The sequence below is a fragment of the Scomber japonicus genome, chromosome 22 (genome assembly GCF_027409825.1).
Source record: "Scomber japonicus isolate fScoJap1 chromosome 22, fScoJap1.pri, whole genome shotgun sequence".
Classification (NCBI taxonomy): Eukaryota; Metazoa; Chordata; class Actinopteri; order Scombriformes; family Scombridae; genus Scomber; species Scomber japonicus.
Window position 1 is genome coordinate 19,833,405 of NC_070599.1, and position 71,816 is coordinate 19,905,220.

Below are 71,816 nucleotides of genomic sequence, written 5' to 3' on the forward strand. Positions count from 1 at the left end.
TCTGTTGCTGTTAAACAGTTAAACGCAGACTTTTATACAGGTATAGAAAAACAAAATGAATCTGGCAAAGCTGGTATGTAAAAAAACTCAAATTCAAATTATCTCCTTTAAACTAGAGAAAGATTTGACATCTACTAGTTTATATATGTCATTTCAAAGTGTGGTGAATTCATTTGGTTTTAGAAAGATACAACTGGATATCATCTGCAAGGAAATTAACACTGTCGACTGAGAAGTAGATTAGGTCTATTTTAATTGTAAGTCCCTTCCCTTTAAAAAATAAATAAATCTTAAAATCAAGCATAATACAAAGTTGGCATCCCGTTTATTATTGTGCAAATGGTTTCAAATGACATTGTGTAATTCCTGGCGATGCAACAACCAGTGACGCCAACAAAAAAGGGAGAATCCATAGAAACAAAGATCCATAGAAACAAAGCCATTCACCCACTGCTATATTGTTCTATAACATAATTACTGTTCAGAAATGAGCAGGTTGGGTTGGTATGCATTGTGGCTTATAGCTCATTAGCATATCCTGCAAAACCACAGCAATTTTGGTTTTTTAGAGTTCTTGTTATTGGCTGGGATTTACAGGGCTAAAGTTAATTTAATTATTGTTTGTAAAGTTTGAGGTTCCTTCCTTGTGATTACTCTGTCTCCTCCAAATGGAAAACAACAGAAACAAAACGATATCTAAGTGAATGAATGAAAGTAATAAAGAATGACTGTAATAAAGAGCTCAAAATGATCCGCCTAATGACAAACGGTCCTTTATGAATACAGAATGACTAAAAAAAGCTTTGCAGGGCATGCAGGTGGTCAGGTGGTTAGAGTGCATACCATATACGCAGCCGACCCTGGTTCGAATTCCGATCGGAGGTCCTTTGCTGCATGTCACCCCCCCCTCTCTCTCCCATGTTTCCTGTCTGTCTACTGCTTAATAAAGGTGTCTATGCCAACAAGATCTTTAAAAAAAAAGAAGCTGAATTGTTTTTAAATGGGCAAAAATACAAACAAATATTCATGAAACAATTTTATTTTTAGAAGATGATGAATTTTCAGTATCCAAAAAACGTAGCCCATTACGGGACATCATCATTTCACCATATGAAAAAAGTGCCTTCAACCACCTTTAAAACATTTTATATACATTCAAGACACATGAGATTTTTTATAAATTAAAAAAGTAAAAGAAATTACATCTTTTCTCCACAGATGTAAGTTTTTTCGGCCTGTTGCAGGTCAGAGTTGATCAATTACTATTAAACAATTAATGTAAAATGATCAAAAAATGTTCTTGAACAAGAACTTAGATATCTGGGGGTTTTTAAATATTGGTTTCCAACATCATACAACTGCCCCAGTGAGTCGACCCTCTCCTTCCTTAACTCCTCACTAAACAGCACAAATCACTAAGGGGGCGCTGTTCTTCCCGTTGTCTTGAACACAAGGATTAAAGTACGGGTAGAGGGACTCAGTGAAGGTGCATCCTTTATAAGTATAAATGTGAGTCTTTGCGTCTGCGTCGAAGAAGGAGACCATCCCGTCCTCGTAGTCCAGGAAGATGCCCACTTTCTGCGGGGCTTGTTTGAGGTGGATGGTGACGGAGGGGCTAGTGCAGACACTCAGGTTGCCCCCTTTCCGCCGGCAGATCGCCCAGTAACCGCTGCTGGGTCGCACCTTGATGGCCCCCTTCCTGTTGATGGTCTCCCTGGCAACGCCCAGATCCCAGTCTGTTTTATCACCAACCTGAAACGCAGAGTTACAGAACAGTGAGTCACAATAAGAAAAACACGTTTGACACATTTGGTTTGTGCTTTCTCACCATGAAAATGTGTGATGCATTTCAAAGTATCACAATCAGATCTATTGTGCTTGGATTTACTACTTGGAGAATGTGTTGTGTTATTTTTAAGCTTTTCTTGTAATATAACACTTCAAATGGGAAATAAAGAAACAGCAGAGTAAACAAGCCAAATCTAGAGAGTGTGTTTAAACTGATGTTAAATATTGTTCATTACATTGTTGCTATGTATGCAACATTAACCCTCCTGTTGTCCTCGAGTCAAGGAAGGAAGGGAGGGAGGAAGGGAGGGAGGAAGGAAGGAAGAGAGGGAGGAAGGAAGAAGAAGGAAGGAGGGATGGAGGAAGGAAGGAAGGGAGGGAGGGAGAAAGGAAAGGAGGGATGGAGGGAGTGAGGGAGGAAGGAAGAAGAAAGGAGAAGAGGCAGGAAGGAAGGAAGGACAGGAGAGGAGGGAGGAAGGAAGGACAGGACGGAGGAAAGAAGGAAGGAAAGGGGGGAGGGAGGAAGAAAAGGAAGGAAGGAAGGAAGGAAGGAAGGACAAACAGAAAGAAGGAAGGGAGGACAGAGGGAACAGTCAAAACAGACGGGGTCAATTTGACCCGGGAGGACGACACGAAGGTTAAAATAAACACTCATCATCTTTTACTCTGCTGCTGCTGCTAAAGCTGTAAATATTGCTTTAATGATATTGGTTGTGCCTTTGCTTGTACCTGACAATAATTGTTTTGTTTAAATATGCTGCTGGTTTAAATTGTGTTTTCGTGTTTTTTTTTAGGACCCACCTGAACGACCCAGTAGCGTCTTCCAGATGCAAAGTTTTGTTTCCCCAAAACGCAAACGCAGGAGTCAAACCGCTGAGGACTGTCTGGGAGCGGGATCTTCTTCGTCTGGCAGCCGATGCTCACCTGAAGATAATTATAATCATTATTACCATCATCAGAATACCACAGGGCCTATCAGCTGGTTATCATTTTTCTCTTATCAAGTCCTCCAAGTAAACAAGTTTTAGTTTCACTTCTAATGCCTCCTCGCACCTCCATTTTTAAGTCAGTGTGTCACATTGCTGCCAACTCTGTTAGAGTGTGAAACAAGCCAGCAGGGGGGGCTTCAGTACAAATATATAGACAACCTTCTCACTGCCATCTCAGTCTTAGATGTGAGAAACCTAAACTTGTAATCTCCTTTTTTAAAAGCGAGTCCTTTGCACACATTATTTTTTAAATATTTTTTGGGGCTTTTTGCCTTTAATGTACAGGTTAGTTGAGAGAGACAGGAAACTGGAGGTAGAGAGGGGGCAATGACATGTAGGATAGGACTACTCAGTGTGGGATTTGAACCAGGGGTCGCCTGCATTGAGGACTGTAGCCTCAACACATGGGGTGGGTGGTAGAGTGGGGGGCTCTACCCACTGAGCTAAACACCATCACACATTATTAAGTGATAATACAGTCATGCTTTACCTTTTTTCCATCTGGAGACAGGGCCAGCCAGCCTGAAGCAGTCACAGGATCCAAAGTGACATCGACTGGAGAAACAGAGAAGAAGAAAAACAGTGAGTCCAGCACTTAAAAAAAGGGGCTGTGATCAATTTAAAAGTGATTACTGAAAAGAGTGATTGGATAATCTGATTGAGAGCTTACCTGCATATTCATTCATCTTGTCTGCTTCTGCAAAAAGGAAGAAAAAAAAGGTTATTTTCATGTATTGATTTCAAAAGAATCTCTTTAACCTTCCTGTCGTCCTCCCGGGTCAAATTGACCCCATCTGTTCATTCTTTCCTCCCTTCCTTCCTTCCTTTCTTCCTTCCGTCTGTCCTTCCTCCCTCCTTCTCTCTTTCTTTCTTTCCTTCCTCTTTCCTTCTTTCCTCCCTTCCTTCTTTCCTCTGTCCTTCTTTCCTTCCTTCCTCTTTTCCTTTCTCCTTCCTTTTTTCCTCTGTCGTTCCTTCCTTTCCTTCCCTCCCTCCTTCCTTCCTACCTCCCTCCTTTCCTTCTTTCTTCCTAACTTCCATCCTTCCTGTCTCCTTTCCTTCTTTCTTCCTCCCTTCCTTCCTTCCTCCCTTCAATCCTTCCTTCCATCCTTCTTTCCTCCTTTCCTTCCTTCTTCCTCCCTTCCATCCTTCCTGCCTCCTTTCCTTCCTTCCTTGACTCGAGGACAACAGGAGGGTTAATCATTTCTGCCTAAAGATTACTGACCTGCTGCAGACAGTGTGTTTGCAATCTCCTGGATGATGTCCACCAGCTTGGACATGGCTCTCCTCACTGTCCCCATGCAGTTATCTGAGTGGACTGGGACCTCAGACCAGTCTCTGGTAGATGGGAGTCGACTTAGATATGAGAAGCTCTAAAATAGAAAAACACAAACATACTCTTGAGTGCTTTGTTTTTTATTGCCACTGTAAAGAGATGCTGACATGTAGTTCATAGATCTAACCTGTAGGAGGTGAAGAGGGTTCTGGGTGAGCTCCAGGTGCTGTAGCTCGCTGTTTCTCGTCTGCAGGTCATTGATTTCTTGCTCCAGCTCACGAAGCAGCTCCTTTGCTCTCGTTTCAGCTTCTTCCTGTTTCTGTTTGAGCTCCGTGACGACAGTGGTGCGGTGTTTCTCAATGGCGGTAATCAGCATGGTGCAGACCTCATCACTGCTTTGTATCTCTTCCTCTGTGATTTTCTGTTGATTGAAAGAACAGAAAATGTAAATTTGCAGAAGAGAACTGACTTAATAAATCTTTCTAAATATGCCGTCATGTACTGTAGAGCTTACTTTGCTTAGGTCCATTGAATGTTTGATTTCTTCTATTTTTGTCAGTCTAGTCTCGGTCAGCTGTTGAATGTCGGACTTTGTTTGCTTCAAATGAGCCTGCGAATGGAATAAAATGTTTAATGGCTTCAAGGAAGTATATGCTACCTGAGAAATCTAGATCAATGAAATGAACTCCTTCTCCTTACCTTGATCCTCTTGCTCTCCTTCGCTATGGGAACAATCTTGTGGGGTTTATGCTCCCTCTTTGCACATTCCTCGCACACAGGTGTCTGGTCTTTCTTGCAGAACATCTCCAGAGGCTTGTTGTGAGTTCTGCACAGGTGACTGGTGGTGAAGGTGGCTGGATCTGTCAACCGATGTCTCTGGAGGGCCGGATCTCTCAGGTGAGACGTGAGGTGAGTTTCACAGTAAGACGCTTGGCAGATGAGGCACGATTTTACCGCCGTTAACTTTTCTCCGTGACAAATATCACAGGGAACATCATCAGTCTCAGGAAGTTGTTGCTCTTCAACGTTGACGTCCTCCTCTTGCTTCAGTGTGGACAGAGACCTTTGGATTTGAATTAAATTATGTTAAATTTCAACTTAGTTCAAGTAATTTGCTCTAAAAGGTGATACATGTTGATACATCTGGCAATAATTTCAAAGATATGAAGTTTTATAACAAAGTTCAGGAGCAGAGACCACGCTTCACACCTTCTCAATTTCCGCAGAAGCAGTATTTAAGTCACATCCCGTCCGCTCTATCCCCCTCTGTCTCATTTCGAATATCCCTCCCCCCTCACCCTCCTTCTAACGTCTCTCTCTCTTTTGGAACTGGGGTCTGTATCACGGACCAGACGCCGAGACAGCTCCTCCACCCAGAGTTTCATCCTGCCCCGTTTCCCTTCACACACTCCACTTGGAGACGGGTACAGCATCCTGCGCCTCCTCATTAACCCGGCACCCGGCTTCAACTTCCATCCACATTACATCCTTCATCTCTCTTTTTCCTCTCCCCCTCTCTTACATCCCATCCCTTCCCCCCATCCACACGACCCTCACTTCTCCCTCCATACCCTACGTCCCTACGACCCCAACCCTTACATCCCCACGACCCCAACCCCTACATCCACTCGACCCTCACCCCACCTCTTCAACCTTTCGACCATCATCCCTTCGACCCTCATCCCCTCATCCCTTCTTCCCTATCCCTCAACCCTTTTTTCTTCCACATGATAAATACTTAAACTCATATCTTAGTTGGCGTGGTCTTTGCTAGTGAAATGAAGGTATTGAGATGATAAATACGACGAACCTTTTGAAGAATTCAATGATATCTGCAAAGTTATGGTTGATCCTGAGGTCGGGGCGGCCTCTGAATGTCGTTTTGCAAAGTGGACACTCTGCCTTGTCCTTCGTATCCCAGTAGCCTTCGATGCAGTCCAGACAGAAGTTGTGTCCACACGGGATGGAGATGGGGTCGGTGTAGATATCAATACAGATACAGCAACGGAACTGCTCCTCGAATGGTGCGGAGGCCATGTTCCTGCCTGCAAAATAAGATGATTTTACTCAAACATGCATATTTGCTTGGAGCTGAATCAACGTGACATTATACAAAACAAATTGTTCTTTTCGCATGCAGGTACAAATGTAGTTCAAATGTTTACTTGACTCATTGCCAGAGCCACTTCTTGTTATCTAACAATCAAATAGCACATTGTCAGTCAACCGTTTGTTTATCCTCTTACACAACAAGCGCTGTGTTTTTCAGTCCATGCCAAAAATAGACGTCTGCATCCATTCAGGACAATTTGTGAAATATTTTAATTTAATGTCAAGTTGGGCTTAACACCTGCTGACATGGATCATTAAAGTTGTCATATAAGAATATTAACCCTTAAACAGGCAGGAATGGAAAATGAGATGTAAAAAACATAATTTGATGTTACCTAAAGTAAAACATTTCCACTCATATTTTTAATATATTTTGGATTTTATGAGTTGTGTCTCCACCAGGATGTGTTGCCCTTATTAAGGTATGCAATGGTGATAATGGTAAAAACACTTAAATGTGTTATTTAACATAGAAAAGTGATACATTCTGGTCATTTATACTAGTTTCTAAACTGATTTTTATAATTTTAGAACTACCACAAGCTTCAATTCTACCTTAACCATCCTAACAGGATATTAAATAGTCTGTATCTCCTGGTGCACGCTGCCTGTTTAAGAGTTACTCAAACACACTGGCCATTAGCCCATACTGTATTACATGCCCAAGTCACTCAAGTTAACGTCCCTATTAAGTTTTTCAGGATTACTCTGCACAGATGACTCGTTATTATTGAGTAAAAAAAAAAGTGAAATCTGCCACTGAACCATATTAACAAAAGGCTGCTGATGAATTTGCACTTTTGCAATGATTATAACATGATATAAATTATAATGTAATGACCAGTTGTTGCAGTTTTAAAGTTATAAATCTAAATGTGGAGATTAGAATTGAACCATCTCTGTGGCTGCAACCTTTCAAAAACACATAAGCTTCTTTAAACAACATAAACACTTCATGACAAAGGACTTTAAATATGAGGTAGATAAAGAGTATTGCTGCATATTAAGACTGTAAGGTTACACATTAAAGAACGTAACTTACTTACTTTTGCACATTTGTCAGTTGTCTCATGCTAATTTTAAAACTTGTTTAATAATTAAGTTACTAGCGATAATTGATAGTTTTAACAGTTAACATTTTTGGTGCATTTTCTGAAGTAAAGGTATTTGTCATCAGCTATGAAAATGTTTTGAATTAACAGTATTATGTTAATTGAAGCCTGAGGAGCAGCAGCTTTGCATTGCATTCAGTTTTCTTGCAGCAGCTGTTGAGTATCAGTAACGTCTTACCTGTGTTACCTGTTGACATCTCGAGAGTCCTGATCATCCTCCTCAGATACCTGACTAAGACTGAACACCAAATACTTTGACAACAGTACACATTCACTCGTAGCGTTAGGCTCCTCCTTGACATGAAAGTAGTTCTGGTATTTCTAGTTCTTTGTTTGCAGACTGAGTCCTCTCAGCTTGAGTAACATGCAGTGAGTCATGATGCATGTTTGGGTTTGGTCTGCATGATTGTAAAACAATGGCAGCTTTTAAAGTGGCATACCATACCTGGAAAAAAAACCATTGCATTATTAGTCAGGTGAATGCTTGAGAAAGAGCGGAAAATATTAGAAACCCTTTTAAGGTGGTGTGTCAAATATCAACAGAGTGAGCAACTGAAGCCTTCCTATAATCTATCATGTGATTTGACTCAAATGTAACATCATAAACTAATCTTTTTAAATATTTATGTTTTGGCTTTTTTTTAAAGTGGGTTGCATTGAGGCCAACAGGAAACAGGAAGAGAGAGAGAAGAATGACTTGCAGCAAATACCCCTTGCTGGAATCTAACCAGGGCCTTTGTGTGGCACGTACCTTAACCTCGCAGCTACCAAGGTGCTCCAAAAATAAATCATTATTTTTTTATTTTAATTTTTTTTATTGGAGACCAGCATATCACAATCCATTCAAGATACAAAGATAGAAGTTATTCCACAGCTGTTTCCAACTTTTTTTTTTTAATGGTACAATAGAACAATGAACCAGAGAAAGAGAGGGAGAGATAAAAAAAGGACAAAACAATAAATAAAAAATAAAAAAAAGTAAATAAATTAATAAAGAAAGAAAAATAAAATAAAATAAAATAAAATAAAAAAAATATTAAATTAAATTAAATTAAATTAAATTGAATTAAATTAAAAAATTAAATAAAATCTAATATAAAGGGAGGTCAAAGAGAAGAATACTTGATGAATAGATAAAGGATGCTCCATGTGCAAGAAGATTAGATAAAATAAAAATTGCAAAATAAACTATTCTTTAAAGTCATTTTCATTTTTACTTGCAGGCAAACTTTAATTTGTGCAATTTTATATACTTTAAATGTATCCAGAGTAAAACCCTGACAAGGACTGAATAATGCTGCTGCTGGATGGAAACCTTGTAACTCCATATTTAGTTTTGGACGTACTACGTTTCCAACAACGACTATTAGTGATTATTATCAACATCAAGAAAATGGGTCTCGCCTTGTGTTGTAGTTCTAGTAGTTCTTCTGGCATGGCTATATAACTGTGGCGGTAAGGAAGATGGAAGCTTTAAAATACATGTTGAACAGGTTCCAGGTCCAAAGGTTGGTTTCATTTCTCACACACAGCGAATGAAAGGGAAACGATAGCTAAGCACACGTTCACAGCGTTCACATTTCCAGAGAAATGAAACCTTATCTATCCATCCATGCATGCATTACTCCGACTCACCAGCCTGTTGCCTCGCCGTTTAGAGTGTACAGCATGGCTTCAGACTCTTTATCTTAAATCTTGATCTTAATTAAAAAACAGAAACCAACATGTTTATTGATTTTGAATTTATATCTTCATTAGGAGCAAATGAGTTGTGAGAAAGGAGAACAGAACTAAGAGAAGGACTAACTATCATTTATGTAAGGTCCAATAAATGCCCAATAAAGACTGAAATGCAATAATTAAAACAAACGTATGAATATTTATAGTCATACTTGTAGTGTCTAGAATAAAAACATGTGTTGATGCCACTTTTGCTGATTTTTATCTAGTGTAGAAGAAATTATTTGCTTTTTTTCCCCCTAGTTTGACAACCTTTACTCCTTGTGTTTTGTGATGCTGGCTATTCTTCTCTGGTCTGTGGATGTGATATCAGATTCAGCACACATATAGTTTATATTCTGTGCACTCACACACTCTATTTATATTGGCCAGGATGGAAAAAGACAGATCAAACAGGGATGATTAATGGTTGCAGGTTCACTTTTGTTAAAATTGTCGCTATCAGGTGGAACAGGTAGTCAGTTTCCATGTGTCACAACAAAAGTCAAGGAGAGAATTTATGACGTTATGTCACCTGATTTAAAACACTATCCTGAAATACTAAAATATATGATGTGGTCTTTTGGTTCATTTCTGCCAAGTTTCTTTCATTAGATGCCACTAAATTCTACACACTGCACCTTTAAATGTACCAGAAACCTTTTTGCAGACACACAGTTCTGCACACTACACTTGGTTTACTGATAAAACTTTCAGCTTTTTGATGTGACGATACAAGTTTCCTTCGGTATTAGAGGGTGAAGAGGTTTCAGGAGTCAGATTTCAGTCTGATACACGACTACACTATTTAATCATTTTGGTTTACAATCTGAGAAGGAAACGGTTCTTGGTCCCGATGGCCCGCATGACAGGTGGGTTTTAGTGAACCAGGTGAAAGTACCAAAAAAACAAACTCCAGGAAGTGTTACTTGATATTTGTCCTCCTCAAATCTTCACCAAAGTTTACTTATTGTATCTTGTTTTGAATTTAGTCATCTTACGCAGTATCGTATAGGGACAGCACTGAGGGGTGGCTTTTGATGCTGCAGCCCTGAATGTTTTCTCAAAAGCCCTGAATCTATTTAAAACATTTTTAAATCTGGCTAAAGTCACTTTTTACAGTGACTCCAACCAGCTGCTGTCAGAAATCTCTGCACACCTGTGTAGGAGGAAAGTGCAATCAAAAAATTTAAAAAACAACAACTCACGGCTGTTTGTTTTATTAAGTTGCTGCAACATGTTAGTGTAACACATACCTGATGAAGGTCTGATAGATGGAAACAATGAGGGCAACTTAATAAAAAAACACCTGTGAACATGACAGTGTGCTGGAGGTTTTTTAATTTTTAGATTTTTGTTAAGGCAAAGATTGTGATTCAAATCTAAATCTATAACAGCTCTAAAATGGAGATTGTACAGAGACATATTTCTCAGGGAAAGCGACATAAAAATGATTAAGAAGTTAAATGTCTTTCGTAATAAGGTGCATAATTACAACGTTACATGGTGTTGTAAAGGTGGCTTTACTTTTTCTCGTTTATCTTCCCTGGATCAGTCTTCACATGACCAAAAACTTTGTTATATGGCTCTAATTGTTTTTAATTAGACAAAGGAAAGTAAACTATATTTCTGTGCAGATTTCTTGAGTTTGTGGATTGATTGCTGTTAACCACACATGAACTGAAAACCAGGAAGACTGTTACATAAAATAACTAACCCACCCAACAACAAACCAAGAAAAGAAGCCAAGCTGTGAAGATGCCCTGTATTCATGTACCAACTGTGAGATGGCTTTTGAAACAGCCTTTTATTTGATATAAAACATCATCACGGCAACTTCTTCGAACAATGGCACAATGACTGTTTGCACACTGCATTCATACAGTAAGATTAGGTTCCAGTACAGTCCGTCCTTTATACTTGTGACGTACCTGCAAGGCGTCTCCAGCATCGATAAATTCCTAACATCAGATTGCATCTAGTGATAACATCGGCCAACTTTTAAATAGTCTGGTGTTACTTACTGTTCCATGGAAAGACTGAAACCAGGTCTACCACTAATGCACAATCTGGGCAAAAGGCGGAGGTTACAAGGAAGGTGGATTCTGTAAAATACATGTTGTGAATGGGAAAGAGAATGAATCATTATCCATCAATAGGCCAACATTTCAATTTATAGATGTGAAATGATCCTGTTCATCACCAGAGCTTCACGGACCGGAGGAAAGACCATCTCTCCATAAATAAACACATCACAGGGTATTTAAACACTCAAGAACGTCGACACATGACATACTTTTTTGTTCAGAAGAAGCTTGGCTAATGAGCTAGCATAGCCGTTTCTAGATAAACTCAACACAAGTCTAACATCAAGCTGCTAACGGAGGGAGTAGAGAGGTTAATCAATCAATCATGTTATTTGATTGAAATGAGTAATATGCACTTTAACTTGGAAATGACAGTTGCTCATTTGTTGATATTTTCACATCATTTTAGATCATTTCTTATATGTTCCACCTTTTGTTCAGTACTAGCTAACATGCTAAACTAAGTGTGAATATGACATGCCTGCTAAATAAGCATAGTCACTGAGAGCATGTGAGTGTTTTCAAATGTTCCAACAGTCTTATCTCTTCACAATTACTCTATTGTGTTGTTGCTTAAGGACATTGTCATGGTAGTTACATAATGAAATGCAGTTTTGGCACTCTTCCATATGAGCAAGGCACGATTTAAAACAACACAAATCAATATACTGTAAGACAAAAGACCCTAACCGACCCTAACGACAACAACAATGAATAAAACAATATATAAATACATCAAAACAAATAAATAAAGGCAGCAACAGTGTAAAGTGCATTTAAGAGTGTCAGGAGGCAGATTTCTGAAGAAGGGGCTGGTTAGTCCGGTTTTCGACCAACTATTTAATCACCTTGCACAACACATTATGTAGTAGATTAACACTGAATCAAATGTTCAATTTTGTTTTTGCAGCTTACTAAACAAAACAGTGTACAAGCAATTTCTGTATTTGCATACGCATGGGTACCCCTCTCCAGAGTTATGTAACCATGTTTTACATATTTGCTTTTATTCAATAGTTTTACCATTGTCATGTTGAGGATGTTCTGCTTCATTTGATTTGTATTTTATTTGTTTTCTATACATATGTTCAATGCTTTGTTCTATTTTTGTTCTGTAATACAGTTCAGATATTGCCCAATTAAATAAATGGAAGAGTACTGTATTTGTGGTGCTGTGCAGTATATTCATGCTTTGGACTGTGGCACCAGTTTTCTCTTAAAGGACGCCAGCCTTGACTCTTTTAACTTACATCTCAATTCAGGGTCTCGTGAGGCTTGTCCTATTTTAAATGCTCCTCATAATATAGCCTTGTTTTGTTGAAATTGATCAAAACCAACGTACCAGCTCATAGCACCACTAACCTTCAGAGAGAATTCAAGCAATTTGTGAAGGCAGAAAATATCGCCTGGCCAGACTATATTAAAATGGCAGCATTCAGGCACTGGTAAATACATAACATTAGATGCACTGGACTAATGAAACAGCACATAGATTAATCTTAACAGACACAGCCTGCTGTACAATTGTGAAACATGCTAATCAAAAAATGTGCAATTGAAAGGCTTCAGTATAAATGAAACCTAAGCTGTCAATGTGTAAGGTAACATCAGGGCACTGAGATGACAGGAACAGCTTTGTCAAAGGTGATGAAGCTGTCAATACTGGAAACACAATGGTATGGATGTGCTGCACAACTGGCTCTTGGCATCAACATCACCCACATACCAAGAAAGGCTGCAGTCAAAATGAAACCTAAGCTGTCAGTATGTATAAGGTAATGTTGGAGCAAAGAAATTAAATCTATTGTCATCCAATGTCATACTTCTTTAAGTATCGTACAACACAATGGCAATTAATCCGGAGATGTGGTGCACAACCGGTTCTTGGCTTCACCCACATACCCAGAGTGTTAACTAAGGTCTAGTTATGCTGCTCAAAACAGTGTAACACCAAGTCAGTTAAACTTCAGGAATATCAATCTGTCCACTTAGGAAGTACAAGTGTTTGTGAATCAGTTTGATCTGCTTTGGTGCAAATGAAAGTGACAACAGGTGCAATGGAGAGGCAAAAGCAAGACAGCTCCCAAAACAGGAATGGTTTTACATGTGGTGGCCACAGACAGTTGCTCTCTCCTTACTGACTGATTCTTCACTATGTTTGTGTTCAGCTAGTGTCCTTGTCACTACTGGTGGTGTGGTGGTATTGAATGGTGTTCCTAATATTTAGTAGACAAAATATTAGGAACACTATTCAATACAACGCACCCTAGCACACCATCATCACCCACTATGACCTCAATAATAAACATAATGCAGAATTATCACCTTCTTGACAATGTTAACAAAAACTGAAAATGTATAAACTTCATAAAAGTAGAATTTAAATTAGACCTGTTGTTTTGGATTACATTAGATTACAACCTATTAAACCAAACAGTGTATGTGCTATGTCTATATTTGCATGGACAGGGCACTCCTCAGTTTTACCATTGTCATCTCAGGATGTTCTGCTTCATTTGATGTTTTTTTTTGTTTGTTTTGTTCCGTAATACAGTTCAGATATTGGCCAATTAAATAAATGGAAGAGTACTGTATTTGTGGTGCTGTGCAGTATATTCATGCTTTGGACTGTGACACCAGTTTCCTCTTAAAGGACGCCAGCCTTGACTCTTTTAATTTACATCTCAATTCAGGGTCTCGTGAGGCTTGTCCTATTTTAAATGCTCCTCATAATATAGCCTTGTTTTGTTGAAATTGATCACAACCAACGTACCAGCTTGCAGCACCAGTAACCTTCAGAGAGAATTCAAGCAATTTGTGAAGGCAGAAAATATCGCCTGACCAGACTATATTAAGATGGTAGCATTCAGGCACTGGTAAATACATAACATTAGATGCACTGGACTAATGAAACAGCACATAGATTAATCTTAGCCGACACAGCCTGCTGTACAATTGTGAAACATGCTAATCAAAAAATGTGCAATTGAAAGGCTTCAGTATAAATGAAACCTAAGCTGTCAATGTGTAAGGTAACATTGGGGCACTGAGATGACAGGAACGGCTTTGTCAGACGTGATAAAGCTGTCAATGCAGGAAACACAATGGTAATTCATCACTGGATGCTGCACAACTGGATCTTGGCATCAACATCACCCACATACCAAGACAGGCTGCAGTCAAAATGAAACCTAAGCTGTCAGTGTGCATAAGGTACAACAATAATAACAATAATAATATATTTTATTTATAAAGAACTTTACATTTAACTTTACATATTAATAAACATATCTGTAAATATGCCAGAATTAGCCCAAAGGCTAGTTTTCATCTGCTGTCCTTGGCCAGATTTTAAACATTATAAGACAGGTTAGTTACAATAAGTATAAAACTCAGGGTGACATAAGCGGCACACAGTAAAAGCAAAGCAAACTACAACAACTGAACAAAGCGACAAACAAACAGTTACAGAGCAGTTAGACAGGAGCAGACATAAGCAAGAACTAATGTGAGCTAAAATGGACGTAAGCAGGTAAAACACATATGAGCAGCAATCAAACAAGAAGCAGGACAGCAGTAACACAACAGGACAATTCAACTGTCATGTAGCAGGATGCATGTGGCCGTCTCCTCTGCCTATAATAGAAATGTCACATTCTTGCTTCAATCAATCAATCAATCTTTATTTATATAGTGCCAAACCCAACATTCCCACATGAGCAAGCACTTGGCGACAGCAGCGAGGAAAAACTCCCTTCAATCAACATTTGTTGACAACGTTTGTTAACAAAAATGCAGTTTCCAGCTACATGAGCAGATGACGGAAAAGGTGCTTAATAGAAATGTGTGTAAAACTAGGAGTCACTATCATGAGATCAACTTATTTAGAATAAAAATGTATCAAAGGAGAAGACAGGACAAGTGATTCACAGAGCAGATACTGTATTAGACAAAAATAGCAATTTAATATCAGTTGGATTGAAAGACCAAATATACTGGTGACAAAAAAGTAAAAAATAAACCTACAAACAAGACATGTGTTTCCATTTTTTTAATTACATGTAATTAATTAGTGCAAAATATATACAGTCCTGTGTACAATGAAAGCTTACATCTTCAGAAACAACTTAGTCTCTTTTCCATATGTGTAAGCATAACCAACTAAATTTGAAAAAGACATCTTGGTTTTAGAAAAGCAGCAGATGTAACACTTTCTATACAAATATGTGGGTAAACATCTAACACGTGACGAAGTCAAAACATCTGTTCCCAAAATGCAGCTGTATCTGTCAAAGAAAAAAGCCTGTATAATTATGAAAATAGTACATCAAATTTCATAGAGCATAAAATGACTGAAGAGAAGGTGCACAAATGCATAAATAAAATATTAAACAATATCAGCTTCAACATAAGTATAATATACAATCAGGTACTTTGTTGATATTTTGAGCCTTAACCTTAAATCATCAGTGTGAGGTTACCTGAGTGGGAGGTGGACACAGCTGTGATTGGTGCATCATTAATCAGACATTAGTCAGTAGAAAACAGATAAGGAAATGTGCATGGTCTTGAGTCTCCAGCTCAAAACTCTACCGTCTCTTCAGTGGACAGGACAGGACAGATAATCAAAGGGGCCGTGTTCTTCCCGTTGTCATGAAGACATGGGTTTAAGTACGGATAGAGAGCCTCAGTGAACGTGCATTCAGCGTAAGTATAAATGTGAGTCTTTGTTTCTGCATCATAGAAGGAGACCTCCCCTTCCTCAATGTCCAGGAAGATGCCTACTTTCTGTGGGGTTTCCTGGAGGTGGAGGGTGACGGAGGGGCCAGCACAGGCGCTCAGGCTGCCACCTTTCCGTCGACAGATCGCCCAGTAACCACTGTCGGGACGTACCGTGATGGCCCCCTTCCTGTTGATGGACTCCCTGGCCACACCAAGATCCCAGTCTGTTTTATCACCAACCTGAAACACAACAAAATTACAAAATTAGACAGGTAAGCACGTCGACAGTGGAACAAGAGCTGCTGTTAAAAGGATTGTCTTGTTTTCTAAAGTCTAAATCCTTAAATACAACCCATCAGATATGGGCATTTTTTGATTCACATTGAGGAAATACAAGCTAACCAAGGCTTATAAACAAAAAACACCAAATTTGGAATCAACAATTTGGAACAACTTCAATATAAAAGGAATTGGAAATGGGGAAGAAGGCTTATTTTTCCAAATCTGTCTTAAAACACCACTCAGGTTCCAATATAAAGATGGAAACAAGTTTTTTCCACTGTAATCATTCCTCCTTAAGGTACTTGACATTAGAGGACCATCATACAGTATGCTTACAAAGTTTAAACGTTGATCTGAAGATATGAGACTTCAATCAAAGTGGATATCTTCAATAGATTCAGTCTTTTTAGTGATGGACATTGTTTTCCTGTTCAGCTGCAGTAGAAGGATGTAGTAGATGTAGACTGACTAATTTGGACAGCTTCATATAAACTTAAAAAAAACCCCATTTAAATATATATTTGAAGGAAGGCTGGATAGAAAGGAAGTATGCAATGTTTAATGTTGGCCACCTGACTATTGTTCCAAGACAGACCTGAAATATTGTAAACCTGTCCTTTTAATATGACACAAGAAAGCATATAAAGAGTGCTGAACCTTGCTGCAGCCACAAGGGGGTGTGATGAGCTGTTTGGATTGTTCCTGCCTTTTGAGGTCACATCTAGTGTTGGTTACATGAAGTACAGGAAATATCACCTTGTTAAATAACCACGCTGACCTATTTTTACTACCTAATTCCTTATTTAACCATTTCCATTTCCATTTACTGTAGTTTCCAATGATGATTCAGAGTTTAAGATGGATTTAAGATTTAAACTCATGGAAGCAACCATTGAAAGTCTGGTGAAGGTTGTGTTTTGATATTTTATTCAAATCTGATATTTAAGACACAGCAAGTAAGACAAGAAATTAATGTACTGTTATAAGTTAATCAGATCAGGAGTCTCTTACCTTTAGTAAATGCACTCTACAGGTCTGGTTTAGCCATCCCAATACTGACAATACTCTTACCTGAACTACCCAATAGCGTCTTCCAAAGGTGAAGCTTTGTTTCCCCAGAACAGAGACGCAGGAGTCGAACCTGCCGGGGTTTTCAGGGAGCTTCCTCTGCTGGGAGCTGACACTCACCTGTAGATCATCATTATCAACAATAAACAATATCAGCTATCAGTGATGTTACAATTTTCATCATTCATCTTCTTCTTTATCAGTTTGTCGCCATTACCTGTCCATCTTGACGACAGATCTATTATCCTATCATGATGCTGCTGTACTTAAATGGGTTTATTCTTTACTTCTAGACTTCTCTATGGCATTCAACTCACCTTTTTTTACATTTAATTAAAGAACTAGTCATAAACGTTATAGGTGTTGGACCACACAGGACTATCTTTTGTCTCATATTTCGGTCATTGATCAAACAGTCGTACTACCTTTTTCCCATCTGGGGACAGAATCAGCCAGCCTGCAGCAGTGTCAGGATCCAGAGTCACATCCACTGGAGAGAAAAGGAAAAAGGAACATTGAATGAGGTAATACAAGGTAACATATTTACTTAAAACTAATCTACTAGGTTTTTATGTCCATTTAAGATCATTACTTCTTTTTCCCCCATAATTTCACAACGTTCACACAAAACATGTGGAAGTCAGATGCTGATTGCTACAGATGTCCCTGATAGTGAATGTGTTGGATTAAATATGGTTAGAGAGGCTATAGAGATTTAAGTCACGGCAAATTTTCATTTTTAGGTGAATGACTTTCATTTTTGGCTGAACTGTTAAATCACTGTACTTTTGTATTTGTTTATTTGGATCTCTAAGTTTAATCACATGTAAAATACTGTATATTGACAGCTACAATAGGAACCTACAGTCCACAATACATCAGTTAGTTGGCATATTGTGAACACATTATTGTTTAATAGTCCTGAAAATGAAGGTACACATATTCATTCACATACCTGCATACTGATTGGTCTTGCTCACTTCTATAAATGAAAAATAAAATGGTCAGTTATTTTGTTGTATGAAACACTGTCTGATAAAATGTCATATTTCTCCTCAGGAACATTTGGCAAATGAACCTTCAGACATATGTATGGGAAAATATTGTATGCTTATTGGCAACGTTTCAGCTTTAGGATTCAACTGAACACAAATGACTATCAGAGTTATTGTAAGAGAAGTTACTGACCAACTGCAGACAATTTCTTTTCAAACTCCTGGCAGATGTCGACCAGCTTGGAGCAAGTTCTCCTCACTGTCCCTATGTAGTTGTCTGAGTGCACTGTAACGCCGGACCAGTCCGCGGGGCACAGTGGAGCGCTCAGAGAAGGAAAGGACTGAAACCAGATGGCACACATAGCTCACACTCAAATACTGTCAGTGTAACCTTTTTATAGACACTATTCATGTATGTTTGGTATAAATAATCTAAAGCATGAATTTAAGGCATGTATCAATGTCACTTTTTTTATACAAGGTATCTTTACAAATCAACATAACTTTCCTAACATAAGAGACACTATCCATGAGAAATCTTACCTGCAGGAGGTGAAGTGTGTCATTGCTGTCCCCCAGGTAAACCAGCTCATTGCATCTCCTCTGCAGCTCATTAATTTCTTGCTCCAATTTGCTGACAAACTCTTGTGCTTTCTTCTCAGCTGCCTCCTGCTTCTTCTCCAGCTCCTCAATGAGTAAAGCCTGGTTACTCTCAATGGCACTAATCATCATGGTGAAGACCTGCAGACTCTTATGTATCTCTTCTTCTTTGATTTTCTGCAAGTATGTATAACTCAAGGTTAAAAAGCTGAATGAAATATATGCTGCTACAGAGTAAGCTTTTGTTCTGTATCATTAAATAAAAGTGTTCTTGCAGCTTCTCTTCAAGTGAAGACAACACTATTCACATTTAATAAAAGGTATTTATACTTAACATTATTGTAATCCATCCAATGCCCATACTGTTAATGGCTAAAAACAGCATATGTATTACTGTTATAACTGTTACATTATTGCTTTTGCTCCTTCTAGAGCTGGTGTAAGATTCAAAAGAGAAAAACAAAGTGCCAGCAACCACACTGGGGACACAAGTTATCTTCTTGTATATCACTGAGAAACAACAATGCAAACTTGCTTTGCTCATCTCCACTGAATTTTTGATCTCCTCAATCTTTACGTTTCTGTCCTGAATCATCTGTTGAAACTCTGCTTCGATCTTCTGCATCTGAGTCTGTAAAGATAGAAGGTGAACACATTAATTTCAAATCAGATCACTTTTATATATAATGTTATGGTTCTTAAAGGAAAATAACAATTTTTTACAACCTGGACCTTATTTCTAGCATAAAATACGATCATTTACTCACCCAGACAACTTTGGTGTCATTTGGAGTCATTCGGACGAAATTAGCTCCAGTGTTGCGCCGCGTATATCCGTATAATGCGAGTATACGGGGCACCGACGCGCAGCATCTATACAACGCATTATCTGCCCTGAAACTAGTTCATTTCACCAATATTTTGTTATGGTACGTTAGTGCTATTCCCCTTCGAGCCCATGGTGGCATGTGAGGCCAGGACATACACGTCAGGATGTGTCAATAAACGTCTGTAGCACAACACTGGATATACGCGGCGCTCCACTGGAGCTAATTTCGTCCAAACGACTCCAAGGTCCAGGTTGTTAAAAATGGTAATTATCCTTTAAATTTCTAAACCATATTTGTAGACTCAGCAGCATAAAGTTAGTATATTGTGGTACCATGTGATGAAATGCATTATAATGAAAACTAAGAAACATCATTTCCTCACCTTGATTCTACTGCACTCCTTCTCTATGGGGAGGACTTTGTGGTATTTATGATCTGTCTCTACGCATTTTGCACACAGGGGAGTTTGGTCATTCCTGCAGAATATCTCCAGCGGCTTTCTGTGATTACTGCACATGTGACTATTGACAAAGGTGTACGGATCCATCAGCCTGTGTTTTGTCATCACTGGATCCCTCAGATGAGATATCAGGTGGGTTACACAGTAGGATTCCTGGCACACTACGCACGACTTCACTGCTGTTGACTTGATTTCGTGGCAGACGTCACAGGTAATATCTTCAGACATTGAGGATAGTCTTGTGAGACCTTTATTCGATGGTATCACAGGGGTTGGTTTGTATCTTGGCTTGTCCTTCAGAGACCTTTGGATTTGGACAGATAATTCAAGTCACACATGGAATCTAATGTTCCTAAATTAGTGCCAAAAAGCTCATCACATTAAAACCAACACACCTTTGAAATTGCTCCGTGATGTCTTTTAAGTCTATGTTGATCCTGAGTTCTGGTCGTTTTTTGAAGGTCTCTTTGCACAGCGGACACTCAGCAGGCTTATGTCTTCTTGTAACCCAGAATTGTTTGATGCAATCCAGGCAGAAGTTGTGCCCACATGGGAGGGAGGTAGGGTTGTTGAAGACGTCCAGACAGATGCTGCATTGTAACTGATCCTCGGACAATGCAGAGGCCATGATTCTGACAGGAAAATGACATTATGTTAACCATACATGCATGCTTCATCAACTCGTGTGTGATGTTCACTGCCTTCAACATAGCAGATAATATATATATATATATATATATATATATATATAAATTTAATGTTGCCATTCTTGAAATGTGTAAAATCTAAAACAGTATAATGTCCACGTCATGTGTTTTGTGCAGCTTAACTATAATGTATTGTCAGATAAATGTAGTGACAAAAGAAATACATCATTTACCACTGAAATATTAATATACAGTTTCCGCGGTAACATGCTGTATCAGCGAGTATCAGCAAGTCAAAACTGAAGTGTAAAATGTTCAGTATTTTAGCTAATGTTCCTCCGAAAGCAGCAACAACTCATTAGTTTAGGTTTAAAGCCTCCAGGCCTCAATTATGAAGGCATGTTGCTGCACAAGTCAAAATAGGCATCTGTACTTTACTTGAGTTTTGACTTTTGACTTTTACTCCCTACATTTGAACACACATATTTGTAATTTCTATTCCTTACATTGTCAAAACAGGCTTGTTACTTGTTTCAACCTCAGTGACATAATAAAAATAGGACATGATGTGCAAATAAGCAACTTTGGTGTTTTGAGTGTTTTGGCCGACTGTTCATATCAAAATCAGCTACTGGCAGGAACAATGTGCACCATTATCGCTTAGCAACTAGATTGTGTCCACTGATTTTTTTTTGTTCCGGGTGGTTACCAAAAGCAGAAAACTATCCTATTTTGTGCCTAGAACTTTTTTCGTTTTGTCAAGTTGTCAGGAGAGGTATCGTGTATCATTGATGTTAAAAATTCATTTTTTCTTTTTACTGTGCTTTCTTACTTTTACTTGAGTAAGAGAGTTGAATCCATACTTCTACTTTTAACAGAGTCTTTTTTTACACTAGTATCTGTACTTCTACGTAACAATAAGTAGCAGTTCAATAATGTTACTAATATCAATAAATATTCGTCCACGGTTACTAAACTGCCCTCCTGGTATAATAAAATGTCTTACCTCTGTGGACCAACACGCGGATGACCAACTCCTGAACTCCTCAAAACAGACTCTTCTTAAAATATGTGACGGCTCGTGAGACAAAAGTTCCTCCTACTGTTAAACAGGTTATTCCAGTAAGAGTGTATGATCCATTAAAGGCAATGTGTGTGTGTGTGTGTGTGTGTGTGTGTGTGTGTGTGTGTGTGTGTGTGTGTGTGTGTGTGTGTGTGTGTGTGTGTGTGTGTGCCTGACGGTGTATAGTACAGTAAAAGTGATAAATGTACAGCTTTTCCTTGAGGCATGATGTTGACACCTCATGCTTACTAGATGTTGACACCTCATGCTTACTAGATGTAACTGGATCACTTACACAACCAGAAAATTTGACAAGACTCTGGGAAGCTGCGTACAGTTCACTGCACCTTGTTGTTTGCCAAGAAATTGATCCACCATGTAACACACCTGAAACCATGAATTGTAATTTCTTTTTCCCCTTTTTTTTTGTATATTAAAAATGGGTCTTGTGCAAGAACTGCTTTTACAAACAGAATTTGTTGTATTCACCAATTTTGGGGTATCCAAGTGGATGTAAGTGGGATAAGCGTGCATGGGCATAAACAGGGCCATTTGTATGGGCCCCCATATTGTTTCATGTTCTCCACATATAAAGCCCATTTAAGGTCCATTCTGATCCCACTTAGACCCCATTTGGCAAACATATGGGGCTTACATGGGTCTCACCCAGTCGGGCCCCACTTGAAACCCAGTCAGAACTCACTTGAAGCCCATGTGGGTAAACACAGATGGGGTCACCATGGAAACTGCAGACCAACCCACTTGGGATCCATCCAAATTTGGTTGGTATGAAGAGCTTATTTTACTCTTTGGTATCATTTTTATGAATGAAACTTGGCCAGAAATGGAGCAGAATATTTAACCTTTAAGGTAAATTTAGAGTTACTTTTTATGGAAATGAGCAAATTGAGCTTAATGAACAATCTTTATACTAAACATATCCTGATTCTAGCTCAATACTTCTGGCAAAGACCAGAGATTATTATTCAGAATTAAAGCAAATAAGCACACTTCCGAAAAAGGAGAAGTGAATTAATGATCAGTACACATTATGTTCTGATGCTACCTTCAATACTGAAGTTTCTCTCCTCTGGGGATAGACTTTAAACCACACAGATAATGCCACAGGTTGAGCCATGACCAAATATGGGCAGATCCAACACATCTACAATATACAGAATTTAGTCTACTGGTCTATAGACAAAACATTGCTTAGACCTTACTCAGGACCTTTGTCCTACATCCAACACTACAGTATATCAAACCTCTGACTCCAGCTGCCTCTACCCCATTCAGGGAAAACAGTCAAAGACATATCTGACCTCGGCTGCTATAGCAACACTATCAGAACACCTCTTGTTTTCCCCAAAAGGAGCAGACTCACTGCTTACCACTATCTCAAAAGGAGACAGTGTCTGTGTCATCATTTGGTGAGGCCTTGCTCTGACTGCAAAGGCTAGTTTGACCCAGTGCATATTAATGATGAGAAATTCCCTAACACTATGAAATCATTAAATTAAACACCAGAAAATTTAGTAGATTTTTAAGACAAAGGTAATCTATAACATTGCTCAGACTGACCTGATGGAGACAAAAAAACAGCATGACATGTTTGAGAAGCAGTCATAAATCATGAAAGTTGATCCACTCATAGAGAGAAGTAGGTCTTGTGCTTTACTGCCACCGAGTGGAGCAATCAGGACATTACAGGAAATGCCTCTAGATTAATGAATTACCTTAATTTTAAGGTATGTGACTGTGACAGTTATGTGAAATGAGAAGCCCGAACATAAACAAGGTCCTGGCTTTAGATGCATGTTGTTTGGTAAAGATACTCTTGTCCTTTGGGGTTGGTTTGTTGTACAGGATCATCAGCTAAGGATCATCTATCAGCTGAAGTAAGTACACACAAAACATCTTACTTACAGTACGTGACTGATATTGGGTAGTCATACACAGACAGAGCGGAGTTTGATCTGATTTCATTAGATTACACCATGAACATGGACCCAGATATACTGTGCATAGATATGCAATAATATATGTCTGAGCATCCAAATGATACATAATATAATCTTTATATACAAAATATGCACTAACATTTCACTAAATATCACTGTGGAAATGTGTCAAAACCTGATCCTAAATATAATGAGGTAAAAACAGGTTCATTGCGTAGGTATTTGATAAGAGACCTGATTGCCTCAAAGCTTTTCATATCAACCAGGAACCAGATCAGTATCAGAACCCAACCTTACCTAACCCCTATGATGATCAACGTGCATTGTCATTTTAAACCTGGTGGGTCGAAGATCAATCTAGAAATACGTTTGGTAAATGTACTGTAAAAAGGAAATGTGGGTAATGCAGCAGTAATGGTAAGGACACATCATTTGAACCTGCAGTGTGGACCTTTGAGATAAAAAAGGACGTTTGTTACATTCAAGCCCTTATCAAACAAGTTCACACAATTCTGATTAAGCCTGTCACCAGCAGATACACCTCCATATGTTTCACAGTATACCCGAGTTTTTATTAAATTATTAAGCTCCTTTAGACTTCCAAATATTATTGGACCAAATGGATCAAATTCTGATAATGAAACGTCTCTTTTCGCACAGGTTGTGTAACCCTCAAAACAATATTACACCATTTTACAGCTGTAACAGTAGCAGCACAGTAGGATATGGTGGAGCCTATTACATTAAGCACGTGCAGTGGTTTTTATAATTACACTCACTACCAGAAGTCCTTCAGCCCAGCTTTAAATGTGTATTTACATCCTCTGCTGAAGTCCCTTTACAGCTGAATCAGCAGTTTGTCCTTTATGAGCTTGTAAAAGGTTCACACGCCTGTCACATGATCTCTAATCTGTAAATCAACCACCAGTTTAGAAGAACTGGGCCAGTCATTGCAATTATCGAACAGGCAAACAGGATATTTACTTAGCCCTATTGAAAAGATTATACTAAATTCTTAGGGACCATTATAGCCAAATTAATGTTTCTTCATGGCAAGAAAATGCATTTAACATGTTAGGAAGCTCTTATTTCAGCATAACTGTGATGCATACATAATACTATGCAGACCTGCAACATTCCTCTGATCGAGCTGGTGTCTCCCTTGGTGCATGTCAGGTGTGTCATACGTGAGAACTGTTAACCATTGGACTCACACACCACACCCAGGAGGCAAACACACTCCTTCCCTGTGTGAGAGCTACTATTACAAGTCTCCATGATCACATATACAAACAAAGGTTGAGTCACAATGCAGGAGTATAACACAACTGGATACTAACAGTAGGTTTGTGCAGTAAAACCTGCTATTTTAAGATAGCAGGTAGTTACAGTTAAGCAGGCAGGGAGACCAACGCCGGGTCTCAGGAGAGGGAGGGCCGAGCTGATGAATAACTGTATTGACGTTGTAATTTTCCTGCTGCACAGCTATAACCCTTTAACAATACTCAGTCATACAGCAGGAGAGTCACCTGCTCTGCCGTCACTGAGGACAGACGTGTGACTGATCAGCTTCACCTAAAGAGACTTGGCTGTAAGTTTGACCAATAAGAGCTAAACTATCACCTCTTAGAGACTAATCGGGGGAATGAGAGAGTGAAAGACTAAAATTTAATCCATATAAACTGTTAGAAAAGTGGAACAGTGCTTTATAGGAAGTTGACAGTAGAGTTGTGCGGTGTAGGTTAGCCAGCAGTCTATATATTTATTATTTAACAGGTGAAGACTTTCTAGATATTTTAATGTGTATGTTTAATGTGTCTTTTGTGTGTTTTACGGTTGCTCTTATGTCAAAATCAGCTTATTTCTGTGTCGCTGTACTTCAGAACTTGACTTTTTCTCTTTCAAATAGTCAGATTTATATATGATTGTAAAAACTGAAAGTCCTGGTTGTTCATGGACCGAATGATAGGATTTGTAGCAGTTGTAGTGAAAGTATACGAGTGTTTTTTCTATAGTCAGAGAGGATTTGAGGAATTAGCTCAATGTGGCTTTAAGCTTTCCTCTGTTTGCTTGTGAAAATACCAAGAAATATTTTGGTATATAAACCCCATAAAACCACAGATTGTGTTTTTACACTTTGGTTTTTGTACTGATCAAACAAAACAACATAATACTAAGAATAAGAGGTACATTTTTAGAAAGTTTTGAACAGTGTCAGGTTAGTTGGTTCCTCCTTTTTCCATTCGTAATGCTAAGCAAAACTAATTGGCTGCTGGCTGTCAGTTTTACTTTTTATCTCCTCAGCAAGAAAGCAAATGAGCATATCTCTCTTAAACTCTGAGTCAGCACTCACCTGAATTGCCCTGGCTGTGACTCCACATCACTTCCATGGACACTATTTTGTAGCTGAGCGTCTGTCCCAGCTTGTCCTTACAAGAAAAATGACAGGTAGTATAGGTCTAACATTCAGGTTGGCAAAAATGACCTATAGCTACATTTACACCATCTAGCAGCTGTAGTAATTATGACCCGGAGTAGTGACGAAATATAAGGTCGCTTTGGTGAATGCCACATTTCTCCATGTATATGAATAATATAAAGTAATACCTACATAAACTACATTACAAAGGATTGGAAACTTAATATATAGCTACGCCACCTTAAATAGTCTTTGTTGGTTATATTACAGCTTGTAATGCCACTGTGACTTTCTGTTTACACAGCTGACTGCTTTGAATGGCACTGGTATTTCCTGGAAACTGAGTTACACATTACTTAAATCTTTACTAGCCAAGACATTTCTTCAGATTCACTGATTTGATCCAATTTAGTAAATCACTTGTCATATCAACTAGCCAGTGATTTCTAGGACTTTAAGCATGATTAGTATGATGAATTTAAGAATAGCTGGTGTTTCTTTTTGTTTCATCATTGTATGTTGTTGATGTGCTTGTTGATTTCATTTTGAAGCGTGGGTGTGGCTGGTTTGTGTATTTAGCTCTGAAAAGGATGACTAATACATAAAGAACATCAAACAGTGCAGGGTGTATGAGTCCTGAATTTCAAGTATCCATGGGTCTACATATTTATACAATTATGGCATGTTTTACATATTTTCACTGGTAAATTTCATCTACATTATTTAGAAGTTGTTTCTCTGTATTCTTCTTTACACTTCCTCTATTAAAGATCTTCCTGAGCAACGGCATCAACCAACTTCCCTTTTCCCTTTTTGTTGTGCAGATAATGGCTTCCTCAGGTAGCATCATAGAGGGAAAACATTTGCAGTGCTCCATCTGCCAGCAAGTGTTCACCGATCCAGTCACTACTCCCTGCGGACACAACTTCTGCCAGGCATGCATCCAAAGAGTGTGGGATAGCAGTGAAGTCTGCCAGTGTCCCACCTGTAGCAAACCATTCACACCTCGCCCTGAAATAAGCATCAACGCAGCCTTCAAAGAGCTGGCAGACATGTTCAGAAAGATGTCAGTCAGCCTGTCTGCTTCACCGCCGTGCACAGCCAAACAAGGCGAGGTGGTGTGTGATGTATGTGCCACCACGTCTCTGCAGGTGAAGGCGTTCAAGTCCTGCTTGGTGTGTTTGACCTCATACTGTGAATCCCACCTGGAGCCTCACCAGAGAGTCGCCACCTTGAAAATCCACAAGCTGATCGATCCGGTGAAGGACTTGCAGGACAGGATGTGTAAGAAGCACGAGAGGCTGCTGGAGATGTTCTGCAGGAACGAGCAGAAGTGTGTGTGCCAGTTCTGCACCGAGACCGAGCACAAAGATCACCAGGCTGTTACAATAGAGGATGAGAGCGTGCAGAGGAAGGTACGTATAGCAAAACTCTGACAGTTATACCTTAAAAACATGCTCAGGGTAAAATATGAGAAATGGTTCTACATACTCAGCAGTTTGGAATAAAAACTGATAGTAAAATCTGTTAACAATTACCTACTTGACAGGGGGGAAAAGCCTCTGAAGTATGATAACATTCACTGGGCTTTCAACCCCATCTTGTTTCTTCAAGTGCTCTTTGGTGTCGGATAGCCTTCTTAATCTTAAGTTAGAAGCTCAGACAAAGTTATTAAGTGGCCTTTTATTTATTTTGTAACACACTCTCTTCCTAAAGTCAAGAATTAACCTTCTTTGTACTATCACAGGAAATTAAAACAGTCCATTTAAAAGGCAAAGTAATTGCACATGCACTGTATGTGTATGGCACGTGAGGAATAAATACTATCCTTTTTATATGTGTATGTATTTCTGATGCACATTCAGGATATTTTCTGCAGTTTATGGACATTACCTTTAAGAGCCATTGCTGCGTGAAACAGCAACAGGAAAATATAATCATATCTAGCACTCAGATTGTCTCTATTTTTCTCTACATCAGTTCTTGTCAGGCATATATCTGTTCATGAAATCATTAATTCACCAAAACACAGTTTAACAAAGACAATTATGTAAATGTAGTTGGTGAGAAACTTGCTGTGATACAGATGCAGGGCAATATATGACATGAAACTGAAAGCTAATGCTAACATATGTAAATGCTAATATCAAGTTGACAGTTAAAGGGGGCGAAGTAATAACCCAGATTGTGTTCCTCTCTCTGGTTTTGTTGGTGACAATCTTGTAATCTTGTAATTTGTGAGCTTATTTCTGTTCTGCCTGTTTAGGTCCTAATGAAGAAGACTGAGGCAGATTTCCAGCAGATGATTGAGGAGCGACAGAACAAAGTGGAGGAGATCAAAAACTGTGTGAAGCTCAGTGCTGTGAGTCCTGAATGGATGTTTGGATTTGACTGGTGACTTGTCTCAAAACTACTTCTCAAAGTAAAAACCATGAAAATGAAAAGATTCAACAGACGACTCAGTTCACAGCCTTGAGACGATGCCCCAAATTAATCCACTGTGGATGTTTTTGACAAGTCTGCAAGCATGTTGAGTCTTTTATTTGCCCAAATGTAAAAATACAATATCAGGGCAAAATAGTTTGATGACAGGATCCATTTCAGTTATTTAAAACTTTATCTAAAACAAGTCACGTGATATTTTTTGTGTCAGTCACTCAGAATCAACAAGCAAGCATTTTCTGTGATATTTAATAATCACTCAAGTTAAAAATAAAGACTTTTCTGAAGTTTGAAGGTTAAATTAAGTAAAATACACATCATCACAATGTACAGAACATCACAAATTACATCTTCCTCATGTTTTACTTTTTTAAATCCTTAATTAGATGAGTGCAGAGAAGGAGTTAAGGGAGAGCAACCATCTCTTTACGTCTCTGATTAGCTCAGCTGAAGAGCGACGGGACGAAATCAACGCAGAGATTGAGGAGAAGCAAAAAAAAGCAGAGAGGAGGGCAGAGGAGCTCATCAATGCGCTGCAGCAGGAAATCGTTGAGCTCCAGAGGAGAAACAGTGAGCTGGAGGACCTGGGGAACACAGAGGATCATCTGCACCTCTTACAGGTTACAATCAATCTTAAACAGCTGTTTTAAGTCATGGGGGCAAATCCAGTTTTAATGTCACTTGTAGTCAACACTTTTTCAGCATGATACATTTGCATTTTTTCTGTGTAAGATAATGAATTTGGGCAGAAAAAATTACCTTATGGACTTTTTCAAATCATCTGTTTTTATACTTATACTTACATGGTATGTCTTTTACATCTTTAAATCAATGCACAGCACTAATTCAAACAGTAAAACGCAAATTGAATGTACTGTTTTTTCTCCGTGACAGAGGTTTCCCTCACTTACGTCACCTCCACCCACCAGAGAATGGACGGAGATTGGTGTCCACCCCAAGCTCTGTGTAGGGACAGTAAGGACGGCGCTATCCAAACTGGACAACACCCTGAAGAGTGAACTGGACAACCTGAAGAAAGAAGGTAAAGTATATTGTATATTGTAGGCTATCTCTGCAGGAAGAGTGGTTTCATGCAACTGCACAAATGGATCTTTGAATAAAACTCACCAATATTAGAGTATCGGAGAAAGTGACAATGACATTTTCATATATGAGTGTTTCCTAAAGTTTTTCATTGAAACTGGCAAAGCTAATAAACCATATTTATCTTCCCAACAGAAATGAAGAGGGTGCAGAAATATGCAGGTAAGTTTGATCATTGAATGATCAAAGCTGAAAGCTCAATTTGAAAATGTGTCACTCTGGCGCCATCAAGTGTTAATATACAAAAAGACCTTGACATAAAAACTGCAATAATGTTCACCACAAGTGTCTTATTTTTCTATAAAGGTAAAAGCATGAGAACAGTTTGAAATATGCTTTATTATCATGAAATATATATGCTCTAATTTTAGTTTTGCTCACTCCTTTAGTCTCTCAGCTACCTGTCCACAGATAGCTGTAACAGAAACAGGAAAGACACTTGAATGAGGTGCTGCATAAAGGGCCAGTATAAGATAAACTGTGAATCATGCAAAGACAATCCAGATGAGCCCCAGAATAAAAATATAGAGCTGGAAATATGTGTGAAAATGTTTCAGAGAGCAGAGAGAGTGTATTTTTTAGGTTTTACATCACTCATTTTTGGAGAAAAAACACCAACTATCAAATATCCTGTCATGAAAATATAACATAGAAATAATTATTTAAATATATTTTATTGAGTCCAGGAAATATGTCTGATAAGTATAATATGTTTAGAAGTAAATCAATGAATTAACTTTACATGGACTGTAGTGAAAGACTGCATAGTGGGGGTCAAGCCAACAGGGAATTAGCCAGCGGCCACTTGACAAATCTCATGAATCAATTCCAGCCTTTTTATGACTCGAAATCTGTATTGTTGCCATACTGGCTGATCAATCCACTTTAAAGTGAGGCCTGAAATGGGTTTCCATTCTGAAGTGTCAGCCAACAAGTGGCAGTAATGGTGATCACATTTGTAGTAAAACTGCTACTGATGGACCTTCTGCCTATGTTGTCTTCCTAGTTGACGTGGTGTTAGACCCGGACACCGCCCATCCAAACATCATCCTGTCAGCCGACGGGAAGCAGGCGGGCCGTGGCGAGCTACTGTACATCGTGCCTGACAACCCTCAACGCTTCGACCCGGTCATCTGCGTTGTGAGTAAGAAAGGCTTCCTGTCCGGGAGGTTCTACTTTCAGGTCAGTGTCCGCTTTGATGATTGAATTAACAAACAAGATGAAGGGCAAGGATAGTTTTTGCTACTCATGATGGTTCTTTTATCAGTTTTTAAAATAAACCCATAAGTGGAATCATCTAATTTTTTAACAAATTAACAATTCTTTATTCAGATTCAACCCAATACCTTATGCATCGTTGTCACACGTCATCTGTTCTCTTGCATTGTTCGTCAGGTTTCAGTGGGGGCAAAGACCTTTTGGGACCTGGGCGTGGTCAAAGAATCTGTCAATAGGAAGGGGATGATCACCTCCAAGCCGGAGAACGGCTATTGGACGGTACGAATGAGAAACGGAGACGAGTACCGCGCACTGGATTCACCGTCAGTCCTTCTGTCTCTCAAGGAGAAACCGCAGATTGTCGGAGTGTTTACTGACTACGAGGAGGGGACGGTCTCGTTCTTTAACGTGGACTCCAAGTGTCACATCTATACCTTCACTGGGTGTTCGTTTTCTGAGCGGATTTTCCCTTTCTTCAGCCCGGGTGTTTATGATGAAGGGAAGAATGCCGCGCCATTGGTCATTACAGCTGTCAATCCCAAAACATAGGCTTGTGAATAAGACCTTGACTGTGATTTAAAGCTCTAGGGAAGATTTGTCTTGCAGAACTGATTTAGTATTTAATAGTAAAAGCTTTGGGTTTTTTGCCTTCTTAGCATCTTTCCTTTGGTTAGCATTAATTTAACTACAAAACACATTTACTAATTAATGTATGTATATAAATATGACAGATATAAAAGACAGAATTGATCAGACAGACAAATATCTTAAAACCTTGGCAGTTAAAACCAGAGTTTCCACAAAGCGAGGGGTATGTGAAAAAATGTGTTTGTTTTTGGCTTCATTGCAATCTCACTTTTAGGGTGGCTTTGCACACCATGATGCCAAGTGCCAAACTTAAATGAATCATTATATCTGGCATGTTTTTGGAATTTAAGGGGACTACTGTATGCAAGCTTTGTATAGTATTTTGCAGTATGTTGACATTACATGGACACACGGAGGAAGCTGATTTATTTTGTGCTCAGCTTTCATCTAAATAATCAATAATTCAACAGATTATAAATAAATATCATGAGGATAATGACCGGTGTTTGAAAATAAACATGCATTCATTTTTTTAAGCTTCCATGTGCTTTGCATCGTATCGGACACAATCCAAACCATGCAGGGATGATACTTCTCATCACTTTTTTTTGAAGTAGAATGAAATGAAACAGTCAAGACTCATTGGACTGATGCTTTTATGATTTATTTTGGTTGATTATAGTAACATCTATCTGTTTAATCATTTGAATTTTATTGGTAGCACAGTAGATGCTTCATTGGTCTCTGGTTTTTGGACTAACTTTATATTCAGGCAGGGATACACTGAGTCACAAAAACCATTCTGGAGTCGTCAACTCTCATTCTTCACAGACCAGAAAGCCGCTGAAGCTAGTATGCTCAGATCCCCAAACATGACAATTTGCAGCCAGGACCACACACACCCTATCCATTTTCTTCATTTGCAGGCACACTGCATTTCCTCCATTATTAGACTTCTCGTACTGTGATTTGTTATCACCCGTCATGGTAATTTCTTCCCCATTCCTCTTCAGGATCAGCTTTGATGCTCGCTCTCCTCCAGCATGATATAAGAAGGTAAAATGATAAATACCCGCAACAGGTGCAGTAAAGATACCTGCAGAAATAAAAGGGAATGTTCTCAAATGTTAAAAGTTTAAAATGATTTTAAAGTACATGTTTTATCACAAAAAAACATAGAACTGGTCCAAAGAGAACTGCATCAGAAATTAGTACTAAATACATACAGAAGGAACATATTTAATTTGTATTATTGATCATATTCAAATCATATTTTATTTTTGACCTTTCCAACACCTGTTTTTTTGAAAACTTAAATGGTTGAAATATCCACAGGAAAGATAAAATGACAATACCTCATAAGAAATTTCAAGAACTATATATATATATATATAACATTAATTTATATTTTATTTTATTTCTTTAACTTTCGAGGTGTTTTTTGTTCATCAGTTAGTCACTACCTTTTTTGTCTGCAGTTAAGTGTAGATGTTATCAGTGATAAGACTGAACCATTTAATTCACTACATGAATTAAAAATATTCATTGTTTCAATATGAATTACTCAATTTTGTTTTACAATACAGCAGTATACATATACAGTAGGCCTATATTTATTTAGTCAATATGATAACCAATAGTCAAACCAAACAATCAAAAAGGTGATTATGGTTGTAATGGTATGACCTTACCTGTAGAGGGGTCGTAGCCATTACCGATGTTAGTAATCACTTTCTTGTACACCAGCGTTTTGTCCATGTCGAAGGGTCCGTAGGCTGCACCATAGTTTGTCAAGGCACTGAATGCCACCTTTTCTCTCTCTGTATAAAACAAAATACTCCCATCATCATATTTAAGAAAAAATGCATTTCTTTTCTACATCATATCTTGTTTACTTTATCAAAAACATTGCGTGAAGAGCACATGACATTTTTTAATAGGAAAGTTTCACCATACCGTTTGACATTGCTTCCAGTTTTTCTTTCAAGGCCTTCTCGTAGGTCAGTGGATCACTCACGTTGTCTCCAAAACTATGACTTGTGTGGTCACTGTTTCAGCTTTTATGTCATTATGTTATGTTTTCATAGAATTTTCTGATGTAAATATGGGCTTATCAGTTTGACAACTGTTTCAATATCTAAAGGAAGTGAACTGTTTTTGTTTCCCTTCTCAGTCTGATGCCATTGTGTAAAACACATGAATCAGCCACCGTTTCACTGGGGGACATTTTGGACAACAGCAGATGTCTCCAGCAAAGACAAATAAAATATATCAGACTTTAGGAACACACGCAATACTTGTAAGAAGGGTGAGTTTATTGTTTGTTTGACTTCGCAAATTAGGTTTTTTCACAATAGGGGAAAAAAAGCAGTACACAAAAAGTTGTTCACACACAATATGCCTTCTTCAGTGTGAAACATCTACACCCTCCCCTGTGCTTGTATTGGACAAATTAAACAAAACGATTATATCTAAATGATTGGTATGCAAGTCCCATTTGCTTTGAACTTTTACTTAATGGTTACTTGCACCCTAAGACCTCCATGTCATGTGGTTGAGCACAATGTTTTCTACCTCTACCATAAGAAAATCGCCAGCCCTATTCTTTGACCGTGTAAAGTGACCGCTGCGTGATTGGCATAAACCTGTCCCTGCTGCTGTAGAGGTAAATGCATTCAGTGCAGCCTACTACTACTACAGTCTACAGTTAGCCAGTTAGCTGAGTTAGCCACCAAGCTAGCCGCCAAGCTAGCCACGAGCCAGCAGCCGAGTTAGCAGCAGAGAGCTCTCAGACATAGTGTCCATGTTTCTGGTAGAAGTGGTGGTGACTTTGATTGACAGGTGACACTTGGTAGGGGGTGGGGTTTCAGCGGACTTGGCGGAGCAGAGAAATAGGCTGATTTTTACACAACTTTGAAGCCTAATTTCATATATTTGCCAATATTTTTAATCATTCAAATTTGGCAGGGTGGTTAACAACACACTTTTCTGTGGTATGTCAAACTCAGAACACATATTTATTCTTACTTTACACAGACTTTAAGGAAGAGTTTGAAGTCTCGTATATTGGCATATTGTGGTTGGTTGTCATTTGACATAGATATTGAATATAATGCTTGGTTTATGTCCAGCAAATACTTCTTAGAAACCTTATCAGCCAATAACACATAACCCCTCCCCTCCCCCAATATTGATGTTGTGCCATCTGGAATAACAATATTTCTTACTTACCGTGTTTTGTTTCATTGAAAAATGGGAGGGTGTTTTCCAAGGGGTTTTCCAGATAACAAAAATAGTTATTTCAAGACTGACTCAGAGTCAAAAATGTTGATTTTTGGTTAAGGTTAAATATCCATGGTGGATCAACCTTTTTCAAAGGAATTACAGAAAAAACAAACAAACAAAAAAAAAAAACAGTCCTGCTGACCTCCACATAAGTGAAGCAGACTTTACAGTTTAGTACATTATTGTTGTCTTTTTATTTTTGACTCTCATCATTCTGCTTTGTTTTTTAAATCTTGTCTTTTTCGAGATGTAGTAGTTATAATTAACTACTACATCTTGATTGTACAGATGCAAATGTGGAAGTAAAGATGTGATGTAAGGTAAGGATATGGTTTGTCAGATCTGTCTTTATTCTTAATACCAGTTTGAACAACTCAAAGGTTTTCTCTCAAACATGTGAAAAACTGATATTCAGTCCCAGTACACAGTAGAGGCTAATCCTTCCCCGACTGGCTGTTTGGTCTCTCAGGTTCAGGCTGATCCTTTGCTGCTCTTAAGACACCAAACACATTTGTATTATTCATGGGAACAAACATCTCACTAAAGAGCAAAACTAAATAACCACCACAATATATATCACAGAAACTTACTGAATCTATCTCTATCTATCTTCTCCCCATGAGAGGGGACAGAGAGGAGTCATGAACACGAGGTCAAAGTTCAGTCATCACAGGTGTGAGAAGGAAAATCTACAGCAACACCTTGATTCTCATGTCAGAAACAATGTGGACTACAACCACAGACACATTAAACATCTCTATTGTAAATTACAGAAAGATACAGTTTTTCTCTGAATACATTGAACATATAAAAAAGTGCAGTTACGTATGTCTGTCACAAGATGGCGCCAAATTTCTTTTCAACGGTGTCACAGCAGCAACACATTCAACTGAAACTAACACATCTATACACATATGCACATTAAACGAAATATAAAGTTTAATGACAAAATAAGTGGATTCATGTCTGTATTCTTTCACAGTCAAGGCATCTGATCTGACCACGGACGTCCAACTCATATACAGATAACTGACTTACAATGTGATTCAGATTCGAAGGACAACTTTCCCTCGGTGGGCTTACCATATATAATATATATTACTTACAGGTTATCATACCGTGGTTGTACTGGTCCAGCTGACTTGAGATCAAATTAGGCTTCATGAGACCCTTGAACTTAAATTAGTTTGACGCCCCTGCCCCAGGACACGCTGGGGAGACTATGTCTCTCGGCTGGCCTGGGAACGCCTCGGGATCTCCCGGGAAGAGCTGGACGAAGTGGCTGGGGAGAGGGAAGTCTGGGCTTACCTGCTAGGCTGCTGCCCCCGCGACCCAACCCGACCCCGGATAAGGTTTGCCCCTTCTCTAGAGGAAGTATATGTATTCAATGAAGTCCTCTCTGCTTGGATTCAACTTTGCACTTGAACCAATCAATAAAACAAAGTAGAAGTGCACAGAGTGATGTGTAGTGTTTATTCATTTATTCACTGTTGGACAGTCATTACTGTAATCACATTTTATCTCTCACAGAATCAGTGACATTATTCAGCAGTAACAGATTACATCCATCACACGGACAGATTGGACACAATTATTCACTGCACACACACAGAGTCACTGGGATGATTACACAAGAATTATCACGTCATTTTACTAATCATCAGAACATCTGATTTGTCCCACAGTTCATATTTTTCACTATTTCAGCAGGAAACATGAAGTTTAGAGGGTAACACAGCTCCAAATGATGCTCGGTTTGCTACTGTAATAATTAGCAGCAATAATTGGCCGCTGGTGGATTTGTGTTGATGTGGTGGCAAGAAGAGAACAGTTTTTAGGCCATTTCAAAAATATTTTAAAAAGTTTTTCAGTGCTGAGGTGAGAAATAAATTCACCTGGAGTGGTATCAAACTTAGAGGCACAGCTTCTCTACACTGGAGGAAGAAATTATCTAAGTCGTTGAGTTAAAATCTCAGTAGGTGGATGATTTTTTTGATGTACAGTATCTGAATTTCTCAAGTGGAGTAAAGATAAAAACAAAACGTCTATGGCAGAGTCTATAGTGCTATGGTCACATTCATTGTCACGTTCAGATCCATCAAAGAGCTGATTAGAAGCTATTGAACCCAGCATATTTTAACCCTCCTGTTGATCTCAAGTGAAGGAAGGAAGGGAGGGAAGAAGGAAGGAAAGGAGGGAGGAAGGAAAGGAAGAAGGAAGGAAGAGAGGGAGGAAGGAAGGATGGAAGGAAGGAAGGAGGAAAGGAGGGATGGAATGAGAGAAGGAAGGAAGGAAGAAGGGAGGAAGGAGTGATGGAATGAGGGAAGGAAGGAAGGAAGGAAAGGAGGGAGGAAGAAGGAAGGAAAGGAGGGAGGGAGGAAGGAAGGAGCAAAGGAAATAAGGAACAGACGGGGATCAATTTGACCCGGGAGAACGACAGGAAGGTTAAAGTGTATTTTAAAGGGTTAATGTAACCAGGATTCTGAGATTAAGTTTCTCTTGATGTAGCTTTTACTCTCACTCATTTCTTTATTACATACAAAAGAGAGAAATTACAATTTGGGTAAAAAGTGGAGGAAAAATCAAGGAAAAAACAACTAAAGTCTGGTGATAGTCTACATTTTTCCTATTTTGATAAATCCCATGAAAAGCAAGTATTGTGTGTCGGTTCAAAAACGTGATAACTGTTATTTCTCTGTGCTGTCGAACTCCACTGTTGACCAAAAACTGTTGCTGACCACATGTGGATTCATCCGCCACTGAAAACAGTACCTAACAAATGCACTATTTCTTTATTCTAAAAACTAAAGTGAGCAGCTTTTTTTTTATTTTTTTAGAAACAAAACTCCACATATGTGACTGTTTTTATTCTAAAGATTTACATATTCAGTATGAATGAATTGTCATTTTTAATTAGTTTTTTAATTGAATCTGTTGACAGTAACAGAAATATAGAATATCCTTCAAACCCTTATATCTTAATATCTCCTTTATTCTCTGAAATGTAGCTGCAATAATGTTTTATTAACACTAATAAAGCAACTTAATTTCATTTTGGTGCATTTTGGAGTAATTTAACTTTTTCCTGTAACAACTTCAGAGCTGGTTAAGAATCATTTTCAACAGATTGTCTGTGTATGTTTGTGTATCTCTAGCATTTCTCCTTCTCCGTGGACATCCTCCCATCATGCCATGCTTCCCTGGTGTTCCTCAGGGCTTTGGTCCTTTTGGGGTCCACCACCACGTAGTCCACACGTGTACGCCCGCCACGTGCACGCTCCTCACCTGGTCCCGCTTGCTTGTTCTCTCCTGTTCCACCTTCTGCTGTGCTGCGTTTCTGGCCAGACAGATTCGCACATGTACATTAGAGAGGCTTATGTTTGTCACTTATATATATTTATCAAATGCAAGAAAACAGAGTAAGAAAAACAATAAAACTAAACTAAACACACACACACACACACACACACACACACACACACACAAGAAAAGATTGTGTTAACTTTGCACCCTCTAGTGGCTGATTGCCTACTTGACAAGAAAGCTCACTTTAACCTTTATGTCGTCCTCCCGGGTCAAATTGACCCCGTCTGTTTTGACTGTTCCTTCCTTCCTTCCTTCTTCTCTCTTTCCTTCCTTCCTTCCTTCTCTCTTTCTGTCCTTCCTCTCTCTTTCCTTCTTTTCCTTCCTTCCTTCCTTCCCTCTTTCCCTCCTTCCTTCCTTTCTTCCCTCCTTCCTCCTCTTAAAGTATTACCTGTCTGGTTGATGTTGATCGTCCAGTGTGGAGGTCCAGGTCCAAGTACTCCACTTGTTTGTCACCTCTGGCTCGCCGTAGCAACGGGCTGCTAACTCCACTCTCTGAGGCGCGGTGCAGCATAAGTCTCAGAGACTGTAGACAAAAGAACACACACAAAGTTAAATAGGTAGAAAAAAGACAGGCAGGAGAAAATAAGCTGAAGTAGGGGGAAAGAAAGAAGGATATAGAAGGGAAAGGATGACGAAGGAAGGAGTGTTTTACCTGTTCCCCAGCGCTGAAGCTGAGGTTGGAGGTTGTCATGGCAACATAGTTATCATCAGGATCATCTGAATCAGAAGAGGGTGACGAGCTGTGAGCTGAGGTCGGCCTGACTGTTGGACGCCTGGATGGACTGAGACCACACACACAGATAATTTAAACCTCATTAACATCGGCCAAACAAACAGCCTAAGTGTTTATTTTACAGTGTTGAAAGTTTGTTTACACTAAGTTCAAAGGGTCAGGAGTTTGGCAACAGCATTTTGGACTACTTGTTAAGCGGTTCAGGGATATCTTGCTAAGACAATCAAGATGGGAGGAAATGAGCACATGTATAGTCATCTCCATCTCAGCTAGGGACTCAATCGTGTTGTTTCTTACCTAGTAGAAACAGGAGCAAAGACTTCAAGCCTTGCCGATAGGAACCCATGAATTAAAGAGGGCAGGTCTGTAAAATATCTGGATTTAATCACCATGATGTCACCACTTGGTTTTAGGACTGCTCTTGTGAGGCCTTGAGTTTGGCAATTTGACCAACCATTTTGGAGCCAGAAGTAGGTGTTGTCAACTACTTTTTTTGGATGATATATAATCTCAGAAATATATTATTAGGGCAGGGGTGTCAAACTCATTTTTGTTCAAGGGCCACATACAGCCAAATTTGATCTCATGTGAAAAGGGGGGAAAAGGGGAGGGAAAAGGGATTAGGAAGGTAAGGAAGGAGGGAAGGAAAGACACAAGGAAGGAATCCCCCTTTTCTTCCCTCCCTCCCTCCTTCCTTCCTTACTTCCTCCTTCCTTCTCTCTTTCATTCCTCCCCCCTACCTTCCCCCACTCCTACTTTCCTTCCTCTTTTCCTTTCTCCCTCCCTCTCTCCCTCCTCCCTCCCTCCCTTCCTTCTTTCCTTCGTCCTTCCTCCCTCCCTCCCTTCCTCCCTCTAATTGTATTAGTATATAGCAGTAGAAAAACTATCCCATCCAATCTTATATAGAGTTGAGGTAGTTCTTCACACTCTTCTACTATTTATTTTTTTACTTTATTTACTTTTTCACTACTTCTAACACTATTTAGGTCAGTAGTATCACGCTGCAGTACTCCTAAAGTACCACATGGGGGCAGCACAGAGCAACACAGCTAAAAATAACAGGTCACACACAGGACGCACGTCATGCTTTTTTTCCCAAATGTGTTTTAGATATTAAAATTTAATGTGTTTTGTTGTTTTCTGTTGATGCTGCAGTAACACGTACACACACACTTACCCTCGTGTGAAGGTTCGAGTGACAGGCGAGCGGACAGGGGGCGGGACTTCCTGCCAGTCCTGCTGCATTGGAGGGATGTCCAGAGGAGCTGGTTTCACTGGGAGAGAAAGAGGGATAAGTTTAGATATAAATGTGCTTTGTTTTGGCCTTATTTAGTGTTTATAAGCCTCTTTGGGGGTATTAAACCACACTAGCACCATCCTCTTTACTTTTCATTAGGTTTTTGTTTGTTTGGCATTTCAAATATATTGGTACAGAGCTAATAGGGATATTTGATTATATATTATTTAGATTATTTATATTAAATGTAAGAGTCTTTGGATGGAGATGTATTAATATTAAGTGCATTTAAAGACTATAAGCACAGAAAACCGTTCATCTAATTTCTAACAAAATGCCAGATTACGAACAAGCTTTAAAATGGTGTAGTTCAGATGATTGCAATCTTGTTTGTCTGAAGAAGCCACACTCTGTATTTTCAGTTTTAACAGAGCTAAGTTAAATATGTTTTCAACCGGTTTCTTTTCTGCATATCAAAAACAAAACTGATACTGATCTTTTCATCTGAATCTGAGTATTTCTTATTGCAATAACATGAAGATACTAAGCTGAAACAGCAAAAAAAAAGTACAATATTTGAAATTGAAAAGTCTTAACAGAAAATAAAATCTTTAATGTAACAGCAGTTTGCTGAGTCTTGCTCCTTTCACCGTGAAGCTTTATTAATATTTATAGCAACCTTCCTACGGGCTGCGACTCTATATATGGAGCGGTGTGTGTGTGTGAGTGTGTGTCGCTGTCATGGCCTGGTGCTGCAGCCTTGTTGAGCAAAGTGGAAGCAGGTAAATAATTTAATACTAAAAGAGGTCGAAGAGAAACTAAAGAGAGAAGTGGAGAAATAACTAAGAGAGAGAGAGACGTGAAGAGAGGAAATGAAAAGACAAAGTGAGAGTCTTGTTTCAGATGTTCCAAACTTTTTCATTTCAGTAACTGAAGATCGAAATGAAATGTTTTTCTTACTGTACAAACAATGACAGAAATGTACTTCACCAAGCAGAACAGCCTCAAGTAAAGTAGACAAAAACAGGAATTGTTTGGTATAAAGTATTGATGGGGAACAAGTATGCAGGCTTCAGTTCAGTTTTAGTACTCTGACACAAGAGTCCTGCCTCTGAGTCAAGTAATGCAAAGACCAGGCTCAAAATGTTGATGATGCTAAAATGTGTTTTTCAACTTTCTGCAGCAAAAGCACAATCTTCTGATCTACGTAAAGAAGTTTTGGACTGATTATTCAACCTGCCTTAGTGGACAATTTCACTCCTTTCTTTTGCTTAGTAATCAGTCCTAAAAGCCGCTACTAACCTCGAACAAACAGTTGACTGTTAGCGTTTACTTCCTGTTGTTCTCACATAATCACCTCTATCATATTCCTATCTTTGTATGTATGTATTTCACAAAGCAAGCTTGACTCAAGGTTGTGAAATATAGTTGAAAAAGCTGTGGGAAAAGCCAGTAAATGGACCTTGAGCCAAGATTATTGTGTCAAATTACGATGAAATTTTATGCTCAACATGTGCTGTGTTTCAAAGATGATGCTCGTTTCCGTCTCTGTTTGTACCTCTCGTTTTGTGCGTCGGCTCTCCAGCGGAGTGGCCATCGGTTCTCTCTGCAGGCTGAGTAACAGAAACTCCTGCAGTGACAGACAACAAAAGAAAAAAGAAAGCATCTAACTGACTGTGCTGCAGCTTACTGACAACCTCCCATAGATACTAAAGCAAAGGGAATACTTACCGTGAATGGGTAGAATCAAACCTAGATTTTCATTTCATTTTTAAACCAGAATAAATGAAATGAAAATCAGTGATGACTTGATAAAAAGATCTACCAACAGATTACCAGTTAAACCCTCCTGAACGATGCAGATTTAAGGATTTTTAACCTGAGAGAAACCGATCCCCAAATCCCATTGGAAAAACATGGATTTTAAAACTCAAAAAGCTTTATTTAGTGTTTTTACAGCTTTAAAGTCTGTATGTTTTGGACTAGTAGAGACCTCTGTGGATAATTTGACTCCTTGTAAAATCAACTTGAATGATGGAAACTCATGGTAGAGGATTTTGTTATATTGTAATAATCAAAATTGTGTCAAACTTTTTTTGCAATATCGACTGTAAGATGATTCTACAAGCACCACAAAGGCTTTCTTGTCCGAGCAAAAAAAATTGTAATCTTAAATAAAGTAATTTTGATGTTATTTAGTGCAAAAACGTGATTAACCCTTGTGTTGTTCTCCAGTCAAGGAAGGAAGGGAGGAAGAAGGAAGGAAAGGAGGGAGGGAGGGAGGAGGGAAGGAAGGAAGGACAGAAGGTAGGAGGGAGGGCGGGAGAAAGGAAAAGAGGAAGGGAGGAAGGACGGAAAGAAGACAGAGGAAAGAAGGAAGGGGGGAAGGTGGGGGGAGGGAAGTGGAACCTAATCTCTACTTTTCTTTTTAATTATATCTAATTATTGTGGAAACGGCTGTAAGTTGATGATGAGCTCGTCCTCACCTCTGCGTTGTGGCTTCAGGTTGCGGTGGATCGGAGGGGGCATGGCAACCACCTCCGCCCCACCGGCAGGGTTTATGGTGTGCCTTCGGATCGGCGGGGTGAGGGGGGTGACCGGAGTCAGAGGGGAGTTACGGAAACCCATGTGGGCAGGTGGGGGCACTTGCCTCCCCAGGGACGCCAGGTCACCAGCGGCAACCGTTGGATGAGACGGAGGGCAAGGGGTGAGGGGAGTCATGGGGACGTAGTTTCCATCCTGGAGCTGGACAGAGTGATCAGAGGTCGCTGAAGGAGGAGGAGGAACCCTGGAACATGAGAAGAAGAAATTAGAAATAGTGTGTTGTCATGGATACGGCTTATTCTATTTTAGAATTCCCTGAAGAGGCAACAATCAATAATGACTTCATCCAACAAACAAGCGTTGGATGAGTATTCACAGCCTGACATAGTACTGTATATGTGTCAGTTTTCTCTATATCTCAAATATTTGTTCTATTTATTGATTAATTGTTAAGTCTATACAACATTAAAAAATATTAACAAAGGCCTAAGATCAAGTTCTTGAACAGCAAAAAGTCCTGAACCCAAAATATTCAAATTCCCATTCCCATTATTTAAAACAGAGAAAATAGAGGTAAATATTTGTCTTTTTTTTTGCTTGTTATATTATATAAACATGTCCCAATAACTGATTGATTTTTGATGGAAAAACTGGAAAAATGTAGCAATGATTTATTGATAATAGTAAATATAGATGTAAATATTGACATTACATATAATATTAGTAAGAAATTGTAGGATGTTATGAATTTAGTAATTAAATTAGAAGCTAGCAAGCACTGATTTAAGAAGTAGGGGTGGGATTCAATAAGTGTTGACTTCTTTCCGCTCCCTTTCGGATGTGGTTGGCAGTGCATTGCATCATATTTTCTGTTTTCAGTGAGAACATTGTGCTTTCTTTTTTTATATGTTGTTTTTGTTCTGTTTTTTTTTCTTCTTCTTCTTTTACACATTCAAAATAAAATAATATAATCTAATATAATCTAAAAATTGTTGGTTTTGTTTGGTTGAGTAGTTTCTTCTAATTTAAGTCAGTGACACATAAATGTAAAAAAAAGTAGAATTTAATGTGTAAAAAAACTATTCATTTAGTCCTGCAAGTGTATAAAATCTTTAATAACTATAATCTACATCTGAATTTGAAAGCCTTTGATCATTGTATGAAAATGATTTTTATATCATGTGGCGTCGTTGTGTCTGACTAACCTCGGTGCAACAGGAGGCTCGGTGGTGGCGGCGCTCATGGGAACATAGTTTTCATCCACATCATCATCTTCAGAGCAAACACTACCCAGAGGTACCATGCCTTTATTAAACTGAGAGAGAGAGAGACAAACAGTTGGTATGATTGGTCTGAAATGATAAATATATAAAATATCAAATATAAAAATGACAGAAAAGCATGAAAGGAAAAACTTTTTTAACTTACAAAGTAGCTGTTGAAGCTCTCGCTGAACTCAAAAATGCTTGCTCTCTCAGACAAGGAGCGAGGGATGTAAAAAGACTCACAGCCTGAAACACACAGAACATTTCTTTATTATAGACTGATGTATGGGGGTCAAACTCATTTTCATTCAAGGGCCACATACTGCCTAATTTAACCTCACGTGGGCCGGATCATTAAAAGAAGGAAGGAAGGAATGAAGGAAGGAAGGAAGGAAGGAAGGAAAGAAGGAAAAGAAGACTTGAAAGAAGGAAGGACAGATGGAAGGAAGAAAGGGAGGAAGGAAGGAAGGAAGGAAGGAAGGAAGGAAGGAAGGAAGGAAGGAAAAGAAGACAGAAAGTAAGGAAAGGAAGATGGAAGAAAGGGAGGAATAAGGAAAGTGGGCCGGATCTGACCCACGGGCTGCATGTTTGACATCCCTGGACTAATGTATAAACCACTTAAAAGCAGATGGAAACGTTGAGCATTTTGGGAATATGGAGCTGAAACTGGAAGAATGGAAACTGTTATATCTTGTATGATCAATAAGTAAAATAACAATAGTATAAAAATGAGATGAGACAAAGATTTATGCCTGTTTGCTCTACGATGGCTTCATATTTAGCACATTAAATTGTTTGTTTTATGGCAGAATATTTGTACAGTTTGATGAGAGACTGATAAAATGGACTTCTGTGTCTTTGCAAACCTTTTCTGTACAGCTGCAATAGAAATATGAATTAAGACTATTAATAATAAATGTAGCACAATTCACACATGAATGCAACACAAAGCATTAGAAAAAAAATAAAAAAAGCAGAGAATTAGAGCATTTATAATAGATCAACAACATAAGATAAGATGAAATAACTATGAAGACAAACACATACAGAGAAAGTGATGATAAGAAATAAAAGATAAGATATAAAAGCCAATATTCATTAATACTACTGATGCTCTTAACACATATGGAAGATTTAAAATGCCCAAAAAACTAAAAACAAATCAAATGAATCCTAATCAAATTAAAAACTAAAAGAGACAACAAATAGCTTTTTGTCTTCAATTGCCAAATTAAATGAGGCATTAAAAATAATACATACATAAACATAGACAAAAAGCCAAATAATTGCCCTTTATGTCTTAAATTTAAGTTATATACATGTGTCATCCTCCAGTCTATTTCTTTCTTTGATTAGTTTTATTTAGGCATTTTAAATCTTCCATAAAAACAAAGCCAGAGCATGTATTAATATAGAGTCCTTGATCTTCAACTTCTCTTAAGCAGCTGTGTCTCTTTCATGGAGGATCGTTGAAAAGTTGTCAGTTACCAAAAAAATGCATAAATTTCCTCCTCCAACAGATCGGAAACAGCGAGCCGGTTAAAAACAGCCCTTTGTGCTGTTTGTGGGGCAAAGTTCTTGTTCTATTAATGAAATGAATGCTAATGAAATTATGGTGCAAACAGGCGCTAATTGTTTCAGCTGTAATCCATCAATGCTTCTTTATAACCACAGCGCTCTCTGATTTGAAACTGTGTGTTACACTAATGCTGACCATGCAACATCCTGGAGGGATCAAAACATTATGTAAATAACAGACTTCAACCGACTATTAAGAGGGAATTATAATGTTCACGACAGGTGCAAGGTCTGTGAGCAGCACTGGCAGTTTTACTTTGCACCACTCAGATATTTATTTAAGTTGAATTTCCGAATTCACACTGATGATCGCATGATGAGTGATATTAGATCCTGAGATTACGCCATAGTATAGCATTCAAATTCTATCAGTAATAGTAACCCAAAATATTACACACTGATTTGTTTGGAACATGCACCTTTTACAATCTGCAGTGTCTACTAGAAAAAGTTTTGTAAATACAGTATTTGTATTAATAACTGCTTATTCATAAAAATATCATTGCTGTGTGATTTTTACTGATGATATATACTGTTATGGGGCTAAGTAAGCAATCAACCCTGCAAATGAATGCTTAAATTATCTGTATAGTTGTTCAGACAAAGTGAGTACAAATACAGAAATTCTGCTCCCAACTGGGTCCAACGTTGCAATATTACAACATTTCCCTAAAAACTTACTAAAATGTAAAAAAATTTAAAACTCTTTCATTTCTACATTAGAGGCCTCCTAAAACTACGGAAGCGCATTGCATTCACTGGATAAAAAAAATTAGACACCTTTTCTTGTAATTACGAGATAAGATGTCGTAATTACGAGATCTTTTCTCTCCTCTCTCTCTGCTCCTCGGGAGAGAGGAGCAGAGAGAGAGGAGTATGCAAACACAAAGATGAGTGACAGTATTTACTCTATACAGGTAATCTTTGTTTTATTTGTCCAGATTTCACTTTTTATAAAAGCAACCGACTGATAGAAACAATCAATTAATTAATCAATCATGAATTTTAGTGATAATCAGTCGACCCCCACTGTACAGCGTAACACCTAATGTGGCACCTTTTTCTCGTAATTAGGAGAAAAGGTGTCTACATTTTTTTCTTATCCAGTGAACGCAATGCGCTTCCGTATAAAACAATATCTAAGAGGTCAAAAAATGTTTTGCCCATTTTTTTCTATATCTGGGTCTTACAGGGTTAAGGTATCGACTGAAATAAATTGTTATGTGTGATGTGAAAGTGGTCACTTGGAGTAATAAACCCAAAGAGAATCAACACCAAATATAGCACATAGCTCAGATAAATCCACCAACTGTCCAGCACCAAACTAAACAATGGTTGGCAAAGGGGAACAACTAGCAGCTTAGGAGCTGGTGGAGATCAATCTAGAGCTGATGTTGCTCTGTTTTTGCTGGATGTTGAAATTTGCCGTTTTTTTCCATCATGCCCAATCCAAAAAATATGTACTTGCCAGCTAGTTCTGGACTTCTTCTGTCCCATAGTGACCCCAAAAATAGCTGAGTGACTATTGCACAACACATTTTACATTTTAGGACACGCTGTTTCCTCCTTACCTTGCTGTGTGCGTCCTGATGTAGCAACAGTGTTACACCTTGGCAGGCCTCCCGCTCCCTCCACACAAACATCCCTCCTCTCTGACTTTGAAGTGGATCGGGGGAGTGTGGCCAGACCTGTTCCCACAACTGAGCTCTCTCCCTGGGCCGTGATGGCCGAGGGCTTTGGTGGGCGTGGAGGAGGAGCCGGGGTGGAGGCGTGCAGTTCTGCCTGGGTTAGAGAGTCCACACTGGGAGTAGAGGACGGGCGGTGAGGAGGGCGTGACAGAGGGGTAGATGCCGGGCGGGGGATCTGGTAACCACTGGTGGTGTAGGAGTGTGCGTTTAAATGCAGGCCAAAGTGTGTGTCATTACCGAGAGGCACCGCCACAGGACGCAGGTGGAAATCTAAAGAGTGCTTTCTAGGATGTGGAGAAGGATGACATCGAGGTCTGCCAGCACGTTTCTGGGGGTCAGGGGTCATGCTGGCATCCACAGACTGACTGAGAGGGCTTGTCATTGTGGAAACTGTCCAAGGGGCTGACCTCAAACCAGAGGAAGAAGAGGCGAGACCCTTGGGAAGGAGGGATGGAGATGAGGAAGAGGAGGATGAAGAGGAGGTGGCGGAGGGAGGAGGGTAGAGGCTGTCACTGTAGTCAGTTTCCAGAGAGGTGGAGGAACCTAAAGGAGGCCTGGAGACAGAAAAAAAAGATTATTTTATTAAGATTAAAGAGACAAAAACAAGTTGTGACTCCAGGTGAGTGACAAATCTCCAAACTCCATCAAATCACAATCAAAACCTCCTGAAGGGATAAAAATCTAAAAGGGAATCTAAGTTTCATTGTGTTGTTCTGATGAACTGTCCCATGACAGTTTTCAGAGGCAACCTTTTAGTAATCTGTGGGTGTGATTCAGGCTAGATAAACCTCTAATGCCTTTGTAAGAGCCCGAACACGCCTCAACCTGCAACTCTGATTTACCTTCAACTGGTTTTCTTTGGAACCAAAATGAAAAAGCTGACTTTGCTTCATTTATGTGTTTTGTGTTGCGTGCACTTACACTCCTCAAATATAAGCCAAACATGACTTTTGAACAAGAATACCTAATTATTATTATATTTTTAAATCAGGGGTTTAACTGGTTACTTTATGAGAATAGGCTAGAAAATATACACCTCCTGACTTTAGTACAGTGTCTCAAGTAGCTTAGATCTGTGAAGAAATCTATTCTACTGCACTTTATTTCTAAATTAAAGTATAGTGAAGTTTCATTCAATCGCCTTTTTTAGGAACCATCAGCTGAAATAATTACTACCAGTTAAGCACATGTCTGTGGATTAACTTAATATAAAATGTTTTCTCTTCATCCTGTCCTCTTACTGCAACGTTGGTCAGCATGTCAGGATATTTTGTCACGTTATCACCCTGAATATGCTAATTTACTGAATGTTAGAAACAGTGAAAATACTTTAAAATCTGAGTAAAATAAAGCTTGAAGTAAAAGAAAATGTACTCAAGCTCAGCATTACAATAATGTTAGGAGTATTTAAGCTATCTTTCAACAGAAAAGGATTACAATCCCCTCCACATGTCATTACATCATCACGAAAATCACACTTAGGTCATGATGACAACTAAGCTATCTCCATGGCAACTGAGTAAACTGCAACTGCTGACAAAGACCAGAAGTACCTGATGTGACTCTGGCAGTGCGATAGCCACAGGTAGTCTTCTTCTATGCTGCCATCGGGCTCCAGGTGCCTCACACTCACCGGGTCGTAGGGGGGTGGGACTGACCCTGTTACCGTGGTGCCGCCGGCAGTGCCACCGGTTGCAGTTATCGTGGAGATGGAAGACGGGACGGGGGGTCTCTCAGGGACTGGAGGAAAAAGAGAGTTGCTGAATAACAAGATGTGTGACTCCTAGTAGCAAAGTGAGGGAAAATTACAATAAAATACTGTTCCTGTCTAAGTGCGTAGATTGTCCTGTAAGTAGGTTATTGTGGGTGTTGTGGTTTGTCATGTCTGAGGCACCAAGGTTTGACAAGAAGAGTGCATAAAATAAAACTGATCCATCTGTTTCTGCTGCATCGATTTTGACACTTTTTTTTAAAAAACTGTTCATCGTGAGTCTGATCATGTTATAGAAGCTAAATTGTTATAGTTATAGTCTCACTTTTTAAAATGTTTTATCTAAGACTGTTCAGATGGAAATTAGCTAGTACCTTAGTCTGGTACAACATATATCTGTGCTCTTTTAGTGAGATAAATGTTCGTTTTGCATTTGGTTTCTGACTTTTCAAAAAATAAAAAAAATGGATAAAAGTTGATATTGAGGCAAAATCAATAAGTACATAATCAATAAGATCAATATATTACTTTTATATCTGGTTTACTGTAATTATGAATTCCCAGATGGGGGACTAGATGCATATCAGCGTAATGTATGTTTGTAGGCTCTAATGAGTGCATTCAATCTGAAAACTACTGATATATTATATTTACATTTACACTAATAAAATCAACTCAAAAAGACAAAAACAAATTTGATGTAAACTGTTAAATGTTGATCTTTGACATCACTGTAACTAATAGCGTCAGGTGGATTAACAATTTGACTTTGAGTGCTTGTCACAACGCCCCCTACTGGCTAAGAAATACTACAAATTGTGTTCAGATCATGTATCTAATGATAAAAAAATAACTGTTATATGACTGAATACAGAATGAGTAATTGTGGGTATTGAAATATTTTTGCAGTCTTTACAAAAACAAGACAAATGACTGTACAGGACACAGCTGCTCCCTTCCCCCACTTGTTTTCACACTGACTCAGCCACAACCTTCACACACATTCATCCATTTGAAATGCAAAACCACAAAAAGATGCTATCTATCCATATTTGTATCTATCTGTCCACCGTACTGTCATCAGTTGGGTTGAAACCACACAGAAGGCAGATTGACGACACCCAGCGGTTCATGTCCTCCTCGGACTCGGCCACCAGGTACCAGGTTCTCTCCTCAGTCCTCAGGTCAAACACGAAGCTGTTTTCCAGCTCCTTCTTTGTGAACGACAGGCCAGCATCCACCTGGAGGAGGGAATATTAGTATTAGTATTCGTTATTAGTAGTGCTGTGTAAAGTGAATTCATTGTGGAGCTAGGCTTCACAAACTGTGTTTCAAGATTTCCTGCTGCTGTAGAGGTATAAATACATTCAGCGCACACTACTACTACTACTACAGTCTACAGTTAGCTGAGCTAGCCGACGAGCTAGCCGCCGAGTTAGCCGCTGAGCAGCAGTCTCTGAAATGAAGCCAACGCGGAAGTAACTTGGAGCTGCATTTTATCAAAAGGCCACCGGGGGGCGACCGTTTTGTGTTTAAAAGGACTTCCGTCTCTATACAAGTCAATGGAGAATTCACCAACTTCTCACTTGATTTCTAACCTCAGTAAACGTTTTCAAAATGTGTTTATGGTCTCAATCGCTAGTTTAAAGCCTTCTTCAATGCAGTATGATGTTCATTTGTGAAATTTTGGCCTCCCTGATTTTATATTTGGCGATAAAGCAGGGTATGGATTAGGGCGTGGCTACGTCCTGATTGACAGGTTGATTGACCAATGTCCTCGAGGTTCCAGCCCTCGCAACCAATTGCAACCTCCCCGCTCCGCCGTTGGCCCTGCCCATACTCCCGCCTCACGCCCATATAAGTAGAATCCGTGTTCTTTTTTTCCCGGCATGCACCTGAAATTTTCAAGATGGCTCTGCCCAGATCTGAAACTATTGGCTTCCGAGCAGCAGTCCACAAACCAATGGATGACGTCTATAAAGTCTGTGATATTTGGCGATTTTTTTAATCATTCACATTTGGCAGGGTGGTTAACAACACACTTTTCAGTGGTATGTCAAACTCAGAACACATATTTATTCTTACTTTACACGGACTTTATGAATACTTTATTTATGTAACCTGTGTTCAAGCTCAAATGGGTAGACTAATAGATGAATTGTACAAAATCAATGCAATTACCTGTCAAGCCTATGTTAATTAAAATGATCACATCTTATATTACTTTATTAACAAACTGGAGCACATTTACTATTAACTATTACATTTACATAAACTATTTCATATTAAAAAATGACTTATCTACTGTAGAAACAAATTAATATATGTTGAAAAATAAACATTTATACACTACACACTCAAACTGACAAGCTCAAGCATCAAACTATTTTTGTTAATAAATACTATCAAAATATCTTCTTGGCAAATTAATTAATTTTGTTCATCAATTTAAGGATAAAAAAGCTACTTAGTCGAGACAAGCCATTGTATAAGATACTTTAACCATTGGAAAATGCATTTACCTGTTCACACAGGTTCAGGTTGATGGTCCTGATTGGCCGACGGGACTGCTGGTTCTTGTAGTATTGCAAGACGTCCGGCTCCCCGCTAAGCCGACCGCTACGCAACACGAACCAACGCCTCTTCCATGCCTGCAGTCAAAGAGAGTGTGAGAATTAATACTAACCCACACAAATATGGTTTATGTGAATTAAATATCTGCACATAAAATCAACAGTTGGATCAGTACAAAAGCTCTCAGTATCAACCTTTGAAGACGCATTTCTATTAGACTTTAAATAAACTTACATGACTTACTATGACTAATATTCATGAACCTTACAATTACTCTGATAGAGAAAGACAGAAAGAGACAGAGATAGTCGAGAGAACGAGAATATTGTGTGTATGTATGTATAAGGTAGTCAAACTAAAAAAAACACTACACGCACTACAGTGTATTCAATATTTATCAAACTGCTGTTTTTGTACTGTATGTTTGGTTCAAAACATGTAAGTGAACATTTTCTCTTTTCATTTTGGACCTCCAGTGAGTATTGTAAGTTTTTGCGTTACAGGCAAAAACTTACAATGCTATATTTAATAGAGCTACTAGTGGGGAGGTTTTCCTGAATAGAAAAATAGAGCGTATACATGTATATTTATTCTGTCCAGTGCTTCAGTAAAGATCCTGCAGCCTCAAGGTTGCATAATGGATGTATAGATTATTGTTTACAAGGTCAGTTTAGGTAATGTTTCAATTTCTATCATGTTCCTCTACTGCTGGTGTCTGTCTTACATTGTCGGAGGTTTTACACTCCGGTGCACATGAATGTTAACTAAACATTACAAAGTCACCACCGCAGAGAATTGCTAAATGTTTGTCACCTCTCTCAGGTTTTTGCCATCCCCACAGCGAGCATAATGGGTAGGAGCTATGATGACACCTCATATTTTGGACATGACTCACCAACCCGTGTGTGTGTGTGTGTGTGGGGGGGGGGGGGGGGGGGGGGGGGGATAGGGGTATTAGTATTAGTGAGTAAGTGGTGTGTGTGTGTGTGTGTGTGTGTGTGTGTGTGTGTGTGTGTGTGTATGTGTGAAAGACACGTCATGATTATTTTGAGGAGTGAAGTGGAGCATGAGGAAGGACTTATTTAATTTAATAACATCGTGTACACTCTCTCTCTCTCACACACACACACACACACACTCTCTCTCTCTCTGCCCAGATGATGATCTCAGTGTTTTTCTGATTACAGGAATTACATAATTTAGTTTTGCTCTGTAACTATCTAATCACAAAATATAAGACTGAGCTTTTTGTTCTTGTTTTAGCCTCTAAATATAATGTGTGTCTGTGTGTTGTTAGTAATGGCGTTTCTCAACAAAACCAACGTGACACCAAAGCTTGTGTGTTTGCGGTATATATATATGTATGTGTGTGTGTGTGTGTGTGTGTGTGTGTGTGTGTGTGTGTGTGTGTGTGTGTGTATGAGAGCGAGATCAAACTGCTCGCCAATCAAAGTAAATACTGTAGAGCACGTTTCCTCTCTCATTCACTCTCATTCTCTCTCTCTCACTCTCTCTCTCTCTCTCTCACCCCCAAACACAGACAGGAAGAGGAAGTAGCTGAAAAGGAAATGCCGCAAAGAGATGGCAGTAGATGTGTGTGTGTGTGTGTGTGTGTGTGTGTGTGTGTGTGTGTGTGTGTTTATACTCTGTCCTCCACACCCCCTCGCACTTCACTCTGTTTGATGATCCGTTGTCTTCAGGCTGCAGGCCAAAAAGAAAGCAGCAGGGTAGAAGCAACTAATATGGAAACACTTTCCTACATGGCTTCTACTTAAAGGAACAGAACCAGCTATTATATCAGCTAAGTTCTTACTAACTATTAGCTTGCTTACGTCTTGGCTTGTAAAGACTTTAGTAATGTGTAAATTGGTTGCTAGGAAACATCTGTAGGAAGTGGCATCACAAGCTATCACATACAGTAACTTTAGAGAAATATGGCTAACGTCTTGGCTTGTAAAGACTTTAGTAATGTGTAAATTGGTTGCTAGGAAACATTTGTAGGAAGTGGCATCACAAGCTATCACATACAGTAACTTTAGAGAAATATGGCTTATGTCTTAGCTTGTAAAGACTTTGGTAATGTTTAAATTGGTTGCTAGGAAACATCTGTAGGAAGTAGCATCACAAGCTATCACATACAGTAACTTTAGAGAAATATTGGTATGTTGACCGTATTTGTGAGTCTTCAATCTAAACGAGTCATATATCAGCTAATTAACGTTAGCTTTGCCGGTTGGTTCAGTTATCTAAGCAGCCGTTACACTTGTCAGACAGTGGGTGTACATATTTAATAAAAACTTATCTCTACGTAAGAACCAGTTTGTGTGGTGCAACCAGTTTGAATTAAGTCATGCGTCAATCACGTCTTCATAAACATTTAACACTGTAACTAGTTTAAACTTACAAGGTGCTGGTGCAGCTGCTTTTTTGACTGTTTTATTGGTTTTCATTGGTTTTATTAAATAAGTTCTGTCTTTTTTGTGTACTTAACAAACATACTAAAGTTCAATAATTCTTTAAACTGCCTGTATATATATTCCTATTTATCCACATTGAGCTACCTCTAATATAAGCAATGTGAATTTAATAATGATAATCTTTTGTCCTCTTTCTCTAATCTTTGCCCACCTCATTTCTCCTTCCCTCTTTTTGTTTTGTTTACTCCTTTGACCTCTGACCCTGACAGGAAGAAGCCACAATGGATCTAAAACAACACTTCCTCCATCCTGCTTCCAAACCCAAATTAACACCAAACCTGAATAACAAATTACCCGCCTTTCACTTCCTTATTTACTGATCTATTCCTCCTTTTTTGGATCGCCTTTACAGTAAATGCTGAGTTTTCACCGATGCATTCATGTGGCATTGCAGCACTTTCAATATGTTGACGATGGCGGTAGATCTTGTAAAGGAAACTGAAATAAAACATTTACTTATGGCTGAAATGTCTACGGAAAGACATGTTAAATTAAGTGCCGTCTTGAATCAATGCATAAGGTAAATTACTGTAAACTACTGGTGACCATTGCAACAATTTAATAGTTGATGCTAGCATTGTTAGCTACACAACTTCTCTCTTTGCCTGTGGTAAATGTTACAGTGTGGTGTCAGCACAATAATTACCTCCTGCTAATCCCTTACTGTCACACTTTTATTGTATATGCAACTTGTTGTTTATTATCACTTACTTACCAACTCCCCAAAATGGAAATGGCAGCTATTCTTATCTGCAGAGCAAAACCAACTTGTGTGTGTATCTGAAGCCTGATATATCTTATTCCTCTGTGCTATAGACCACCATTGTTTTCCAAAAACTATTAAAAACACACCGCTGCACTGGGTGACATGTTTCTTCGCCACAAAGAGTCATGTTAGTTTGTTTAGAAGGAGAGGAAAGGAGAGGAAGACTAACAGCAGCGATCACATTTTCAGTCTTCATAGAGTAGTTCTGTGTAAGGTAGACGCCACTGAGCATGTGCGGGATCTTTGGAGCCGGAAAAGATGACGTTAACCATGAAGCAGCAACTCTGGGCTTCACATTGGCTCCAATGCAAACCAAAAGGTGACTTCACATCTAGGTATGTCCGTCCTTATACATCTTTATATACAGTCTAAGGATCGAACCTGTGATATCTTTAACACAGGATGGTCTCCTTTACAGATCCAGCTGTTCTTAAACTGTGTCCGACCTTTTTGTGAGAGTGTGTGTGTGTGTGTGTGTAACATTTGTTTTTTGCACTGAAGGCTGCAGAATTTACCTCATCATTCTCCTCGGTCCTGTTCCAATGTGTGTTTGTGTGTGTGTGTGTGTGTGTGTGTGTGTGTGTGTGTGTGTTTCCAAATCTTCTAAATCTTGAGGGAGGCCTCCTCATCCAACCCAGCCCAGCTGAGAGCGATTAGTTTATTACATAACTCAGGGAAAACACACACACACACACACACACACACACACACACACACACACACACACAGCTTTCAACAGAACAGTGAGTGTATGACGAGGTATACTCCACGAACTTTGGCCCAATGCTTAACATGAACATATGAACACACACTCCGCCTGCTGCAGCCATTATGAGATGCTTCGTGTGAGTGTGTGTGTTGACAGTAGACACACAGCTGGCCAGACATTGTATGTGTGTACACAATGGGTTGTATATACCCATATAGAGATGAAACTCGGAGCTGAATGTACACATAACCTTTTTTTCTTCTCTCTCTCCACCTCTTCTTACTCTTGTTTTGTTTTCTTTTTCCACTTTTGCATCCACCTCTCCTCTATCTTCTTCTTCCCTGCTCCCACCTGCCGAGGAAGGCCTACTTAAAACTTTATTTCTAGTGCTTTGTTCCCTTCTGGGGTGACAATGATGGCAGCTAAAAGGGGATTGTGGGTAATGAAGTTGTCATTGTAACAACAAATAAACCTCTCAGGACTGTTTTACTGTTTATTCATTTGTTCTTTAGCAGTTCTTTATACCTTTGTTTCAACAGAAGTCTCATTTTGAAACCCCAGCTGATCTTCTAGACATTTGTGGTAAAGGCAAGTTCTCTTTCCTGTCTCTAAACAACAACTTTTCTTCTGCCCTGTTTATTCCTCCTTCACTTTCTGTGCAAACTTTTTTCTGAGAAAAGAAAGCATTTGACAAGAGAAGAGGAAGAGAAAGTAAATGAATGAAAGAGAAAGACAGTTATGCTAAAAGAAGAGAGCAAAAGACAATGTTCTTTCTGGAAACAAAGAATGAAAGAATAAGGGGAAATATGGAGAGGAGAGATGAGATTAGCTCAACTCACTGGCCAGGCATGCCAGATATGCAGTGTGTGTGTGTGTGTGTGTGTGTGTGTGTGTGTGTGTGTGTGTGTGTGTGTGTGTGTGTGTGTGTGTGTGTGTGCGTGTGTGTGTTTAAGCTGCTTCTTTACTGGAAAGCGTTGGACAAACTGCCTCGTGCTGCTTTGAATTGTCCCAGAACCTCTTTGGGATTTTGGTTAATGACATTTTATATTACATATATATAGTATACATATATACAGTATATATTACAACTTATATATAAGTTGGAATCAATAGCACCTATTTGTGGATTGACAATTGGAAAAAAAACAAGCATATTAAACAAATGCTTCATTCAATTATTCAACCAATAAAGATCATCAGGTTTTGTGGATTTCTTTGTATGTAACATAAATAAATAAGTTTAAGTAAGACAAATTCCTTAAAAACTGTTAACTTGTGCACGTCTATGGTATCCAGTCTGGGCACACAGCCAGGTTTTCAGTTTGGAAAGATGCATACCTGAAAATTTTTGCAGTTTAACTAGTTGGAAACTTGCTCTTACAAATCGTGATCTTTCCCTTTGAGAAGAGGTAAAAGTCATTTGGTAATAAAAGTTTGGAAAGTGTGGACACGTGATATATTTTACAAAACAAATCTGTGTGTTAAAAATAGCAGTTTTGGCTTTGAGTAAGTGTGTTTTTTAATTGTGAAGGTCATTTAAGGATACATGGGTCCCAAATTAAGAACATTTTGCAAGTCGTTCTTTAGATCATCATATTTGCTAGCACTCACTTGGTACCAATCAGGTGTCTGTGAAATATAATAATAATATCTACTGTAAGTTTATTAACAAGGACTCTAAATTTGTTTCTTCTTCCAAATGGCAAGCAAACCACCCCCCCCCCCCAACTTTCGACTATCAATGTAGTCCTTCAGATAAATAAACAGAATATACCTATTTAAATAGGTATAAATACATACATACATATATGCAGTATATACTATACTATAGTAAATACTCTGCATGCTCACTATCAAGGCAAAATATTCACTTTTGACTGTTTCTATAAATCTGTGAAAAAAAAGTAAGTAATCTATAATCTGATTGACCAAAGAAAATCTAAAAGGTGACATTAGTTCCTGTCCATCTGGAACAGCTAAGAGTTGTGTCCTGTTCAGTGTTTTATTATTTTATGATTATGAGTCTGTAACTTTAGGAAATGACTGGGTGAGTAAACAGTAATGAAACCGGGATCTTATCTTCAAGTCTCCTTAAAAAAAAACAAATACAGTACACAGGAGTATTTCCATGAACAGTCAGTACTTCTGTGATGAAGTCCTTGAACAAGGTATATATATGCCGACACACTCACTCAAACCACTAGATGTGTTCTGAGATTTGTATTAAAAGCTAAAATAAAAGTTAAGTACTCACATATCGCCGCAGCTTTTTCTCTGGAGGTGATTTTCGCAGCCAGCCTTCACAGACCACCTCTCCAGCTCCGCTCATCCTGATGCCAAAAACAAAGCCTCCAATCAGTCAGCTAGCCTTCAAGATAGTTGACTGAGCTCCCAGTCCTACCACGTGTCAAATCTTCCAATCAGGATTCTCAGCAATCAATCCACATCAGCTGATCAGATATGAAATCAGCCAATAAGATCTCCAATCAGTCAGTGAGCTGTCAGATAAAAGCAGTCCTACTTCCAATCACATCAAGCTTCTTATTAGTCAATGACACTTGGTATCAATCAACCAATCAATCCTTTATTCTCCAATCAGCCTGCTGTCCATGCAATAGATCTTTAAAATCTGTAGATCAGAATTCCAGTTTGTGAATCAGACTTCCAATCTTCAAAAATGCTGCTAATGGTTCCAATCAGTCTATTAGTCTTAAAAATGAAATCCTGCCGCAATCAGTCAACTCACACTTATTGGCCGTTTGATCCTTGACTGCAGCAGTTTCCACTAGAGCTGCTTCTCAGTCGACGGCTGAGTAAATGAGTCACACCTCCTTCTGAGAGGGTTTCTACTTCCCAGCAGAGGGACTATTCCTTCCCTCCCTCCTCCCTCCTCACTCTCTCTCTTTCTCTCTCTCTCTGGTTGTGCGATAACCAAATACAATGCCTCGGCTCGGACATTCCTTCTGTCCTCTCCTCCCACTTTTCCCTCTTCCTCCTCACTCCTCCCCTTCTGCTCCTGCCCACTGTAACAGGAAACTCCCTGTGTGTGTTTTTTTTTCGCATACTGAAACAGACATGCTGTTCCTCAGAAAGTAATTGAAAAAAAAGATGTTTGCTTCAAAACAAAACAAAAATAAAAAATGTCTTAAGTCAGGAATTCACTGATGCTATTTGTTCTGAATGCAGTGATACTGGAAATACATTTATTTTTATGATCAGTGTTGAGTAAGTTTCTTGAAAACTGTAATCAATTAAAAGCAATTACATTATTAAATTGCAAAAGTAATTAGTTACATTTCATGTGACTTACATTAGTGAGTTATCAGGTTTGTCAAAGATGCCTTTAAATTACTCCAAAGCCTTCACACCTACATATTGCATCTTCTATATTTAATATGTAGAAAAAGAAAACAATAATATTGTTAACAAACTGCCAGCCTAATCTTCGCAGATCTTTAATGACCATCAACAGCTAACGTTAGCTAAGCCCTAGTGAGAGAAGTCCTGTCCTCAATTGGCTTAATACCAAACAAATGCAAGCAAAGCTACTAGTGGCAAGCTAGCAGCTAAGAACACACAACATCTAAATAAGAGTTACTGAGAGCCGTAATTTTCTTCCTTTTGTAGAGACTAACAACCTACACATACACTCTGTATATTCGCCAAGGTAACACATCACACAGCAGTCTGTCCTTTGAAAGAAATCAATATTAAGTCTCCATCATATTCCCAATTCTGGACAAGCCCCCATATGTTACAACCTGGCTTGGGTGTTACATGAATAAAGGACTAAAACTAAAATATATCAGTTTATTGTTATTTAAAGGTACAGAGTGTAGGATTTAGTGGCATCTAGCAGAATAGACATGGCAGAAAATATAAAATAATATTCACAAGTTTTAATGATTCAAAAATGTGTTTTCGTTAAAATGAGCCCTTTATATCTACAGTATATAGGGAGTGAACCCTCTTTCGTGGAGCCCACTGTGTTGCACTGCTATGTTTCTACAGTAGCCTGGAATGGACAAACCAAACACTGGCACAAGGTGTTTAGTGTGGGGGAGGGGTGTGGTATTCAGTTGGTTGTAATCTGCAACCTTACCACTAGATACCACTAAATTCTTCTCACTGGATGGGTTTGTCTTCTCTTAAATGTTTTGGCTGGTAGCCAGGTACCACTCATTCAAACATACTTTGGTTCATTCTACTTAGGTTTGAGGTCCATCAGAAGTGCTGCACTGTATTCATCTCGGCCTTCATCGCAATGTTATAGATCTTGTATCTAACTTGGGGTTGTCTGTCATGAAGACAATCACTAATTTGAAGACAATGTCACTTGTGTAACCGTTTCCTAATGTGTCTGAAGGAATGCTATGTAAAGTATTTCCATTCTTGGGGGAGACCACATACTGGCTTACGCCCTTCTTAGCACATCACCAATCATTGGTCCTGTCAGAAGAAGGCCTCCCTCCACCTTTCCTTCTCAGCCAGCAGAGTCTTCTCCACACCCTATTATTTGTTCTTTGGTTTCCTTTGTTTGTTTATTTAATCAACTGAATTTTGTTTCATCTTGTTCAGTTTTCATTTGCTTTTGTTACTTCCCTGAGCCAGGTCAAAATAGGCAGCAAAAGTAAGTAAAAGGAGGAATAGTGACTGAAATGTTATTACTGAATATCAAATTGTAAGCCCTACCACTATCACTATTACCTGTGTTATTGCCCAGTTCTGTTAATTGTTATACCGGCAAGTACATATGATCATATATGATATGAAGACTAAATATTTAACTCACAAAAAGCATAATTTGGCTAGCAGAGTCCTTGTCAGCTGTGTTTGTGCACCTGTAGCCAACTATGGATAACTAACTAAAACAAGCTAACAAACAAATAACCAAAGCAACAACAACAACAAAAAGAAAGTGGGGCAAAAAAAGGCAAATAAATCGCAAATTAAGTACAAAAACAAACAAAAAACAGTAACTACATCATATAGATAAAAACAGACTTTTAGATGATCAGTTTTCAGTATGGATCGGACATATCTGTCTGTGGACAGAAATTTAAAATGAGTATTTTGGTAGATTACTGAGACACTCTATGAGGCAGGTCAGAAAATTACTCATTTGCTCAAGAGCCCAGTTCCCATTTTAGAGATAAATACTGCCATCTTGTGGTAATTTTAGATACTACAAGTGGGGAACTCCTTTCCTCATTCAGAAATACGCCAATTCAAGTTTATCAAACATCTTAAACATATACAATAAAGAGAAAGAACAATCAAACACATATCAGAAACATATCAATGTTACCATAAATCTGGTATTTTGTATGACAATTTAAAGGAAACTGCACACACAATCTTTTGTATACAGTCATGTCCAATATTTGATTGAAACAATACACCCATGTGCACACAGCAGACAGCTGCTTTGGCCTCAAGGACTTAATTTGAATTACCAGCAGTGATTACTTACATAAATGTCATTTGAATTCTGTCAAATGTTCATAGGGATGAATGCACGAAATGAATATATTTGCATATGAAATGAAAGTGGTTTCACAAAACATAACCATTTAAAGTATTAAGTAAGACTTTAGCCGAGGATTAATGTTATCTTCTATTCTTTCTCTATTCTTCTTAAGCTCTAGTACAATCATCTATTACGGGGTTAATTTATAGAGAAACTGAATCACAAAATAAGAAATATGGGATATGCATTTGAAAAAAAGATGGATTTTGTGTAACAAAAAGTTATTCAATTTATTATATATTTAAAATAATAATTAATTAAAATTAGTTGCTTTAAATGATAACTATATCATGCATTAAGGAAAAGGTACATATAAGCTTAGTCAGTACTTATATAGACTTCTGTTATTGGTACCAGTGAAATATACTGTATTTGTCTAAATAATGACAATAATAATAAAGCTATACATAAATACTACAGACAAGATGAGTGCCCTATTAAAAACTATTCTGACTCACTTTAGCTATTAATGTTTATTGAATCATCTTATATATGTAATATACACATCACATGATTGTCCAAACTGCACGAAGAAAAAACTCTCATTGTTACTCTCACACCTGTTTTGCCATCTGACGTAATTGGCTCTAACTTTCAAAGTATAGTCACCACAGTCTGTATGATGCATCCAGTCCATAAACAACTACACTTAAAAACACATCTATAAGTGTATAATAAATGTACATGTTAAGGGAATTTACAGATTCAACACCTTTCATGTATCTTTTCTGGCCTGACTATTCCTCTCTATGGAATCAAGAGTCCGCCGAACCAACCAGACCCAGAAATCCCCCTTCTTGAAGTTGACACCTATACCTTGAATGGTGGTTTCTAAAATGCCGCCATTACTGATGTGGACTTACAGACTGAAGCAGTTTCTAAGAATATGGCAGTACAAATAGTAATCTGGAAGTCCTTTATGAAGGTCCGGGAATCAATCATTGTTGGCCGGCATGTCAGACCTGTGGTGACAGACTTAATGACCCAGTGTGCAATGTCTGTAAACCACAAAGCCACTTCATCACTTCACTTTGCCTGCATTGCAGCAGCAGATGGAAAGAACATTTCCCTAAAGAGGTGATTATTCCTGGTGTTTTATCACGTAAAGAACCCAGTATGTGCTGTATATCTGACATGTTACACAAACATACTGTACCATTCATTACTCTCCTCTGGCAGACACTTGCATACAGCAGCCCAGCCGTGTGGAAAGCAAAGAAACATCTTCAAGGTTTGTCTTATTTAAAGCACTTAAATATATTTAATCTTTTACCTATTTGTTAGTTCTAAAATTTTAAATGCTCACTCATCATTTATTGATTGACGTATGACATGCGACAGTGTCTATTAATACTTCTCACTTGGAGTAAACGAAACAGGTCTATTGAAATTGAAATGTTTTAGTTCGCATTTTAAAATATATTTTCCTTGCAAACATTCACCTCTTACTCCAGTTATAATATTGCAATTCCTTTGATTAATTACTGAAGTTTTTGAGAAATTAACGATGTACAAAGTCAAAATAGTTATGATATGTAGCACTAGAAGTTAATGAAGTTGTAAACAGAGCAACAATCCTGAAAATATGATTGTTATTAGTCTTTCTAAACAAACTAAAACCACCATATAGTTATCTTTATTGTGAAAGAATATGTCACCCAGTGCAGCGATGTGGCTCATTGATGTGTTGGTAATATTTTTCTTAAATATCTTAGTTTAAGATATTTTAGGCTTTGAATGCACATGCAATACCTGTAATTAGGATCAGTGTATGTTTGACTTTGCACATGAGATTTGTTGACTAAGAAACATTGAGAGTATGACTGCTTTATCCTTTAATTTGTTGAGATTAGCACTACACAGTCAGGGGAAATAGTTATATAATAATGTCTTCTGTGTCTCTGCAGGGAGCCTAGCAAGATAAAGATGAATATCTGCATCATGATATAATGTTTAAAGTCAGAAAAACATGTGACTGTTAACATGTGAGATAAATATGTGAGATTTGTGAAGGTAAACAAACAATATTCTGTCTGTTATACTGTAGTTGGAGGTCTTGGGTCATCATGAAACACTCAATTTATCAGTACACAAGATTAAAAACTTTGACAGAAAAATTAAGGTGCAAGAATAAGTACCTGACAGACATTAACTAACTCAAATTTTGTAGTCAATGCAAACAACCCCTTGAAACAACCTTGAGGTTACTTTGCAAACTAAACATTCAGAGCTGACTGAAGCCCTGGTTTTTTACATAGACATTCAAAATTCAAATCCCCCTTTTAAACACTGTCACATATGTTGTTTTTGGGGCATTTGCTGAAATGAATTATTGTTTAGTTTTACTTAGGATGATGGTATCTGAAGTCATAGTTGCTAGAAATCTAGAAAGACAAAGAACTCTCATTGTTCTTTCTCCTTCAGCAACCTTTGGTGATCACACATGTCCATCAACTCGTCATCCTGCCACAATGCGTCCTATCCATGTTCATCAAACCACTCTACTTTAACTTGCTCCAAAGAGTCCTCCATCATCCTCTTTGTCTATGCGACCACCAACATCCTCCTCCTCCTCCCTCTGTCTGTTCTCGTGCTCTACGTGGGATTCCAAAGATGGAGGCTTCAACGATCCAGTTCTACGACAGCAACAAGCTCCGCCGACATCTTCACCTACCACATGGTGACCATAGAGGGTTTTGGCTTGCTGGGATGTGGCTTCCACATTTATGACAACATCATGGAAAATGAGCAGATATCGTTGTTTGGGTATTGTGTTTTCTCCCTCATCATACCTGGACAGACTCACTTTCACTGCTTGACCTGTGTGGAGCACTACCTAGCTGTTGTTCACCCCATCACCTACCTTGGCCTGAAAAGGAGGAATGGGGTCAGGATCAGAAATGTCATCATTGGGTGTATTTGGCTGCTGTGTGTTCCATGGATAGGTTTCATGTATATATACTACCCTTTAATCCCCATCGCCCCTTTTTTCTCCCTCTTAGCTATTTCCTTGTTTGTCAGCTCTTTCTGTAGCCTCTCCGTCCTCCATGCTCTTACTCGTCCACTGCCAGGCGATAGAAGCAGGGACAAGAATAAGGTCGACCAATCAAAACAGAGGGCATTTCACACCGTCACAGCCATTATGGGAGTGCTGCTGTTGAGGTTTATTGCGCTTCTGGTTTGTATGATTGTGTATAGATCATTAATCGATGTCAGTGGAGATTCTTGTGTGGTGCTCAGAACTGGATTGCTATTCTGTTTGCCCAGCAGTCTGGTGTTACCGCTGCTGTTTCTACACAGAGCAGGAAAACTAACATGTCGCAGGCAAAGCACTGAATCCAAATGAATGAAAAAAAGCAGACAAGACGATAGTAGAGTAGAATACAGAAAACAACACTTGTAAGGCTTCACAATCCACTAAATATATAATTTTATTGCATTGCATCTAACATTTTCATGTTAAATGGTGTGAAACAACGACAACACTGACTTGACAAATTAATCAGTTTTGGCTGTGAAAATACAATCACCAAGCACTTTATTAGGAACACCTGTGCAATAATATACAACATCCCTACATTACATTGAAACATTCAATTTGTTTCCATTGTTTCAATTTTTTCACCCCATTAACTTACATTTTAGTAACATTTTTTAAATTTAATAATCTCCAGTGCACCATCACAACCTCAATTATAAACATAAAGCAGAATGATCATCTTCCTGACAATGTCAAGGGGTGGTCTCGTGGTTAGTTTAAGTTCTGCGTTAGTATCTGCCCTGCTGAAATGTCCTTGAGCAAGTCTGATCCTGCAGTCTGACGTGCCAGTGGAAGGAAAATCCGAGCAGGACATTTGCCTACTGACATCCAAAGTTTAAAGTATCAGTGCATAAATTAGAAACCTTTAATAGCTTTTTGACATGCAAAAACTCCCACTGTCCATCTACTGTATGTCTCCATGCACGCAAGCATGAAATCCTCACGCATAAGCATGAGTATATATTTGCAGCAGATCCCAGAGCTCTGCAGGAGAGTGAGTTCAGAGACACAGCAGACAGAACAAACAAGGTAGATGTCTTTAATTGTATGACTTACCATTTTTAATTTAGATTTTTAAAAAGGTGTTTCTTTTACAAGACATTAGACAGCTGAGAGCCTTTTCCAATAGGAGTAATTTAATATCATGTTGACTTGTATATCCAACAGTTTAGTTTGTTTGACTATTTTTTCACCATGTCTCACCTAGACTTTGTCCTCTTTCCTTATCTTCCTCTCCTCCTCCTCTTCACACCACCTTATAATCAGCTATGTCTGTCTATAATGCCTCCCTTCTTCCTCCTCACCTCTCCAACTTATCCAATCCCTCCCCCCAACCTCCCTCAGGCTGCTTCAGCTACAGAGCCACATTCTTCATCTTCACTTCCTTCACCATTACCAACATCCTCCTCCTCCTCCCTCCCTGCACTTTTGTCCTCTACCTGGGTCTCCAACGTTGGCTTAAAAAGAGTTCAGGTGCGACGAGTCACTCCGACATCTTCACCTACCACGAGGTTGCCATGCAGATAATTGGCATCTTTGGATGTGGTTTCTATGTCTGTGGCGTCTACACCAACGTGCCACAGTTGGTGAGGACTGGCCTCTTGCTTTTCTCGGCCACCTCAAATGGACAGACTTTCTTTCACATGCTCACCTGTGCGGAGCGCTACCTGGCTGTTGTTTTTCCAATCACCTACCTGAGCCTGAGACAGAGGGGCGGGGTTAGAATCAGAAATGTCACCATTGCGTGCGTTTGGTTGATTTTACTTGCATTGTTGGCTCAAAACATCCTGGCTTTTAGCATAAGCAACTTCATCAGTTTTTCCCTCTCGGTTCTTTCCATAGTTGTCGTCTCCTTCTGCAGCGCCTCTGTTCTCTACACTCTGATTCGTCCAGGGCCGGGTGACGGGGTTGGGAACAGGGACCGGGCAAAGATGAGGGGATATTACACCATTATGGCTATAATGGTAGCTCTGTTGTTCAGGTTTGGGGGCCATCTGCTAGTTCTTTCAATTAATGCCACACCAGCAGTGAGTGAGGAAGTCCGCTGTTGTATTCTGGTGTCTGGAATCTGGTTCTGTATCCCCTGCAGTCTGGTGTTACCTCTACTGTTTCTGCACCGAGGAGGAAAACTGTTGTGTAGTAAGAACAACACAGAATCATCAGGAGATTCAGAGTAGGGCATTTTACTGTGAACTACTAAAAATAGATGAGACTACGTAGTCCAACAGTCCATTCTAAAAGTCCAATTTTTCAGAATTGACTAAGATATATTTCACTTTATTATTATATACTATTATATAGTAGTAGTACTAGTAATATAAGATGTATTTATTAGTATTTATTAATGTTACTATTTGAAGTTACCAACTCTTAATATATTTGACATGACTGGGCAGAAGTGTGTTTTGATTATTCAGGTATGAAAATAAGAAGTGACACACCCAGACCAACAGGTGTTCTGGTCTTGTTGACATCTTTGTTTTGAATAAGCACCAGTTTTAAGTTACAGCTCATTTAAATCCTGTCAAGCATCCACTTTAATGACACATAGTCAGGGAAAGAGGAGAGTGTGTACATTTCTAAACAACAGGATTCAATGTAGAAATAATTCACTTGTGCAAATCTGTCTTCTTGCATTATTTCTGAAAATGTTTGGCTGAAAACTACTCTGTAATACATTTGGTGACAATAAAAATGTTACTTCGTAAAGATTTTTTTTTGTATTTGTGCTTCTTTGCTGTCCACTTTTGAAATGTTGACAAAATGAGTATACAATAAATATTAATTTCTAAATATAACATTATTGTCAGTTTATGTCTACTACTACATCAATTATCCAGTACATTAATGCATAAAATGTCTAAATAATGGAATAAATGTCAGAGTTATGACCCTCAGAGGTGTTGTGTGTATGTATTTTTGTATGTAATCTATTAATCAGATATATTTGCATTATTTGCACACATGACACATTTTCGATCACAGTAATGTGTCATTATTGAGGTCCAAATTTCCTCTTTTGAAACCTGTTGGTGCCAAATTTAAAGGAGAAAAGTGATATAAAATTAAAAGCAATGCCAAAGGAAAGAGTGATGTTTACTGGTTATACAACATGCAAAAACAGACAGACAATCAAAACATCCCCACCAGTTATTGAACAGGCAGTCACATACTCATACACCAGGATTTACATATAAATATGTGGCTGACACATCAGATCACACTTCAGACGCACCTCGGACACAAGATCAGAGAGATCAGAAATAAACAGCACTGATAAGGTGAGTGTATTTTTATACTAGTCATTGTATGACAGTGAACTTTATTCTTTTGGTTCGTCAGTTTTTTTGTTTAAAATACAGAAAAACTTTAGACAAAGCTTTTGAAAGTAACTTCATAGTTAGATATTCAGTTTAAAATATGATGTCTGTATAGTATTTTAATATTTTAGAGGTTTTTTTTAACTCCTATTCTACTACCATGTAGTTGCAAAAGTTTTTCATGATTCAACCCTTAATAATTACTGAATTGATTGACTAACTTTAAAAGTGTGGGTTTGTGTGTCAAACTACCTATAGTACTAGCGTAATAGGTTGTTTCATATAAAACTCTACAATTAGCACATTTCTTATATATATGACCCTCTCAAAGAAATGGAGGATGTTTGGGTTTTCTGTTATTTGGAGTAAATAAATTCGATTTTTTGCAACTAACGACTACATCTGAAGCCAAATATATTGATTAAGTACAACTAAACAAACTTAACCTGAACCCTTTTTTCTTGTAAATTGTATTAAATTGGACCGCCCAATCTGTAAAATATCATAAACGTTAACTGTTTTTATTATTTGCAAATTACTCACAAAATTCAAGGACTTATAAGATGTAGTGTTTTGTGTCCCTTTATGTAAGATATTATGGGAGGATAGTGTAGATCAATCACGTTTTTCAGTTTGAACTCACTAAAGATTCAAAAATGGTTTAAAATTGTTTGAGACATGGCTTTAGCGATTCTCAGTCACGGTAAGTTAATGTTTCTTCTTGTCATCTTGATTTAGTTTTGATTTTGTTATCTTTCTCTCTTTTTCACTCTTTCCCTGACCCTCATCCAGAGTTATGTCTGTCAATTCCTCCAATTCCTCTCTTCTTCCTCATCCTCTACCTTCATCCCTTGATATCCTGTTCAAGTGCTTCACCTCCACAACTGGCCATGTCAGCATGACAACCTTCTCCATCACCATTATCATCCTCCTCCTCCCTCTCTGCATCTTGGTCCTCTACCTGGGCCACCAGCGTTGGCGGCAACAGCGCTCCGGGATGGTGATGAGCCACTCAGACGTCTTCACCTACCACATGGTCGTACTTGACCTGATGAATATCTTCGGGTCCATCCTGATCTGTTTTGGTGCCCGAACTGAGCTCCTAAAAGTGAAAACAGCAGGTATCTACTTTTTCAACATTTACATATTCGGACAGATGCTCTTTCACATCCTGACCTGCTTGGAGCGTTACCTGGCTGTCGTTCAACCTGTCACCTACCTGGGCCTGAAGAAGGCAAATGGGATCAGAATCAGAAATATCACCATTGGCTGTGTTTGGCTGCTGTGCATTGCACCCTCAGGTGTGATGCTTATAAAAGACAGCAAGCCAGTCTCCATGCTGTATCTTGTTATGACAGCCTTCGCTTTAGTTATTATTTGTTTTTGCAGCCTTTCGGTTCTCTGGGTTCTGATTCGTCCAGGGCCAGGGGAAGAGGGCGGGTCCAGACAGCAGGTTCACCAATCAAAACTAAGGGCTTTCTATATCATCATGGCAATATTTGGAGTGCTGATTTTGAGATTTGTTCAGAATTTACTCTCTATTATCCTGTTTGCCTCAGGTCAACTGGGGGAGACTGGGATGTGTGGTTTTTGGTTGTCTACCCCCTGGTTCTCTCTGCCCAGCAGTCTGGTGTTACCTCTACTGTTTCTACACAGAGCAGGAAAACTACCTTGTTGTAAGAGCAACACTCAATCAGGACAAGGATCAGATTAGATTAGAAGTAGATGAAAAGTATCTTTAAAAGTTTCTAGAGCAATTACTCACTAAAAATATGGAGTGAAACCCTGGATTGTGTTTGGTGTTGTTGGGAGCTAATAATCTAATTTACCAAAGGTGTTTTTTATTTTTTTTGGACATCTTTGCTTTCAATCCTTACATTTCTGGAGTTCTTCACTATGTCAGCCTCGCAATTCATATATTATTTTCAGGACAAATCAAACTATCCACTGAGTGGTAATAAATTGTTCATGGTAATATATAAATGTAGATTAAAACTATTAATAACACTAATATCATTATATCCAACAGTCTCAGAAATGTTTGTCAGTTCATCCCAAACTCCAATCTCACAGTCAGTAACAGATTTACTGAGCACTACTGTTTTCAAAATTGGCCTCATTTAACCCTCACAAATGGAGTTCACTAATTGTGTGTAGACAGTGTTGTTTTTGTGTTGTAATGACCAATGCCAGACATTTACTGAAAGATAAAATGGTATGATTACCAAATTTACCAATATTTCACAAATCTGCCAACATGACTGAAATATTTTTTCTGTTTCTTTGAGATCTTTGAAAAATGACACATGAATACATACCTCTATTATTAGAGTAAAACCATGAGTCAAATTGTTCCCAAATTCAACATGAAGACTCGACAAATGCTTGGTTTATTTTAGATTGTTTAGGTATGAAAATAACAAGGGACACACTCAGACAGACAGGTGTTCTGGTCTCATTTCTGATTTGAATAAGCACCAGTTTTAAGTTACAGCTCATTTAAATCCTGTCAAACATCCACTTTAAAACAGATGAAGCAGTGAGAGTTGAGGGAGAGCATTTCTTAACAACAGGTTTCAATTTAGAAATAATTTAAATGAAACTTGGTTGATTTTCCTCACAGTGTGTATCTTTCGTCAAGACTGTCTGCAGTGGTAACACTTCTTCTCAATCTCTCTTTTTGCATTATTTCTGAAACAATAATAATTTTCTCCAAAATGTGGATTTCTGAGGGAAACTATCCTGTATTAAATTTGGTGTCAATAAAAATGTTACTTGTGAAGATTTGTTCCTTGTGCTTTTTTTGTTTACTGCCCACTGCTGAAAAAAAAGATGAACAATATCAGTATACAATTATATGAATCGACTACGGCTGTCAATAAAAATTTCAATAATTGTGTAAATGTAAATCAATTCTTACCAGTGTATCTTGATTGGGAGTCAAATGGATGCAAAGAAAGTTACTTTATGAACTTCACTTAAAGATTTATCTCAAATCAAAAGAGTAGCTTATTAAGTGTATTTTCAGGAGCAGGACCACGGCACAACCCCGACATCAGCGACCAAACTGCCGCCTGCCTTCAACGATTCCTGCACAGGAATGCATTCCCTTCAACCTCTGCGACATTGAACTAAAGCTTCATTGTTTACTTAGCGGCAACAACATCCACCGAATCAGGTTGCACGTTGCTAGTACATCTAATCAATCATCATTTCTGCATAATCTGTCTTCAAACATATCGTGTCGCATGTAAAAAACACAACTTATCATAAATACAACCGAAATCACTTCCATATCGTCCTTGTTAAATCACTGGGTCGCAGGCTACTGGCACAACTTATCAGAAATACTACTGACCCGAAATCACTTCTATATCGTCCTTGTTAAATCACCGGGTTGCAAGCTACTGACACAACGTATCCAAACTACAATTAACCAGAAATCGTTTTGCGCAGTTAAACACGTTGCTTAGACAGGGACATCGGGTCCAGGATGCCTGAAACCCATGCTGCTTACTCAATACAATAGCAGCGTTTCGCTTAGTCGTGGACATCAGGTCCAGGATGCCAGCGACCCCTGCTGTTTCCTCACTCCAACCACAGCACTTCACTTCGACCAGAACATTGGGCACCGGGATACCAATGACTCCTGCCGTTTCTTCACTCCATCCGAACCACTTCAATTCAGCCAGGATGTTTGATGTCAGGGATCTAGTCATTTACTCAATCCAACCGTGGCTTCTCACCTAGTTCAAGAGCAGGCAGCTTTTATTGGGGGCATCCGGCTCCAGTTGCCTCTAGTAAACGCTTCTGGCACTTAGGGCTGCCAGCACTCTGCTTCAGCCGGGACATCTGCCTCTAGGATACCAGGGCCCCCGCTGTCTCCTCACCAAGGTACCAGGATCACACATATTCGCAGCTCCACTGATCCCTGCAGCTAATTTCTCCCGGCAGTGACACAGGTTGTCATTGCCCCCAAGCGCCAATCCTGCAACTTCAGCGGGCAGAACCATGCAAACCATGGTGAATGATCCTTCTCTACCCCCTTCACACATTTACTGTAACCTACCTGTCATTCGATCTCGTCACATTTTCATTTCATTATCAACGCCCCTTTTACATGTTCAATGTAACTTACCTGTCATTCTATCCTGTCACTACGACCTTTTCATTATCCATGCCTCTTCATCTCCGAATTCAGACAAGCATCTAATCCACTCCCTGTATCATCTTCGCACCATTCTTAAGATCCGCTCAGTCTTTGGTGGAGGTTTTTTCTTCTACAAGCCTCCCCACAACGCAGTCGGCAACAGCAGAACTATGCTCATCAATCGTTTTCTTAATAAATCATTCAAGCATCAGGTTAAAAGACAGTGATGGAATAGACACAGACTGACACTGGACGATCCTACACATATACTGCCATAAACTGCCATCAGTCAGTGAATCAGTCTTGGTTTGTTCCAAGCACCCCTTTGCTTTGACATGCAGAAGAAGAACACTATGCAAAAACA

General features: G+C 38.7%; 5 protein-coding genes across 5 annotated transcripts; 1 reads left to right on the forward strand and 4 right to left on the reverse strand.

Moving 5' to 3' along the window:
• Positions 1-1,398: 1,398 nt before the first annotated feature.
• LOC128383533 (E3 ubiquitin-protein ligase TRIM39-like) lies at positions 1,399-7,471 on the reverse strand. The gene is made up of 10 exons (XM_053343142.1): positions 7,453-7,471; positions 5,857-6,095; positions 4,750-5,094; positions 4,565-4,660; positions 4,238-4,471; positions 4,000-4,147; positions 3,448-3,474; positions 3,268-3,332; positions 2,590-2,712; positions 1,399-1,752 (listed from the first exon to the last, which is right to left on the reverse strand). The coding sequence occupies exons 1-10, from the start codon at positions 7,469-7,471 to the stop codon at positions 1,399-1,401; spliced, it is 1,650 nt and encodes a 549-aa protein (XP_053199117.1).
• An 8,190-nt stretch (positions 7,472-15,661) lies between these two features.
• Positions 15,662-20,665, reverse strand: LOC128383534 (E3 ubiquitin-protein ligase TRIM39-like). Its single transcript, XM_053343143.1, has 10 exons — positions 20,433-20,665; positions 20,286-20,341; positions 19,960-20,255; positions 19,283-19,378; positions 18,691-18,924; positions 18,341-18,488; positions 18,108-18,134; positions 17,578-17,642; positions 17,156-17,272; positions 15,662-16,042 (listed from the first exon to the last, which is right to left on the reverse strand). The coding sequence occupies exons 1-10, from the start codon at positions 20,663-20,665 to the stop codon at positions 15,662-15,664; spliced, it is 1,653 nt and encodes a 550-aa protein (XP_053199118.1).
• A 4,548-nt stretch (positions 20,666-25,213) lies between these two features.
• Positions 25,214-31,492, forward strand: LOC128383918 (E3 ubiquitin-protein ligase TRIM39-like). The gene is made up of 8 exons (XM_053343500.1): positions 25,214-25,299; positions 26,952-27,542; positions 28,394-28,489; positions 28,956-29,189; positions 29,464-29,611; positions 29,809-29,835; positions 30,680-30,855; positions 31,069-31,492. The coding sequence occupies exons 2-8, from the start codon at positions 26,955-26,957 to the stop codon at positions 31,438-31,440; spliced, it is 1,641 nt and encodes a 546-aa protein (XP_053199475.1). The 5' UTR covers positions 25,214-25,299; positions 26,952-26,954; the 3' UTR covers positions 31,441-31,492.
• An 805-nt stretch (positions 31,493-32,297) lies between these two features.
• Positions 32,298-33,445, reverse strand: LOC128383535 (cerebellin-2-like). The gene is made up of 3 exons (XM_053343144.1): positions 33,436-33,445; positions 33,171-33,299; positions 32,298-32,575 (listed from the first exon to the last, which is right to left on the reverse strand). Exons 1-3 carry the CDS (start codon positions 33,443-33,445, stop codon positions 32,298-32,300), a joined length of 417 nt encoding a protein of 138 aa, XP_053199119.1.
• Positions 33,446-37,816: 4,371 nt separating this feature from the next.
• Positions 37,817-58,214, reverse strand: LOC128383807 (GRB2-associated-binding protein 1-like). Its single transcript, XM_053343396.1, has 14 exons — positions 58,159-58,214; positions 57,667-57,742; positions 51,409-51,537; positions 49,962-50,127; positions 48,729-48,915; positions 47,059-47,729; positions 44,073-44,155; positions 43,850-43,959; positions 42,587-42,888; positions 41,659-41,730; positions 40,041-40,137; positions 38,783-38,912; positions 38,519-38,653; positions 37,817-38,101 (listed from the first exon to the last, which is right to left on the reverse strand). The coding sequence occupies exons 2-14, from the start codon at positions 57,739-57,741 to the stop codon at positions 37,916-37,918; spliced, it is 2,343 nt and encodes a 780-aa protein (XP_053199371.1). The 5' UTR covers position 57,742; positions 58,159-58,214; the 3' UTR covers positions 37,817-37,915.
• Between the last annotated feature and the right edge of the window lie 13,602 nt (positions 58,215-71,816).

Bases quoted from the DNA above. Each gene is read 5' to 3' on its own strand.
- LOC128383807 (XM_053343396.1), bottom strand. From the start codon at position 57,741: ATGAGCGGAGCTGGAGAGGTGGTCTGTGAAGGCTGGCTGCGAAAATCA. The intron at 44,156-47,058 runs GTAAGGAGGAAA...TGTGTGTTTCAG, and splicing joins ATCAGGACGCACACAGCAAG to GCTGTGAGTCTTTTTACATC. The intron at 42,889-43,849 runs GTTAGTCAGACA...CTCATGTTCCAG, and splicing joins GAGCCTCCTGTTGCACCGAG to GGTTCCTCCTCCTCCTTCAG.
- LOC128383534 (XM_053343143.1), bottom strand. From the start codon at position 20,665: ATGGCCTCTGCATTGTCCGAGGATCAGTTACAATGCAGCATCTGTCTG. The intron at 17,273-17,577 runs GTAGTACGACTG...GATGATCTACAG, and splicing joins TGTCCCCAGATGGGAAAAAG to GTGAGTGTCAGCTCCCAGCA. The intron at 16,043-17,155 runs GTAAGAGTATTG...GTTGTGTTTCAG, and splicing joins GACGCTATTGGGTAGTTCAG to GTTGGTGATAAAACAGACTG.
- LOC128383535 (XM_053343144.1), bottom strand. The intron at 32,576-33,170 runs GTAAGGTCATAC...TTATTTCTGCAG, and splicing joins TGGCTACGACCCCTCTACAG to GTATCTTTACTGCACCTGTT.
- LOC128383533 (XM_053343142.1), bottom strand. The intron at 4,661-4,749 runs GTAAGGAGAAGG...TTCCATTCGCAG, and splicing joins AGGAGAGCAAGAGGATCAAG to GCTCATTTGAAGCAAACAAA. The intron at 1,753-2,589 runs GTGGGTCCTAAA...TCTGCGTTTCAG, and splicing joins GACGCTACTGGGTCGTTCAG to GTTGGTGATAAAACAGACTG.
- LOC128383918 (XM_053343500.1), top strand. From the start codon at position 26,955: ATGGCTTCCTCAGGTAGCATCATAGAGGGAAAACATTTGCAGTGCTCC. The intron at 29,190-29,463 runs GTTACAATCAAT...TCTCCGTGACAG, and splicing joins ATCATCTGCACCTCTTACAG to AGGTTTCCCTCACTTACGTC. The intron at 29,836-30,679 runs GTAAGTTTGATC...TTGTCTTCCTAG, and splicing joins GAGGGTGCAGAAATATGCAG to TTGACGTGGTGTTAGACCCG.